Source organism: Galeopterus variegatus, unplaced genomic scaffold (genome assembly GCF_000696425.1).
Source record: "Galeopterus variegatus unplaced genomic scaffold, G_variegatus-3.0.2 Scaffold1111, whole genome shotgun sequence".
Taxonomy (NCBI): Eukaryota; Metazoa; Chordata; class Mammalia; order Dermoptera; family Cynocephalidae; genus Galeopterus; species Galeopterus variegatus.
Window position 1 is genome coordinate 209458 of NW_007727222.1, and position 60904 is coordinate 270361.

At 42.6% G+C, this 60904-nt stretch overlaps 1 protein-coding gene across 2 annotated transcripts; it reads left to right on the top strand.

Moving 5' to 3' along the window:
* Positions 1–26875: 26875 nt before the first annotated feature.
* On the top strand, positions 26876–56502 carry EIF4B (eukaryotic translation initiation factor 4B). 2 transcript variants are annotated; one of them, XM_008574826.1, is made up of 15 exons: positions 26876–27111; positions 35299–35436; positions 37330–37538; positions 37944–38060; positions 40473–40527; positions 40948–41082; positions 45163–45300; positions 45405–45578; positions 49386–49614; positions 50346–50458; positions 52162–52375; positions 52973–53028; positions 53594–53699; positions 53956–54028; positions 54401–56502. In XM_008574826.1, the coding sequence occupies exons 1-15, from the start codon at positions 27099–27101 to the stop codon at positions 54479–54481; spliced, it is 1851 nt and encodes a 616-aa protein (XP_008573048.1). In that variant the 5' UTR covers positions 26876–27098; the 3' UTR covers positions 54482–56502. The 2 variants fall into 2 exon arrangements, with proteins under 2 accessions (XP_008573048.1, XP_008573049.1); XM_008574827.1 differs by having other exon boundaries at positions 50346–50443.
* The last annotated feature ends 4402 nt before the right edge of the window (positions 56503–60904 follow it).

Here is a 60904-nt window from a genome sequence, read left to right on the forward strand (position 1 = left end):
AGCGCACCCCTCAGTGTTGCCCCCGTGCCGGACTGGGGACCGGCAACGGGATTGCAACCCTCGGCGTTGCCCTCGTGCCTCGCTCAGCCAGTGAGCGGGAACCGGTCTGTATGTGGGATCCGAACCCTCGGGAGGGAGCGCCGCCACGCTTCCCAAGCGGCGCACTTATCCAGTGCGCCACCAGGCCGGCCCACCCCTGTTTTTATTTTTTTAATTAATTTTTTTTTCGCTTTTGTCTTTTTGTGTTCATGTTTTCATTTAAACACATGAGTATAGTTATGATAGCCATTTTAGCCTTCTTATTTCCTAATGCTATTATCTCTATCATTTCTGGGTCAGCTTCTATTGACTGATATTTCTCCTGTTTATGGGTCACACTTTCCTGCTTCTTGGTATGTCTACTAATTTTTTCTTTGATGCTGGAAATGGTTACCTTGCATTGTTAAGTGCTAGGTTTTGTTTTTGTCTTTAAGGAATGTTAGGCTTTATTCTAGTAAGCAGTTAAGTTACTTTCAGTTAAGTTTGTTCCTTTTAACAGGCTTTTTAAGTTTCTTTTTATTTATTTATTTATTTTTTTTTAAAGATGACCGGTAAGGGGATCTCAACCCTTGACTTGGTGTTGTCAGCACCACGCTCAGCCAGTGAGCGAACCGGCCATCCCTATATGGGATCCAAACCCGTGGCCTTGGTGTTATCAGCACCACACTCTCCCGAGTGAGCCACGGGCTGGCCCAGTGGTTTTCTTTTTTAAAGACAAAAGAAAATAGCCATGACCTGTGGTATTTGCCAGTTTCCAAAATCGAATTCAAGCTACTAGTGGTTTAATTCTGGCAAGCAAAATTTCCAAATTTACCAATCCACTCTCACTAGCTTTTGAATGAAAAAGTAAATGAGCAAATACCCTGTCAAGACGGGCTTTGCAGGCAGAGCGAGTCCTAAGAGAAGGAGGACTAGGAAAGTAAAGGGATCTTTTAAGATGGCAACAGGTATCTTTCTCCCTTTGTATTCCCCTGCGTCCTAAGAAACAGAACGTAGTGGGAGAATGGTTGCACTTCCTCAACCTGTGGCCCCGCTTCGTCCCCCTAACTCTAGAAACCCAGGGGTCTTTTGGCAGGCCTCAACTAAGTCATTCTAGCCAGAGGAAAATCCTATCCATTGCAAAAGCTACTGAATGAACATTAAAGCATATGGAATGAATACTAAGCTAAAGTAAGGCTGTTTTTTTAAATTTGTTTTTTTAATTTCCAGGTATAGAAATTACACAGCTTTCCTCAGTCAAGTAAACAGCCTTTGTAATGGGAAGGTCCTAAAACTATAAATCTTGCTGTCATTTAAGAATGCTTCTTGCAAATATTTACAGGCCCCAGGCACCACTTTCCACCTCTCCATCAAAGAAGGGCTTTACTGTCCTCCCCTGGGGTCACTCATGCATTCCACACATGTTCAAAGAAGGAGGGGCAGGTACCTAATAGGGGGACAGCTTGGATCAGGCCCAGACCCTTAGTCTCAGCCCTAACTGATTCGAAACTCAAAGCATTCCAACAAAAACTCAAGCAACAAAAAATAAGACAAGGATACAAGAAAGGTCACAAGGTTAATTCAGAGCCAAGGAATGGCACGGCAGTAAAGGCTAGAGACATTTAGGGGAAGGATGGTGATCATCAGTCGTGGCAGAAGTGGAACCTGAGGGATGCTAAGACTTGTGCGGTGGGAGAGGTATACATTCCAGAGGAGAGAATAATGAAAACACAGGCCCCAGGGCTCAACTGCATGCCTAGCGCATGGTAGGCACTCAATAAATACAAGTTCATAGGCTTTACTTGGGTTGAGTAACTAGGGTCCCAGAGACTCTGCATCTTTGCTCTTGGCTGCAGCAGTGGCGAGAGAGCGTGGGTGGGCAAATGCCAAGCCTCCAGCAATCCATCACCAGGGAGATAACCTTGAGCTGGCAGGAGCAGCCAGGCCTGCAGTGGGGCTGAGCTGAGCCAAAAGCATCAACAAAAGGTCTTGTCCCTGCAGCTATTATCAGGGATGCCAACACTCCAGCTGCCCCAAGGCCCCATGCCTAGATAAGGAGAACACCCTGCCTGAAGAACATGGCTCTGCCCAGCCAGGGTCTCAAAGGCCTACTGCCCATCTTGGTGTTTCCTTGAGCCATGTCTAGCAGCAGGCCCAGCCACATGGTGCTCTTCAGGGCTATGGGACCCCTCTGTTGGCTAGAGGGTCACAGCCCTGGTCAAATCAACTCCTTCCTGGGGTCTCCTGGAACTGTCTCTCATCTGCTACCACTTCCAGGCCTCTATCGCCCCAGCCCAGCACCTCCCAGCAAGTTCTCCAGTTTTTTCAAACTCCCACCAAGTAATACAAAATCATCCTTAAAAAGCAGTATAGTGTACAGGTACTTCAAAAAGTCCTTGGAAAAATAGAATTAAATACATGTCATATTATCTCTTAATTCTATTTTTTCACAAATTTTTTGAAGTATCCTCACATTGTTCAATCCCTTGTCCAACAATTCCAAACTTCAGAAAGCTCTGAAAACCAAAAGTTCTTTGTAACTCACTTACATGCAAAACCGGACATGAGGCTATTTGTAGTTTTTATCTATCCCACTTAGTGTGAATATTCATTCGTTTCACTGCAGAAATATTCATATGACTGATTCCATGATGCCAGGTGCCACCTCAGACACCACCATGGTTTTCCTTATTATAGCTTATATGACCCATTTTCCCTTTGTAAAGTCTAAAAGATTCTGAATGCCAAGAATCATCTGGACCCATGGCTTAGAGAAAGGGATTATGGACCTGCAACATAAATACAGGTTTAAGTTTTGAGTGAAAGGATTCTGAGTTTAAATGCCTGCCCCACCCAGAGGTGGACAGGCTCCTGCCAGGGAAAACAGACAGGGCCTTAGAGCTGCTGGGGGAGGGGTCCCAGCAAGACAAGACACGGCGGAGGGACTCGGACAGCTCGGGGCAGTGACTATTTACCAGGTGGCACGCAGGTGCAGTGTTTTGATGCTATAACAACCACTCAACAGCCCAGGGGCAAACCTGTTGCTCACTGACTTCATCTCTTCCAGCAGCCTGACCTTGAGCAACACGCTTATCTCTGCACTGGGGTTTCTTCATCGTTTAAACAAACCCACCCAGGTGCACTGGGTGGGGATGAAAGGAACCGACGTACAGGGCACACTTGGGGAATTCGGTGGGCATGGGCTGCTGTGATTGTTCCTTCATCCGGTAAGTACTCGTAGTTCCTGACTACCCTGTACTGTGCTAGGCCCCCGTGGGCAAGACAATGTATAAATTACAGTTTGAATTTGAGGAAAGACAAAATGTGCACGTACAATTAAAAGCAAAATCAGACTGATCAGATGAAAGTAAGATTTAAGAGGTGAGTTTGGCCTGGAGAAAAAAAAAAGTTTGGGAGGTAAGAAAGGTGCTCTGGGTCTGGGTCAAGCTGACTCTGTGCAACTTTGACAAGGCCCTTTCCTCTCTGGGCCCAGTTTTCCTCATCAACAAAATGTAGGTTTATCCTTAGATCTCTAAGGTCCCTTCCACTTTCTATGATGCCAGATATCTGAAGGACCATCATTTAGGAAGAAAATAAATTATACCTCATCTTTGTGATTCCTAGGGGTACAACCAGACCAAAGTGTGGAAGCCAGAGGAGGCAGGTTTCTGCTCAAAGGGAGGACTTTCTAAGGTGCTCTCCTACAGTCAGGAGGGCTACCTGCCTCAACCTCATCCCAGTGAGGCCAGTTTGCCAAGTGGATCTATCTGGTTTCATCCTTGCAGCAGTTGTAGAAGACAGCAGGGCAGGAACTCAAGTCCCAGTCCTCAAGGAGGCATGGGGGCACAGGATCTGGATGTGATATGAATTACACATTAAGGGAGGGGAACTTACTGTCATCTATGTACATAACACACAAAATACGGATTATATATCAAATGGCAGAATATAATCAGTGTGAGGTTAGTGGCAACAAGGGCTTGCAGGGGGCTCGGGGAGGAGACCGTATGTTCATTCCCCTTCACTTTCCAGCTGGACATTTCTGCTCCTGTTCTGTCTCTCCCTGTTCATCTCTCTCTATCTTTCTCTATCTCTCTCTTTCTTTCTGTTTCTCACATGCACACCCTTCTGATCCCTCACACCAGCCCCGCCCCCACCCCACCCCACCCCATTCCTTAACTGTGGCCAGGAGGAGATGCAGCCCCTACCCCTGAAGAGTGAAAAGTGTGTCTGGGCAAACACCAGGCAGAGCGATCCGCAGAAAACCTCAAGGGACCAAAGTCCAGCAGTGTCTGCTCTGCTTTGTCACCAGAGACAAAGGATCATGCCAAGGATTATGGGGAAGGAGGGCCTGGCAGGAGAAGGAGCAGGGTGAGGGGCTTCCTGGAGGTGGTGGGCATCATGCTGATAGGTAAGGATGAATGGAGGGCCGACCCCGTGGCGCACTCGGGAGAGTGCAGCGCTGGGAGCAGAGCGCTCCTGCCGCGGGTTCGGATCCTATATAGGAATGGCCGGTTGGCTCACTGGCTGAGCGCAGTGCGGACAACACCAAGCCAAGGGTTGCGATCCCCTTACCGGTCACGAAAAAGACAAAAAAAAAAAAGGATGAATGGAACATTTCTGAGCCACAGAGGGGCAAGATTACCATACCCCCAAGACTGAAGGGCCTGCCGGCAGTATCCTTACACTGAGCTCAGAGCTAAGCGTGGCATACCTCACCTTTCTAGCCCTGTCCAGAAGGAGAAATGGGGTGGGTAGGGGATCCAGGACATGAAGAAAGGAAGGTAGCCTGCCCTGGAACAAAGACGGGGATAAATGAAAACTCCAGGGATCCTAGCACTCCTTATAAATTTTATCTCCCTTGCTATAATAGCACTCCACGTGATCCAGTCCCAGCTTCCCAGAGAGATACCTCTGGACAGAAGTCAAACAGCCACAAGAACAGTACTAAAGAGGTCATGGCTCCATTCCCCATCTCTGAGAGCATTTATCCCCCTTGCATTCTCCCAGACCCCAGGAATCAGTGCAGGTCTGCACTCCGTGCTCTTCGCTTCCCAGGACCTGGCTTCTGGGGGTGTGCACATTGGAGATCAGTGAGGCCTGGGTCTGGGGGTCACAAGGAGAGAAAGAAGACACTCTAGGGAGCCTTTGTGAGTGGACTGAGCCTCTGGGATATTCCCACGGGTCCAGTGTACTTGTTCCAAACTATCCCCTTTGCTCTTGAACTTCTGCCCACCCGCTTTCCATTTCCCAATCACATCTCCCCAGGCTGGGCTGAAGTGAGAGCATGGGGAAGCCAGGTGGCAACACAGTGAACAGAATCTTTCCCAGGACAGTTCATCCCGTCCTGTGCTACCCAGGAGGAAGGGAAGGCTTTGAGGTCCAAGCCCCAGTGTGGACAGAATCTCTGGCCAAGCGTGGGTGGGCACATGGTCCATGCTGGGACTGGGAGATGAGGGGAGGGTGTCTTCATGGCTCCTTCTGTCCCACCTGCCCTGGAACTTCACTCCAGGTACTGCTGGGCCCTCTGGGACAGAGGCAGCAGCTGAGCATGAGGAGTTGGGAGAGAAGAGAGGATACAACAGTCCACGTTTTGCTTCCAGAATTATCTTTAAAACCACATTTTCCCCCATCACCACTTCTCTGCCCCCCCAAACACCTTGAATGGCCTCCTATTGTTGAAAGTATAAAGTCTGATCTCCTTATCCCTGCATTCCATCTCCTTCCCACCCCCATATTTGTTTCCCTACTTAACAGCAGATCTCCTCCTTCTCTAAACCCTCTGCTCCACTCGAACTGATCCCAAACAATGTTTCCCAAACTGCCTCTTTCCAGTTCCCCCCAGTCCTCTGTTTTTTACATCTCATGTTTCCCTCAAGGCTCAGCGCAAATCACATACCTCCCCGTGAAGGCTTCCCCATAACTGGTCCACCAGCTACCTGCTGGTGCTCTCTCCTCCTCTGACACCTCTTATTAGCACCCTCATGGAGATTGTTCCTTTAGTACTGGGGTGCCTGGCCCCACATGTTGATTTGAGTAAACATTGCCTTGGTACAATGATGGTGCCTGCTCTACCTTCCTAGAAGAGACAGGGAAGAGAAGCCTATAGCAGGGGTCAAACACTCCCAGCCTGAACCTAAGAGATGTCCATATACTGATTAGAATGAGAGGTCCCCTTCCAGGTTCCAACGCACAGGCCCTGTATAAGACGAGGAAGCCATAAAGGGAGCAAAGAGAGACCCAAAGACAAGGGCTAAGGAAGGGGCATGAAAAGAACTGGGGGTCAAAGGCTGCAGGGACTAAAGGGGGCAAAACTAAGTCCTGGGAAAGAATGTGCTGTCCATCCTAGAAGGAAAAAAAACAGAAGCTCCCTGGGGAGAGGGTAGCCTGGTCTTATCTGATATTGACATTCTAGAGGGCCCCTGTACTGCTTCTCAGCTTAATTAGAGAATACCTGAGAATCCCCAGGGAAAGGAATGCAGGCCCCCCACCCCCGCAGGCCTGCACCCTCACCTCTGACCTCCCAGCTTGCCCTGTGGGTGGATTAACAGGAACAGGGCTTCTGTCTCCATTTTTTGTTTCTTTGTCTACACTGGGCGGGTCCCTTGAAGTGGATTCCTTGAGAGATTCTGTGAGAGGGTCTGGGAACTATCAGGACTCTGTGCCTACAGGAAAGAATCAAAAAACAAAAAAAAATCAGAAATAGCCAATTCTCCCGGCCTGCCCTCCCCACCATCGCCCTCACCTTACCACCAATTATCCATCCAACCGTCCTACAATATACAGTGTCCTACAATATACGCTCAGACACAGGGCTGGGATACAATGCTTCTGTGAGTCTCTGTCCTCAGTAATACTTGATAAAAGCTGCAAACCAGCTACAAACACACCATGAGTGGGTAGAGACAATGTCTTGTCTTCTAGGACTAGGCAAGGTCTCAGAGAATCCGTGACATTCGAGCTGGTTCTTGAAGAACCCATAGAAGGTGGGCAGGCAGTGAAGCGGAAAGGGCATCGCAGGCAGAGGGAAAACATGGGCACAGGTCTGGACCCCGATGCCTCCCCACACCATCAGCTGACCCCTCGTGCTCTCTCCCGCACCAGATTCCTCTCCCACTCTGCTATCCTTCACATTAGTGTCCATACACGTTCTAGAGTTGCCCACCTAAAAGTAAGCTCCTTGGACCACCATTCCCTGCAGCTTCTTCCCTAGTTCTCTGTTCCTTTGCACAGCTAAGCTATCACCTGATTCTCTGAAGCTGTCTGCACACCCTAACACCCTCCCACACACACTTCCTCACCTGCCTCCACACACTCTTCAGCCCACCAGGCCAGCCGACTGCCTGCACTGCACGGAAGCTGCACTGGCCAAGGTTCCCAGAGACCTCCACGGTGTTAAGGTCAACAGACACTTGACACTCCTTATGCTCCTGTCCTCTTGGCTTCCAGCAGCTGAGCACTTTCTCCCTGAAACACTCTCCTTCCCTGGTGTCCTTGACACCTCACTTTAAGTTTTTCTCCAGGTGTGTCTTCTCTGCCTCTTTTCCCAGCTCACTCTCCTTTACCTGATCTATCAATGCAGATGCTCCTCAGGTCAGTGTCCTGCGCCCTCGTGGTACTGTGTACTATTTCCTTGAGTCATCTCATCCACTGCATGGCTTTAATTGCATCTTCTATATACCAGAGGTCTCCAAATTTACACACACCATCCCAACCTTTTCTTCTGAGCTCCAGAACAAGCCTATGGAACTTGCTACTTGATGCCTCCTTTTAGATAACTTACGCATCTCAAATTTAACCTGTTCAGAACTGAATTATTGATCTCAGCTGCTCACCAGCTCTTTATTAATTGCCCTTCTCAGTAAACAACAAACCATCCATCCAATCTTTCACACCAGGACCCTGGGGATTGTGTCTGACACCTCTTTCTCTCTTACCCCACCCCTGAGTAGCTAATGAATTACTACATCTACTTCCAAAATTTGTCCATATCTATCCCCTCCTCCCCATCCACATGCTGTGTCCAGGCTGCAGCCACCTCCCCCCTTCCTACTGCAGCACCGTCCTAATGGAAGGTCTTTTTGTAGCCACCATGAACCCCTCAGCCTTCCTCCACACACTAGCCAGCATGGTCTTCTTTAAAAATAAATTTCATTATGCCCCTCACCTACTCAAATCCTTCCATGATCTAGGAAATGTCCAAACTACATGGTCGGTCCCCTGACTCCCACCAGCCCCACTTTTTGCAGTCTCTCCCTGTTGACCAGCCTTCACACTGGGCTCCACTTGGTTCTTCTAACCAGCCACATTTTTCCAGCCCAGGAACCTTGGACTTAGTCCTCTCTGCCAGTCACACTTCACACATCCACTCCTCAAAACTCCACAACACACACTCCCATCACTTAGTTCCCTCCCACCTCATCAGGGATCTCTCCCTCACTTTCCCAGGCTCTGGCTAAATGCTCTGCTACCCAGAGGTGCGCCATGAGTATGAGGAAGGAAGGGGGCACAGAGCAAGGGAAGGAAGAGGCACGGTGAGAGGGTGAGGCTTAGAGCAAGGAGGTGTATGGGGGGAGCGGGTGAGGGATGAGGGATGAGGTCGGAGAGCTACTTTGAGCTGTGTCCCTTTAAGCATTTCATTCCAAGATCTGCAACTGTTTGAGTTATTGTTTTATTCCTGGCACTCCATCATTATAACCTTCCATTTTGTTGAAGACAGATGATGGCATTGTTGACTGATGACTCCAGTAGAACCTGCGAAAGCAGCCCTTACCTTCCTCTGCCTCCTGGTGGCCTGCTAGATGCAGAGACGGTTGTTCCAGTCTAACCCTGAGATGCTGTGCTGTTCTTTGATTTTCTGGCTTACAGCACCACCATTTGGCCAAATCTGCTAATGGTCGTCTGCTTCACCCACATTCACTTTCCATTTCTTTTCAACCTTCCCATTGTCAGAGTTCATAGAATCGGGGCCTTTTAGAGCGCAAGTGACATCAATGGACATAAGTCCCCTCCAGAGCCTCATCCATGCTTGAAGTTCATTGTGGAGGGCTGTGCTGCAGGTGTGGTCCAGTAGTCAAGGAACTAGCCATATGAATGTCGGGCACGGGGCTCCCAACCCCTGACACCTCTCTTGTGCCCAAGCTGTCCCAGGTTTCTTGGTCATGCCCCCCACCTGCCCTCCCCCTGACACACCTCTCACCTTCCTTCACACTGTATGGAACGTCCTCTGCCTCCTACTTGATGCTTCTCCAGATTAGCACAGTCCTATTAACACAATCTTTGATCTCTGCCCATCTGACTCTCACCACGCTTTAAAAAATAAATGTTTTACTTTTTCCTTACCATAAAAGCAGGACATGTTCACTGTAGAAAATTAGAAAACACAGAAGAGCAGAAATAAGAAATTTTAAATCCTCCAGAATACCACCACCTAGAAATAACCATTGTTAATATTTGTATATATATCCTTCAAGATCTTTTAACATACACTTTTTTTTTTTTGCTTCAAAAAAGTAAGATAGGGCCGGCCCGGTGGCGCACTCGGTAGAGTGTGGCGCTTGGGAGCGTCGTGGCGCTCCCGCCGAGGGTTCGGATCCCATATAGAGACTGGTCCGCTCACTGGCTGAGCGCAGTGCGGGCGCGACACCGAGGGTTGCGATCCCGTTACCGGTCACGAAAAAAGATAGGGCCGGCCCGGTGGCGCACTCGGTAGAGTGTGGCGCTTGGGAGCGTCGTGGCGCTCCCGCCGAGGGTTCGGATCCCATATAGAGACTGGTCCGCTCACTGGCTGAGCGCAGTGCGGGCGCGACACCGAGGGTTGCGATCCCGTTACCGGTCACAAAAAAAAAAAAGACAAAAAGGCAAAAAAGTAAGATAGACTTGTACGTACTGTTTTGTAATCTCCTCTTTACGCATAACATATATAAAGGGAACTTTTTTCCTGTCAATAAATACTCATGTATTATTATTAAAATAATATTATTTTTACAGATTGACCACTATTCCCTCAATGAACAGATATAGCATAATTTATTTAACCAGTCACCTAGATTGAGATATTTACATTGCTTTTTGTTTTCTGCTATCATAAACTGAACTGCAATAAACATCCCTCTAGCCATTTTTAAAGTAATTTGCATTGTAAATGTTCCCATGGATGGCATGTTTACCTTAAACTGTGAGGACCTGGTAGGAACTCCGGTGCCTCTTTCCCCTTCTGTAGAGCCACACTTGCAGAGCCGGGGCAGTACAATTCATCTCCTCCTCTCCCCTTCATAAACACAGTGGGCTTAGCTTCACTTCTTATCTAAATCCTACCTTGGCTCCCAGCTCCAGGGCTCCCAAGTTTCTTACTCTCTTCTTACATGGACATAAGTCAGTATCCATCTACATATTAGTTTAAAGTAAGGTGGTATTTTTACCCTGGTCTTTATGTCCTTTATAATAACATCTAATATTTGTATAATGCTTTTCAGCTGATCAACTATTTTATACAGAGCTACCACTCTTTCAATGCTTACTGTGTGCCAGTTTCTGTGCTAAGAATTTGAAATAAATTATCCCTAAGCTTTCTAAAATAAGTATTTGTGGCCCAATGTTATGAAAGAGGACACCAGAGTTTAGGGCAAGACCAAATGGCATAGTGGAAAGAGCTTCAAAGTCAGACCAGACCAAAGTTTGAACTGTTTATTAGTTGTGGGTGTCACAAACTGTCTGCTAACCCCATGGACGGGACTCAAATAGAGTCCTCGGAGAGAAAGAGCCACACGTGCAACCTACTCAGAGCAGCAGCCAGCACTGGGCCACTGGGCACGATAGCAGGAGGCCTGGGATCTGGCCACAATTAAGCTGCTATGTGATGCTGAGCAAATCTCTTGATTTCCATGCTTGTCTTTCTTACTCCCTGGCTATGCTGGGACTCAAGCAAAGTAGAAGATGTTTGGAAAGTAAACATATCATGCAGATTCAAGGAAGGGAGAGGACAGGTATTGATTACAGGGTTAACTGTGTGCTTTAATTTGGGCACATGTATCCTTGTTAGATGTGAAGTTCCTGGGAGAGTGTTGCGTGTTCTTTTGAAGAGAATTGATTTCCACTTCTCTATGTGCCCCAAGCCCAGTAAAGATAATAAACCTGTCAAATGGGCTGTTTGGGCACCTAGAAGGTTTGGGATCAAACCACATACCCAGATAGTGACTTTTTTTAGGGAGCAGTACAGGTGTCCCAACCCAGCTGCAGTACGGGACTGATGTGCCAGGAAAGTCAATTGTGGGGAGACAGCCTATCTCCTCAAAGAAGAAATACTTGTCCCCTGCCCCCAGCTGACATCCTGTGACTTCACAGACAGCACTGTATCAGTTTAGCTATTGCTGCATACTTATTTTGAGACTTAGAGGCTTAAAGACTTAGACGTAAGACTTAGAGGCTTCAATCAGTAACCATCTCTCAACTCACAGCTCTGCCTACCTGGGCAGTTCTTCTGCATTGCTTATGTGGTGATAGTCACCTGGACCAGGACAGTCCAAGATGGCCTTGCTCACACATCTGGCAGTTAGCTAGGGCTGTCAACCAGGTCGCCTCAGTTCTCCCTGTGGCTGTCCAGCAGAATAGCCTGATTCCTTAACTGGTATCAGCAAGTCCCAGGATGATAAAAGTGAATGCTGTGAGGTTTTCAGAGGTCTAAGCTCCAGAAGCCACACATTGTCATTTCTCATATATTTGCTGGCTAAAGCAAGTCAAAAGGCAATCCAGATTCAAGGAGTAGGAAAATAGACTCTACCTTTTGATGAAGGAGCTGCAAAATATTTTGGTCATGTTTTTTAATCTACCACATTCTTTCTAATCTATCGTTAGATAATTCTCACCAATCAACCACCCTGCACTTATTAAATACCTGATATGCACTAGATATTGTGCTAGATGCTGAAGTATACAAGAACTCTAAGACCCAGTCTATGCCAGAAAAATTGTGGAAGACTTTGAAATCAGCAAAAGATTACTGGGTGCCTTTTCAGTGGAAAGCAGAGCTTTGGGCAGCGCTCCCGCCGCGGGTTCGGATCCTATGTAGGGATGGCCGGTATGCTCACTGGCTGAGCGCGGTGCGGCCGGTCACAAAAAAAAAAAAGCAGAGCTTTGTCTAGTGACCCTTCAGTGTTATTTAATTCTGTAGGTGTCTGAGCCTGTTTTTTTTTTTTTAAGTTTATAAAAATAGTTTATTTTAAATGCCCTCAATTGGATTTCAACATCTTATTTTCAGATATGACAAGAAGATAATCAATATGTTCAGTATAACCTTTTTTTTTTTTTTTTTTAAAGATGACCGGTAAGGGGATCTTAACCCTTGACTTGGTGTTGTCAGCACCACGCTCAGCCAGTGAGCGAACCGGCCATCCCTATGTGGGATCCGAACCCGGGGCCTTGGTGTTATCAGCACCGCACTCTACCGAGTGAGCCATGGGCCGGCCGGTCAGTATAACCTTTGATTGTTTTCGGCTACACTCTTTTATAGCTCTGTAAGTTGGAAAAACTGACGGTAATGATAGCAAATTATTTTTGCCCATAGAAATGCGAATCAATTTTGTCCAGTGAGATAAAACTGGTTTCTTCCTAGTAGAAAAGCTGATTCCAAATATTACATTTTAATACCTATAGGATATTAACTGGCTTTGTACCTATTAGCAAAATTCCCTTCAGCCTTCCCGATTGCGTATCAATGTCTCCTCTTAAGATTCTCCTTTCATTCCCATACCAGCCAGCTGCCAAAAAAAAAAAAAATTCACCTTTCAGTCAGTTTTAACAAATTGCAGGTTTCTTCCTTAATTAGTTAAATAAAATCTTTGATGCGTGTTCACTTCATATTTGTGTCAGAGTCATTATTTTACTTTTTAAAACATTTTCCTATAATACAGTTTCCTCATCTGTAAAATGGCAATAATAACAGTAGCTCCTCACGGGGCTGCTGGGTGGATGAAATTAGATAAAATATGTACATATGATTGCAGTACCTAGGACTTGGTTGGAAAATCACACAAAACAGCAGCAGAGAGTTTAATTATGTTATCAAGCTCTAAACCGTGTGGCAAAGGCTATTAATCCTGGTATTAAAAACAGGCTGATGGAGGCCAAAGTCACTGGGGAAGGCTTCCTGGAGGAGAAGTGGTTTTTGAAGGTCCTTGAAGGATGGGCAGGATTTGGATAAGGAAAGAGGAGGAGAAGACTGTCCCAAGCAAGGTAAGGTGACATGGATTGAATGTGTCCCTCCCCACACCCCCCTCAAATTCATATGTTGAAACCTAATCCATAACGTGATAGTGTTTGGAGTGGAGCCTTTGGGAGATAATCAGGTTATGAGGGTGTAGCCCTCATGACTGGAATTAGTGCCCTTATAAGAAGAGACAGGAGAGAGCTTGTTTCCTCTCTCTGTTCTATGCCATGTGAGGATACATCAGGAAGACAGCCATCTGCAAACCAGGAAGCAGGTCCTCACCAGACACTGGATCTGCCAGCATCTTGATCTTGGTCTTCTTAGTCTGCAGAACTATAAGAAATAAATGTTTGTTGTTTATGCCACCCAGCCCATGGCAATTTGTTGTAGCAGAACTGACTAAGACTCAAGATCAAGGTGGGAAAGAGTATAACTTAATCAAGCTCTGTGATCAGTTCATCCCTAGACCCTTCCACTATTGCATTTACCTTTGATTTGCTTACAGAGAGTATTTCACTATTCATTTATATATTCTTTTCTCATTTATCCACAGATATGCAATAAAGCATTAATCAGATGAATTATTTTCTTGTCAAGAGCACACATTTAACAATAGATTTGTAAACTCCTGAGGGGCAGGGGTTGGGTCTTTGGTTGCTTTTCAAACACACACCAGCATTTAAAAGTCTGAACTGGCAAGTAATAAGGAAAAGAGGGAGTACTTTAGCATGCTACTGTCAAATAAGCCTGTTCTTTTTTTTTTTTTTTTTTTTTTTAAAGATGGCCGGCAAGGGGATCTCAACCCTTGGCTTGGTGTTGTCAGCACCACGCTCAGCCAGTGAGCAAACCGGCCATCCACACATAGGATCCGAACCCACGGCCTTGGTGTTATCAGCACCGCACTCTACTGAGTGAGCCACGGGCCGGCCCCAAATAAGCCTGTTCTAATAAGCAACCCCAAACTGCTCTCCTGTCTGGGTCCAGAGTTGGGTCTGGGTTTGAAACACTGCATGGCAAATTTCTAGCCAGAGTCCTCCCCAGGAGGACAATTCCCAACCCAGGAAGTGGGAATTATGGCATATTTGCTGGGGGAGGCTGGACTTACACAAGAAAAAGCCCCAGCTGCACTCCCCACACAGAAATCCTAATCAAAAAGAACATTTATAGGTTACAAGGCCCTGAAGAAGAGAAAAAGTAAACATGGATAAAATACCTCCTAGCGTTTATAATCTAATCAGGTGGATAAAACAAACCAAGGACACAACTAAACAGGAGACCAGGCCAATAGGATGTCTTGGGAAGGTGTCTTTGGAGTAGGTTAGGCTTCTCCTTTAAAGAATTTGGCAAGACTAAGAGGGGGTAGGCATTCTAAGTGAGGAGAATAGTGAGTAATATGGGAAAGCCCCGTGTCTGCTCTGCACAAGACCGAAGTTGAGAGCAACAGATACAGTTGGAGAAGCAAGCTGAGGACAGATGATGAAGTGCTTTCAATTGTAGGGAGTAGGACCAGAGAAAGAGATGGGGTGGCATGGTAAGAGCCTTCTTTTAGGAAGATTAACCTGGGCACTATGTGCTGGATGAATGGGTGGTGATGAACCCGAGTAGGACAACTTTTGAAGCAGTCCAGGGGACAAGGGGAGTCATAACTAGAGCAGAGTCGGTAGAGATAGAGAGGAGGGTGAGGATGGGAGAGACTGGCAACAACCCCTTCAACCCTCTCCATTACCCACCTCAAACATGCCAGGCACACCTCCACCCAGGGTCTGTGCCTGTGCAACCCTTCCCCCCCCCCACCCCCAGATATCTGTAGGCCTCACACCTTCGTCTCTATTTCCTTCATCTCTACTCAAGTCCTCTTGTCATAATTGACTACCAAATATCAGCACCGCACTCTCCCGAGTGAGCCACAGGCCAGCCCTTGACTACCAAATATAAAATAGCACCTTTCCCCCATCACAGCATTCCCTGTCTCTTTTGCTTTATATTTCTCTGTGGCACTTATCACCATGTGACCTATTATATATTTGTTTGTTGTCTGTCCATGCCCAATAGAATGTAAGTTCCATGAGGATACAGACTTTTCTTAGTGCACCATGTATCCCCAGTGTCTAGAACAAGGCACGTAGTAGGGACTAAATGAATAATCGGGTTGGGTTTGGTTGGGGAGATTAATATGAAATCAAGAGTTTGAGGCTGGCTTGGAAGATAGTAGTACCATTAACAGAAACAGGAAAGTTGGGATAGAAAGACAAATTTGTTCAACTTGGGACATGTTGACTTTGAGATGTGTAAGAAATGTATTAAAATCAGGACTAGTCCAGGCAAACCCATAGGGCAGTGGAAGGTAGAATCCAAATCTCCAAAAAATAAAAAAACGGGGAAAAAATGAGAGAGTTTAATCAGAGGAGCAGGACCAAGGTCAATTCCAAAGGGTAATGGAAGGCAACAAATGGGAAAGTTAAACCACTAGGTCAGAAACTAACAAAGAAATGTCAATGTTGAATAGAAAATGTGTCAGGAAAAGGAGACCGAGGTCAAGCCATGAGAAAGAACCATTAGGCTCCTAATAATCTACATTTCTGTTGGCTGTGGGAGACCAAGTAAGACTGATAGCTTAAAGTGCATTCAGGAGCTGCCATCCAACATTTAGGCTAAAGCTAGAAACCCAGAGTTGGAAGCATCTACTAAGCTCTCCAGGAGCTGCAATACAAAGATATGGTCTTTGCCCCTAGCTAAACAGGAGTGACAACAGAAGCTTTGGAAATTGAAGAATCATTAAGGAAGAAAATGTGGAACAGAAGTTAAAACTGGTGACCCATGGGCTAAATCGGCCCCAGGTGTATTTTATTTGGGTTCTGCAGGGTTTACATTTTTTGAATTAACTGTCCACTTTTAAATGTTGGGGTATTATACCAAAAATCCATGTATCTGTTTTATCTTGTAAAAACTGGAAGATCTGGCAACACTGCATCCATATTTCACTTGATCATAAAAATCTGGTCTGAGTTGACAGTTGCCTTTAAAGAAAGTATGTAGGGTAGGCTAAGCCACAATAAAAAATTTCAGAGGCTTAACACAATGAAGATTTGTTTCTTCAAGCAAAGTCCAGGGTGAATCAGGCAATTCTTAGAGTAGCTTTTCTCCTTGCAGTGACTCAGGGATCCAGGCTGCTTATACCATATGATGCTACTATTACAGCTTGTGTTCTCCATGATCACACCGGCAAGGAGGTGGAAGTGGATGGCTGCTCAGTAGCTTTCACGAGCTTCAGACTGAAGTGACAAGTTACTTCCACTAACAGTCTACTTGCCAGAACTAGTCACATGGCCCTCAGCAGGGGGTTGAGAAATGTGGGTAGCTCATGGATATTGGGTGAGCAGTAAATGTCTCTGCCACTAGAACATGTGCTTGGCAGTTTACCACACACCTACCAGGTGGCTTAAGTCATTCATATTATCTGCCTGGTTCCTGGAGGCATTTGCACTTGCAGCCTTTGGTCCAAAAAGAGAAGAGGGCTGAGAGAGAACCTTGCAGAATGCTACCAGGGAGCAGCTACCACAACAAAACCCTACAGTGACCAAGTGTCTTCCTGCCTTTCCTATCCTCCCCAAGGTAGCTGCTATAAGTGACAGAACCTACCCCTGGGAGGTGACCTGACCATATCTTTCCCACTTTCCTGGTCACGCTGCTGAGGGGGTGGCTGCTTCTTCTCCAGAGGCAAAGATTCGAAATGTTCTCGTGTTACAACCTTTTGCGTTTTTCAAATCCTTCACAGTCGAGAATTCTCTTCTATATTCTGTCCTCTTTAGTCCATGCTGTATTATATTTCTTCTCTTTACCCTTGTTCTAAAGAGCTGCCTAGGAACAAAGCTGCAACAAGAACCTGTGTGACTAGGCTCTGGACAGTACCCATCCCCATTTAAAATGTTATTCAAGAAGACTCAATTTATATATTTTCCCTTAAAAGTGCTTAAAATAACATTTCCCTTAAAAATAACTTAAGTAATCTTATTTGTTGCACTGTTTGTTTACATGTTCCTCCTTTTCTGCTTTCATTTGAATTATTTAAATACTTTTTTAGAATTCCACATTAATTTATTTATTGGATTTTTAGCTATTATCTTTGCATTATCTCTTTTCATGCTTAGGATATACATCCTTAACTTTTGGCAGCCTACTAAGAATTAATATTGTACCTCCTCATATAGAATGTGGAAACCTTACAACTATTATTGGTCCATTTACCACCTAACTCCTGCTATTTTTTATGCTATAGTTGTAATGTATGTATTACATCTAAATCTAAATTACATCTAAATTTACATTATAAATCTAACAAGACAATGTCCTAACATTTACTTTTTGTGTGTGTGTGTGTGTGTGTGTGTGTGTGTGTCCTTTTTGAGACCGGCCGCACCGCGCTCAGCCAGTGAGCGCTGTGAGTGCACCAGTCATCCCTATATAGGATCCGAACCCACGGCGGGAGCACTGCTGCACTCTCAGCGCCGCACTCTCCCGACTGCGCCACGGGCTCGGCCCAGAAAATATATTTATTTTGCTTTCTTTTTTTTTTTTTTTTTTTTTTTTTAAAGATGACCGAGTGAGCCACGGACCGGCCCATTTGCTTTCATTTTTTAAAACAACTTTGAGATTTAATTTTCATACCAAACAATTCACTCATGTAAAGTGTACAATTCAGTGGTTTTTAGTATGTTCACAGTTACGCAACCATCATCACAACCAATTTTAGAACAGTTTCATCACCCCAAGAAGAAACCCCATACCCTTTAGCTGTCATTCCCCACTTCCTCCATCTCCCCAGCCTTAGGCAGCCACTAATCCACTTTCCATCTCTATAGATTTGCCTGTCCTGGTCTCTGCATATGAATGGAATCATGTAATACATGGTCTCTTGTGACTGATCTTTCACTTAGCATAATGTTTTCAAGGTTCACCTGTACTGTCATATGTACCAGTAATTTATTCCTTTTTATTGCCAATGATATTTTCACTGGATATAGGATTCCAGGCTAGCAAGTTGTTTTTTTTGTTTGTTTGTTTGTTTGTTTCTGGCACTTTAAAAATGTTTCTCTGTCTTCTGGCCTCTGTAGTTTATGATGAACCCACAGCCATTTGAATTCTTTTTCCCCTCATGGGATGTGTAACTTTTCTCTGAGTGCTTTCAAGGTTTTCTTGTTACCACTGGTTTTCAGCATGTTAACTATGACAAGGCAATGCATAGTTTTCTTCATATTTATGCTGTTTAGCTTTGCTGAACTTCTTGAACCTTAACCAAATGTGGGAAGTTTGGGGGCATTATTTCTGCAAACATTATTCTATCCCACCTCTCTCTCCTCTCCTTTTGAGACTTCAATAATGTGTGCTAGACCTTTTCATATTGTCCACCGGTACCTGAGGTTTTGTTTACTCTTTTTCAATCTTTTTTCTCACTCTTCTTCAGATTTGATCACTTCTATTGATCTAACTTCAAGCATATACATTATTTCTTCTACTATTTCTAGTCTGCTATTAATCCCATCTCATGAATTTCAGATACTGTAGTTTTCAGTTCTAAAATTTCCAATGAGTTCTTTTTATATATTCTATTTCTCTGCTGAGATTTCCTACCTTTTCATTCATTACATTTTTACTTTATCTCAATGAGTACAGTTATAACAGCTGCATTAAAGTCCTTGTCTGATCATTTCAACATTTGGGTCATCTCTGGGTTGGCCTCTGATGTTTTGTCCCTTGAAAATAGGTCACATTTCCCATGTTCTTCATATGTTGAATAATTTTTATTGTATCCAAGATATTGTAAATGTTTTGCCATAGAGACTCTAGATTCTGTTATTCCCCTCTGGTAGACAAAATAATGGTTCCTCAAAGATGTCCAAATCCAAATCCTTGGAACCTGTGAATGTTATGTTACACAGCAAAGGGGAATTAAGGTTGCAGATGGAATTAAGCATCCTAACCAGATGACTTTAAAAGAGGGAGGTTATAACGGATTATCCAAGTGCGTTCAATGTATCACAGAAGTCCCTAAAAGTGAAAGAGGGAGGCAGAAGAAAAGTCAGAGTCAGAGTGATTCACTATAAGAAAGATTCAAACCTCTGTTGTAGGCTTGGAAAATGGAGGAAGAGTGTGAGGCACTAAGTAACAAGTTGACAGGGTCCTTGTTATTTTATCGGAATTACACCAGCAAAAGATGGCTTCCCATTTGCCTTTTTCCCCCTTCTCCCTCTCCTTGAGATCCGAACTTTGAATGAACGCGGCACCCTGAGAACTTTGTAAAGGAGGAATTTATGCTTTTACTTTGCTGATAAATAGTTAGCCCTGAACTTTCAAAGCACCATGGCAACAGAAAGTGTTCTATAAACAGCTTTGTACCAGACATAACTGGCTTAATCTGTATAATATGTTATTTTTACTGGCTTATAAAAAAAAAAACTAAAATAAACTAAGGGGCTTCTCTGGCTTAAACAGCTTTGTACCAGACATAACTGGCTTAATCTGTATAATATGTTATTTTTACTGGCTTATAAAAAAAAAAACTAAAATAAACTAAGGGGCTTCTCAGGCCAGCACCTTGGAAAAGCCCTCCTGATTTCATAAGGGTGCCGATTCCCCACCATCTCCCCTCGGGTATGGGTCCTCTGCAGAAGAGGATCATGAGTAAAGGAATACTGGCAGCCTACAGAAGCTGGAAAAGGCAAGGAAACATTCTCCCTTAAAGCCTTTGGAAGGAACATAGTCCTGCCAACACCTTGATTTTAGTTCAGTGAAACCCATTTTAGACATCTGACCTCCAGAACTATAAGAGAATAAATCTGTCTTAAGCCCCTAATTTGTGTTAATATGTTATAGCAAGAACAGGAAACTAATACACCTTCCAAAGATGCTGATGTTTTTATTTTAGCAAGTTATTAAATTGGTTAGACTCAAACTGCAAACCCACTCTCACCTGAGGTAGACAGTGGCTCAGATCTCAGTTCATTCTCCATTTTCTTCTCCTCAGCTGAACTGTTTGCAGCCTACTCCATGCATGGTTTAAGGACCAGCCACAGACTTGGGCAGAGTCCATACACAGAACTCTGGCTCTCCTCTCTACAAGATCTCCCCCTCACTTTCTGACAGCTAAGACTGCCCTGGGCAATGCCTTCCTAATGACAGAAATGTGGCGTTTTCTAGCAAAGCTTCAACCACCCTACACCTCACTGTGCCACCCCGCATCAATACCTGCTTCCAAGTTTCAACTCCCCTCCAAATCTGCTTGCATCTGTTTATTCTCCACAGCTGTCAGACAGTTGTGTTTTGTTTTGTTTTATTTTTGTCCAGAGTTTATCATTGTTATCTATGGGGAAGGTTGATCTACTGGGAACTTATTTACCATACCAGAAACAGAACCCCTATATAATCTTGATATATGTTTAAAATTAACCTCACACATTCAAAACTCAGTGATAAAAAGACTTTTATTTTGGACAAATACACAAATTTAAAGCAGTTAAATATTTTGCTTGGATTGTGGGAGAGATAAAGCAGAAAACAATAATAAACTGATTTTAGCTACCCAAACTTAACAAAATAGAAATAACAAGTATGTGATAATATCCCATTATTAATGAATTAGCTTCGTCTTGATTACCTGAGGAAGATCTTTGCCAGCTTTACTAAGAGGAAGATCATAATATCCACGATTAGCACCAAAGATTCATAAAATGGCAAAAAAAAAAAAAATCTTTGAAATAATCTGTTTAATACCCTCATTTTACAAGAGGAAGGAGGGAATGCTTTAACTAAAAATTATTAATTAATATAGTTGAAATTTTAAATGTTTTAAACTGCCAAGTATAATTATTTATAATTTTAAAAATAAACATATATTTTAAAAAACAAGGTAATTATCAAAATTTAGACAATTTCAGCCATATTACTGTAAGAACGTCAAACACTAATTTAAGCAAATTAGCTTAGTAAATTCAAACTCTGAAAAACAAGTGTAAGCTCACATTCATTTGCTTGTTTGCTTTGTTTTTAACTTAGTTTCCAAACATTTCTGAGTTCCAAATAGTTTAAAAGTGGAAATCTTTTTTGCTTTATCCCTATGAAAGAGACCACCATCATTTTGTTTTGTTTTTCCATCTTTACCGAGGTATAACTGACAAATAAAAATTGTATATATTTAAGGTATAAAATGTGATATTTTGATATATGCATACATTGTGAAATGATTACCATACCACATACTAATATATCCATCACCTCAGAGTTACTTGTTTGTGTGTGGGTATGGGTGTGTGTGTGTGGTGAGAATACTTAAGATCTACTCTCAGCAAATTTCACGTATACAATATAGTATTATCAACTAAGTCACCACGCCATGCATTAGGTCTCCAGAACTTATTCATCTTACAACTGAAAGTCGTACCCTTTGACCAACATCTCCCCATTTCCCCTACCCCTCAGCCCCTGGCAACCACCCTTCTACTCTCTGTTTCTATGAATTCGACTTTTTTTAAGATTCCGCGTATAAGTGAGATCATGCAGTATTTGTCTTTCTGAGTCTGGTTTATTTCACTTAACATAATGTCCTCCAGGTTCATCCATGTTGTCACAAATGGCAGGAATTCCTTTACTTTTAAGGCTGAATAATATTCCATTGTATACCACATTTTCTTTATTCATTCATCTGTCAACAGACACCGGTTGTTTCCATATCTTGAAGCCACTGTTTTCTGTTTGTTTGGCAGCTGGCCAGTACAGGGATCAAACTCTGGATCCTGGTGTTATTAGCACCATGCTCTAACCAATGAGCTAACCGGCCAGCCCCTCGAAGCCACTGTACATTTCCTAGTTCAATTAACAACTAAATGAATCCAGACATATGCACTATGACATTTTGAAAACTTCCTCAATGAATGTGTATTTCTTGAAAAGTCTGACTTTAGCCCTGACTTTTAGCAGCAAGAAATATATATTGAGCACCAGCAATGTTCCAGATGCATGGAAAACACAAAGATAATCAATATGGATCCTGCCTTTAAGGAGTTGGTAGACCAGGAGGGAAGACAATTAAGGAGGATGAGGACAAGTGCAAAAAGGAAGGTGAAGGCAATAGCCCGGCAGGGGAGGGGTGGTTCAGAGAAAGGAAAAAGCTTCCTAGAAAAGGTGACATTAAAAGAGCCCTTGAAGGGCCGGCCCGGTGGCGCACTCAGTAGAGTGCGGCACTTGGGAGTGCAGCGGCGCTCCCGCCAAGGGTTCGGATCCCATATAGAGACCGGTTCGCTCACTGGTTGAGCGTGGTGCGGGCACGACACCGAGGGTTGCGATCCCGTTGCCGGTCGCGGTACAGGCGCGACACTGAGGGTTGCGATCCCGTTACCGGTCAGTAAAAAAAGACAAAAAGGAAAAAAAAAAAAAGAGCCCTTGAAGGAAAGATTTTATTATTAACTCATTCGGTAGTGAAGGAGGAAAGAATGTTCCAAATAGATGTGCAAAGGATGAAAAAAGACTTAAAGTTAGGAAAGCACAAAGTGTATGTGACTGGAACATAAGCAGACAAGAGAGGATAGTAGAAAATAAGTTTGGACCAGTAATTTGTGGCTGGAATATACATAGTCTTGAATGTCTGCCTAGGCCATGTAGAGTCATGAAATATTTGTCAGCAAGGGAATGAATGTGTTCAGACCCATGTTTTAGGAAAATAAATCTGGCAGCCATGTACTACATACATGGGAGCAAGGAAAGACTGTAGGCAGGAAGACTAGTTAGGTGGCTAAGGGTGAGAAATAAAATGCAAAATAATAGGAAAAATAGAGAAGAGGATATGGTTGGTTATATGAGACTGCAAAAATCAGGACTTGGCAAATGATTTTCAATAACCAGTTTCTGACACACAGAAACTATGAGCTTATGAATGTTTGTTGTTTATGCCAATAAGTTGAAGGGTAATCTGTTATGCAGCAAAAGATAACTAAGTTTATTTCCTCTGGATTTCTTCAGAACAAATGCTACAAAGTGGTTGTCATTAACTTATTTAGCAATTTTAACAGTTTTCTTTCTTTTTTTTTTTTTGGTGTCTGTGGTACAAGGATCCAAATCCTTGACCTTGGTGTTACAAGGCTGTGCTCTGACTGAGCTAAGCAGCCAGCCCCAAAAGTGTGTTTTTTTTCTGTTTGTTGTTTTTGTGTTTTTTTTTTAAGAAGTCTCTGGGAAATTGGAAAGAACATGGACCTGACAGATAGACAGCTCTGTGTCTGCAGCTCTGCCACTTGCTGACTGTGTGCCCTTGGGTAAGGTGCTTATTGTTTCTGAGTCTCGAGGTTATTATCTAAAAACAAGATTAATAATATCAACCACGTAGGACCACTGTGAGGACTAAATAAGCTAGTTCATTAAGTGTTTGGCATAATACTGAGACACTTTAGGTGCTCTCGAGTCTCTCCCTATCCCATATATCCCTAAGCTTTGTTCTGAACTTTCTGAAATCTGCCTCCGATGGTCAATTTAATTCTTAATTCAATGATCTTCCTAATTCTCAGATTATCATTCCTTTTTAACCATCCAGAAGAAATACAAAATCTCAGGCCTCACCCCAGTCCTACTGAATTGGAATCTGACTTTTAACAAATTTTCCTGGTGACTTGTAGGCAAATTCAAATCTGAGAAATCGGCTGGCTGGTTAGCTCACTCGGTTAGAGTGTGGTGCTGATAACACTGAGGTCAGTGTTTGGATCCCCATACTGGCCAGCCACCAAAAAGAAAAAAAAAAATTTATACACACACACACACACACACACACACACATATACACATACATACGTGTGTGTGTGTGTTTGTGTGTATCTGGGAATCACTGTACATACCACAAACTTAATAGTGCCACAACAGAGCCCAATACCCTCTCCAATCATGCTCCACCCCAGGCTTTTCCATACAAGTAAATAGCATCACCCATGTTCATGCCAGAAACTTGGGAGTTATCTTTGATAACTAGTTATCTAGGCAAAACTACCTGGAGCCCATTAAAAGTTATGTGGCCCTGGCTGCAACCACCTTTCATCTGCTCTTTCTCTTCAATTATTACATCTGTATAATCCACTCTCCATTTAGTAGCCTTAGTAATCTTTTTTTTTTTCTAATTAAAGACTTGCATAAAGTACACAAATCTTAAGTGTACAAGCTGATGAATTTTTACTAGATATAAACCCATGTAACCACAACTCATATCAAGATACTAAGTAATCCTTTTTTAAATTTTATTTCAAGTCACGACATTCCCCTGCTTAAAATCATTCCACGGGGCCGGCCCGGTGGCACACTGCGCTAGTGCGCCGTTTGGGAAGCGCGGCGGCGCTCCCGCTGAGGGTTTGGATCCCACATACAGACCAGTTCCCGCTCACTGGCTGAGAGAGGCGCGGGGGCAACACCGAGGGTTGCGATCCCGTTGCCGGTCCCGGTCCGGTACGGGGGCGACACTGAGGGTTGCGATCCATTGCCGGACACGGAAAAAAGACAAAAAAGACAAAAAATAAAAAAAGGTACAATTTTAGAATCTTGAGAAATTTAGTCTTTCTATGACTGCTTTTCGATCTATAAAATGGGAACAATACTCCATATGTCTGAGGTGAAAATTTAAAAAAGCATGTATAGTACACCTAGTACATAGCTTGCTAAAAGGAAACTGGTCTGTATTCATTCTTCCCTCTCCACCTCCACAAAAAGCATGAAGACCTGTCTCCACAGAGGACCCTGCCTTCTACAACACCTACAGCACCCAAAGTCCTGTGTCACTCCAGAAAGAAGCACAGGCCTCTTCTTCCTCACTTGGTAGGGTATTTACAACAGCCAGGTTTTAAGCACAGATATCTGGGTGGGGCCATGGGTTGCACTTCGTAAGAAGCTCTTTCCAGATGATGGCCCTGCCCAACCTGCCTTCTTAGCCCCTGGACCACAGTCTGGCCTCTTCTCCACCCACAGTGTGCACCCAGCCTGACACTCCAGCTGCCAGCTCCCACCCTCATTCCACGATTTCCCAACCCACTTGGAATAACACCCAAACTCCTAAACCTGGGTTACAAAGCTTCACATGACCCAACCCCTACCTCTCAAACTTCATTTGGTACCACTCTTCCCCCTCCCTCACCATACTCCAGCCTTTAAATTCCTGAATTTGCAAAGATGTTGCTACCCTGGAGCCTTTGATCCAGCTGTGCATCCATCTTCTGTCTTCTAAAGCCCTTCTTGGGGCCGGCCGGGTGGCACACTGCTACAGTGCGCCGCTTGGGAGCGCGGTAGCGCTCCCGCCGAGGGTTCGGATCCCACATACAGACCGGTTCCCGCTCACTGGCTGAGCGAGGTGCGGGTGCAACACCAAGCGTTGCGATCCCGTTGCCGGTCCCGGTCCAGTACAGGCGTGACACTGAGGGTTGCGATCCGTTGCCGGACACGAAAAAAGACAAAAAGGAAAAAAAAAATAAAAAATAAAGCCCTTCTTGAAGAGGTTCCTGGAGCTGGCTGCTTACAATTTGGATCTCAGCCTGAACGTAACTTCCTCACAGGCCTTTCCTGACCAGGCAATCAAAGTTTCATCCAATCACCTTTCATTACGTCATCTTATTTTAATTAGCTGCAAAGTGTTTATCATTTCTAACACTTTATTTATTCGTTGCTTATTGGTGGTCTTTCCCTCACTCGAATATAACCTCCTTTGGGGCAGTTTTGTTCTCTGCTGCACTCACAAATGTCTATAACCGTGCCTGGCATCTGGTTAGTGTTCAACAAAAATTTTCATTGAGGCCGGCCCGGTGGCGCACTGGATAAGTGCGCCGCTTGGGAAGTTCGGCGGCGCTCCCGCCCGAGGGTTCGGATCCCACATACAGACCAGTTCCCGCTCACTGGCTGAGCGAGGCGCGGGAGCAGCACCGAGGGTTGCAATCCCGTTGCCGGACACGGAAAAAGATAAAAGACAAAAAAAAAAAAAAATTTCATTGAATGAGATACTAATATACGATAAAATAGAGCATTAGCTAGCGTTAGCATGGATAGTACTCGACTCTGAAATCATAACGGCCTGAGTTTACCTGAACCTAATCAGTAAATTGGAGGAGTAAATGAGGTAAAAGCCCACGGCAATTACGTATTCAGTATCTGTTGCTTTCTTATTCCTTCTAAGAACACCTAATTAAAACCATCCTTACACAGAGAATGCTGGGCTTGTTTTGCCTTTACAAGAACTAATTTTTTTTTTTTTTTTAAGATGAAGGTAAGGGGATCTTAACCCTTGACTTGGTGCTGTCAGCACCACGCTCTCCCGTGAGCAACCGGCCATCCCCATATGTTATCCGAACCCGTGGCCTTGGTGTTATCAGCACCGCACTCTCCCGAGTGAGCCACAGGCCGGCCCTACAAGAACTGATTTAAAAAGAAACTCAATATCTTCCCTTTCAGAGAGGCAATTATGGCACAACCATCCGAGGCTCCAGCCGGCCTCCAGTCGGTGCTGGACAAGTGGAACCAGCAGCCCCGGCCCGCCCTCCCGGCTCACCCCACAGCAGGACGTTTGCGCACCGCGAGACACCGCCCCACGCTCACACGTACCCGCGTCCGCGCCTAGCCCTACGTAAAGCGTCACGGATTTCGCGACAGCCCAGGCCCCACCCCTTTGGCACATGTCGCGCAGGTCTTCCCGTCGGACGCCGCGCCACCTCCTCGCGCTGCTTTACGAAGCTAGAGCAGCGCCACCCCGCCTCCTGTCTCTGTCCTCATCTCTTCGCCCCCTCCCGGTTGCGCGTCTCCTAGTCCGACGCGCCCGCTGGAATCACGTGACTGCCTCATCCGGGTCCTTTGCGTTCTCTCTCCCTCTCCCAACATGGCGGCCTCAGGTGAGTGAGCGGCCGAGCGCGGCCAAGGACCAGGCTGCGAAACCACTCTCGGAACCTGATCCATTGATTCCCTGGAGTTGGGGAGTGGGCGGCATTGGTTCCCTTCGGACTTGGGAGCTGCAGCAGCCTGGCGGCTTGGCCACGATAGGTTATCGCCTCGGGATGTTTGGAGGGGAGGGGAAGAACACCTTCCCCTCCCCCTCGCACCCTTTTCACCCCGCTGCGCGAGGTTGGAGTAGGCAGTAATGGTGGACTCTGGCGTGAATTGGAGTGAGGGAGAGGCGCAGAAAGATCTGCGGGCGGCGCGAGGCCTTCTCGTAGAGGTGAAGCACTGTGCCCGCGTGAAGGCGTGGAGGAAAGGAGGAGGCGGTTGGCGCGCGGCCTGGTGCACATTAGACTAGGTCTCGGAGGCGCGAGGCCGTTGCGGTCGGGAGTGGGGGCAGAGGAATGGGGGGTGCAGTTAGAACGCGAGTGCGAGTCGCGGGAGGGGCGGGGAAGCAGCGGCGCGCGTGCGCGATAGGAGGGACGAGGGGATGGAGACCGGCGTGCCTTAAAAGCTTGCGCTAGATCCCAGATGGGAAGCTTTTACGCGCTTGTATTGCGCTTTTCTAAGTCCTGCTTTATTCTCTTCTCCCTTTGGTGTGTGGCCTGGCACCTGTACTCTTCCAAGGTACATGTGTTAGGTGTGGAGGCTAGAGCTACTAGAGTTAACTGGGGATAGGGAACCCCATGTGGTCCGTCCACGTGTTGGAGGAGAGGAAGCAGTGGTGGGCACATAAATTTTCCTCTAGACTTTTTTCCTCTTTTTCAGTCAGGACATTTTTTTACTGAGCCCAAAATATACGCCAGCCACGGTTCTAAGTGTTGGAGATGCAGTGGTGAAAAAGATCAGGTCCCTCCTTTTACGGTGCTTACATATTGGTTACATTTTGATAGTTCCAATGGTAGAGTTCAACTTTTATTTTTCTTAAATGATAACTGTACAACTGCTAGGAAGTGCTCTTAAAATAATGCTTACTAGTGCCTGGAATTGGACTCTTTTTTAGACTTTGAGGGGGACTATCGCTGCTATGCAAATCGACTTGAATTTGTAACAGACTTACAGGAGCAGCAGTGAGCTGTGTAACGTCTTGTAGCATCTATTTAAGTTCTGGGGGTATGGTTTCTTTTCTCTGGCATGACCCTGCATTCTGCAAAACATTTTTCGAATTCCTGCTGTCGCTGGACATTCATTTCTCACCCAGGAATTCATCTTCTCTATATTACAAGGGAGCTAAGAGTTATGGTTGTCTTTGGAAAATGAGAATTGAGGTGCATTTGAACATAATACCCTTTATTGGTGTACCACTTGACAGTTGATCAAGCATTTTTGTGTATGTTGTCTCATTTGATCCTCTGTGAGGTAATGTAGGGAGATGGTGGTATCTCCCAGCTATGGAAAATGAAATGATTTATTCAAGGTCACACTGGCAGGTGGCAGAACAAGGTCAAAATATTGGAGACTCCTGTCTCTACCAATTTGGAAGTACCAAGGTGTCATCCTAAGTTTGGGATGCTGCCCAAAAGCATATGCAGTTTACAAAAATGTTCATTTTTATTTTCCTGTGAGCTAGTAAATTCCTAAATATATTTTAAACTTGTCATTGTGTAAAGTATTTATTTGTCCTGGGCTTGCCATCTCGACAGTTTACTGTCATCATTAGTGAAAAGTCTGTTTCCTTTCTCTATAACTTTTGTGGAGTTTTTAGAGGTGGAAGACATAATAGCAATATATATCCTTTGTTTTACTGAGTTGCATGAAATCCAGACTGATTCAAGGGATTTCATCAGTGATGTCCCCTTCTCTTGTTCTTCCATATTTACCTCCTTGGAAACCCTCATCTCCTTTAATTCAGTTCAGTACATCTCTTTAGCTTGTGCTCTTGTCTGAGCACAAGGGTATATTTGACTGTCAGCCCTTGAGGAATTTGGGATTTATCAAATTTTTCCCCCTCTTTGAATCTTTTCCAACTGCATTGACTGTTGAGTCAGTTCCCAGATGTTGGAAATGGATCTTATGTTTTCTCTGTGAAAATACATAACACAACTTCATAGGTTTCTTTTACTATTAAATGAGACCCAGAAATTCTTTGCTGCCATACCAGTTTCCAGTGTGATCCATTATTGACCTTCAGGGCTATTGAATTAGGATGGTTTGAATTGCTGGGAAACTTGATACATTGAGCCAGGGCACTTAATTCTTTGGTTGGTTTCTTAGAAAGAATACTCCTTAAAAATATGAGGTTTTCATTTTTCTTAAATTTTCATTGTGACTATTTTAGTAGACTTGTTACAAGCCAGTTATCTCTTGAGTTCCCACTTTCCTCATCTATAAAGTGGACATAGCTTATCTGCTCTCCTCTTATAGCGAATCAAATGTGTTTGATACAAATTAACATTTAAATGCTTTAAAATTGGTAATGGTGTTGTAAGCCCATGCATGGGCCTTCCACTTGCATGCTTCAAAATGCTGTTATATATGACATCTGTTTACTTTAATGGGGAGAACATGGTGACCACTGGTTGTCAAATGGTGCCGACCCTTATAGTTAAGAAATGGTTTCAAGGGTTGCCGTTATACAAGGGTACTTCAGAAAGTTTGTGGAAAAATAGAATGAAGAGATAGTATGATACGATATAACACCAAGGTCAAGGGTTTAGATCCCTGTACCAGCCAGCTGCCCAAAAAAAAAAAAAAATACAAATCTTTCCTTGAGCTTTTTGAAGACCCCTTGTATGTTGTTCACAAATTCCCTATTTTCAGATCCCATTCTCTACCATGTATTTGTTATTCTGAAAGTAGGATACCCAGAGTCAGAAGGCCAAGACTAAAACTCATTAAGAAAATTCAGGGCTGACTGGTTAGCTGAGCTGGTTAGAGCATGGTGTTATAACACCAGGTTTAAGGGTTTGTATCTCTTAACTGGCCAGCCACCCAAAAAGAAAGAAAATTCAAATACAAATACAGAGAGTAGTGTCAAAGTAAAAGTGTTTCCAAGTTACATCACTGAAAAAAATAAGCATGTGGTTATATGTGAGGGTACTTCAAAAAGTTTGTGGAAAAATAGAATTTAAAATAATACAAATCTTTCCACGAACTTTTTGAAGTACCCCTGTATATGTATGCATATTTTAAATAACAGCTTTGAGATATAATTCACAAGCCATATATGGCTTGAGATAGAATACTCTACTACTTTTTATTAGCCTCAGAATGTCCTAGATTCTGTTTTCATGATGGTAAGGGAAAGAATTGACTTGAGTATTCAAAAGAAACCCAAGTGCTTATTTGTAATTAAGTGTGTATATGCACATTTATGAGTATATACACCTAAGTAGGTTTTGTTAAGTCCTAATGATAGGAAAATGCCCAAAGCCAGAAGTTTAACTTGAATTTATAGCTCTTCTCTTACAGAGAAGCTCCAAGTACTTTGTGTAATGACTAGCATGATGTGTATTGGGCACTTATTTTAATTATGTAAGTGATCAAATTGAGTGTCCCTGGAAGGGTAAAGAATAGGCAATATGGTGTTTTCCTGTTTGTGTCAAGATGGAGTAACTGGGCCCAGAGAAGAGAGGTCATGTAACTGAACATAGGCATTGAGATGGTGGACATTATTAGTCCTGACTTAGTCTTTATTCTCTATTATGCTAAACTATGTGCAGTAAAGGTGAGACCTCTCAGCATTATAATACTGCATTATACAAAACGTCTTTTCGTGGCTGGGTTGTAAACAATGGTTTGATTAGTGTAATTCTCTGTCATTTGGGTGAGTTGATTGCATTTATATGATATTGTTTAGGGAAGCATTTGTTAATTATAAATTAGTTTTTAATTCTGGAGCATTTGGCAGGACTCACTTTGAATAACAGCTTTATTCAGATAATAATTCATATACCATAAAGCTTATCCTTTTTTAATGTACAATTTGGTGGGTTTTAGTATATTCACAGAGATGTTCAACCATCATCACTAATTTCAGAGCATTTCATCACCCCAAAAAGAAACATCTTACCAATTAGCAGTCATTTTCTCCCTCCCACCCCGCCACTAATCTACTGTTTCTGTGAACTTAACCTATTTTGAACATTTTGTACAAATGGCGTCATATAATACATGGTCTTTTGTGACTGGCTTCTTTGACTTGGCCTGATGTTTTAAAGGTCCTTCCATATTATAGTACTTGTTCCTTTATATTGCCAAATAGTATTCCATTGTATGTATATGCTATATTTTTTTGTCTGTTCTTCAGTTGATAGGCATTTGGACTGATTCACCTTTTTGGCTATTATGAATAATGTTGCTATGAACATTCCTGTACAGGCTTTTGTGACACTTTCTGACTTTTCTTAGCTTACTTAGTTACTAAAACATTCAGAAGAGTTGATAACCCCATAAAATAAGTGGGACTTAGGCTAGCAAGATCTAAAATAAACTTAATTTTTGACAAAGCCTCATTTGAATGTTAAGAGCTATGTGAATTTACCTTCCTAGATAAGCGATATTAGTTTAAGAAAGATGCAGAAGTCGGGCTGCATTTTACAACAAATAAGCTTTATTGCTTACGGTACTTTAAGGGTCCTCTGTTTGGAAATAAAGAAATAGCCAGTCTGTAGATTTTTATCATTCCCAATATCTGTCATTTGGTGCTTTTATTACTAATACAATGGAGTAATGACAAGAAAACATTCTGAAGAGAAAAGGAGGAGGAAGCATATTTTATACATGCTACAGCCTGATAATCCTGAAGATGCTTTTGCAGTCACTTTTCTGCTAGTGTACGTTATTCAGAACTAACATTTCCTTTTCATTTGTCCTTTTATTTTTTGAAGTGAAAACATCACTTAGAACAGTGGTTTTCAACTGAGGAGCAATTTTGTGATCCCAAACTCTGCCCAGGGACATTTGGCAGTGTCTGGAGACATTTTTGGTAGTAATGTCTGAGTAGAGACCAGAGATAGTGCTAAAGATCCTGCAATGCACAGGACAGCCCCCCACAACAAAAAATTATTCAGCCTAAAATGTCAATAGAGCTGAAATTAAGAATTAAGCTGATTAGTTGTATTTACTTTGTATCTGTTATAACAAATCCTGTTTGTTTATTAAGAACATAAATGTATTGACTCTTGTTTAAGGACTTGTAGATTTAAAAGTTTTGAACAATGCTTTCTTTTTAAGATTTTTATTTAACCTATATGGTTATACAAAGAGCTGAACAGGGATGTGGTTTTTCGGCTCCTTAGTCCATGTGGGTTTGGCCTTAAATAATTGGGACCAATTTTGTTCTGTGAGGTGATTGATTTGTTAACTTTTTAACCAGTTCACATAATATTTAGAGAAAATTAAGGAATTGTACCAATTGAGTCATCGTGACAAGGGATTGATATACCTAAAGCATTAAACAATGCATTTCTTATAAAGCTGTGGGGAACACTGTTGAAATCCTAGACATGCAATGAGCCTAGGTACTAGAGGAGCAAAGGTCATGGAGGATTTAGATAACATCTTTTCTCAGTTATTGGAATAAAATGGACTGGGGCAAACACTGGCACCCACTTTAGGTTTCTTGATTTTGCTTTTTAAGGGCTAGTTTCTTTAAATCTCCTGCTTATATTGTGACTGAATAGATTGTGCTATTAGATTTAAATAAGTTAGAGATCTTGTGAGGGAATTTAGCCTGTCTTTGGACACCTCACCCAACCTTAATTTCGTAACCAGACAATTGGGGGCGGGGTGACAATCAGAGAAGAGGAGGAGATACTGATTTTTTTTTGTTTGTTTTACAAGGGGTATTTCCTACAGGGATATATGATTTGAAAAGACTTTTTTTTTTTTTTGTCCTTTTTGAGACCGGCCGCACCGTGCTCAGCCAGTGAGCGCTGTGAGCGCACCGGTCACCCCTATATAGGATCCGAACCCACGCTCCCAGCGCCGCACTCTCCCAAGTGCGCCACGGGCTCGGCCCTGAAAAGACATTTTAAAATTAACAATGCTTTAGTGTTTTTTAGTCATAATGTTTGGTTTATTTTGAAATTTCAAATAACATTAAAGAAGAGTGTGTGAGACTTTTGTCAAAAGAGTCAAGAGGTAAGAGTTGAGAAACCCTGAGCTACAGAGTTATACCAAATCATACCATAGGGCAGCCTAATTCCAGATTCTACTTTTCTGGTATGAACTATTTATACAGAACAATAGGGAAAGGTATACCTTACTCAGATTCTTGTTCTTATGTTGAACTTGACCTTGTTGTTTGGTCTGACCACTAGTTCTATTTTTATTCTCTCAATGGCAGGACAGATTCATAATTGGATATTAGCTAATGATACTAGATTAAGCCTTATGAGGGTAAGGATCTCTAGCTAGCATCATTACTAATCTCAAACACTATTTTTGAATTAAAGGACATGAAAAAGACTAAAATAAGCCTATGTGCTACAAGTGTTCTACCTCATCTCGTTCAAATTAGCTTAATTAAAATGTCTCCTAGATCTTTGCATTGAGCTGGGGGGAAATATCAGTGCTATAGGACCCAACCTCTGCATAACTACTTTTTTCAAAGCTGTAGAATAGATTCAGAATGTGATCTGGTTGATCATAAATGTTACTTTTGGAACAGAATTGGTGTTAAATCATTTGAGAGAAATATGGAAATTTTACATTCATGGCCATCTTCTCTTTGTATTATTACAGCCACATTTATCTGATTTGCACATTAAGACCATAGTACTTCAGGTTCTTACTATGTCCAGAATTCTGTGAGTAACATTCACAGCAAACAGGTCACCTTTATTTTCTGAAAGTTGAATTTTAAAAGAAAGGCAGGTACCAAGTGAGAGAACAACCTTCAGTTAAGCAAGCGGTGAATCAAGTTACAAATACTTAGTCTCTTTGGATTGAAAATTAGATGAGAATTGGAACATGGAGGAGGAATTTAGGATTATAAAAGCCATGAAACTGATCTTTGTTATAACAAAGCTACTTGCTTTCTTTTGGTGGCTGGTCGGTACAGGGGTCGAAGCCTGGAACTCAGTGTTATCAGCTCCAAGCTCTAACCAACTGAGCTTACCGGCCAGCCCCTACTTGCTTTTTTCTTGATCATGTAGTGGCTGCTGTGGGGTCAATTCTAGAACTTCTTTTAGTCCCTTCTGCTTTTCTGAATTAGCTGTTGATCAGTGCCATCTCAAGTTCTGAGGACTGGATAGAAACACCCAGGGTCAGTACACTGAATTGAGCCATTTGGAGATTACTGAATATTTTATAACCACAGAAAACAGTTAAATGTGTTGGTTGTTGGGGTGTTCTTATATTTTCCTTTTAGTATAGTATCTCATCTTCATATGTGGTGTTAAGGTTGGGGAGGAAGTAAATTTTTTATTAGAGAGCAGAGAGATCTTGTGTATATGAGTTTTAACTATTTCAACATTTTCTTTGGGTCGGGGGCTGGCCGGTACAAGAATCAAATGTGGCCAGCCCCATTCCAGCATTTTCAAATAACAGTGAGTACAGTATGGTTATGATAACCTGCCATAGAACTAATAATAAGCAGAGGTCCCTGGGGTATAACAGGAAGAGCCATGTACATGGTATGAAAAAACCTGGGTTTTAATTCTAGCTCTGCCATGTAATAGCTCTGTAACTTTAGGATAGTCGTTTAAGCTCTCTGAGACTTAGTTTTCTTCTCTGTAAATTGATAGTTATGATTCCTTCCTTTTGTGGTTATTTTACAAGTATCAAACAATCCTCAAAAGTGCCATGCTAAATATTTTATGTGGGGTAGGAATTTTCTTATTTATTTCATTTATCCAAGGAGCACCTAATGTGGTAATCTTATCTTAAACAGAAGTACTTGCTGAATTTAAAATCTCAAATGGTAAATGAGTAACTATAGTAGGGAATAAAAGGTTGCCCCCCCCCCCCAAACAAAATCATACTCTCCAGGGGGACTGTTCTAGACATTGTTCTAGACATATGTATATAACGTGTGTTTACACGTAATATGTATTCTACAACTTTTAAATGTTTCCCCTTACTGTTGCATTCTTTCTGTACCATTATATTGTGCTTTCTCATTAAACAATGTTACATTGTGCAACTCTGTAAATATCCGAGTATTGGTGAGTAATCTTTCTCTTGCCTTTTTAAAACAGCAAAAAAGAAGAATAAGAAGGGGAAGACTATCTCCCTAACAGACTTTCTGGCTGAGGATGGGGGGACTGGTGGAGGAAGCACTTATGTCCCCAAACCAGTGAGTTGGGCTGATGAAACAGATGACCTGGAAGGAGATGGTAATTTTTCTTTTGCTTGTCATCATACTTGGAATTTTCATTGACAAAATTTTCTAGACAAAATCTATTCTATGATAATTCATATCATTTGTAATTTGAAAGGAATTTACTCATTTTGTAGAACCTGAAATATCATATTTTATAGAATGTTAGCTTTAATCTCAGGTTTAGGCTATCAGACTTTGCAGTAGGGACAGAAGTGGTCATTCAGGAGAGCTTAGTGCCAGTTCTGGCTCTTGTATTAATAGACTTTCTCAAGTTACTGTCTTAGGCCTCATTTTCTTCATTTGGTAAGTAAGGACTAGATTATCTTTTTAAATTCTTTTTAGGTATAAAATTCTATGATGTCATCGTAAAGTGATGTTGCAGTATAATCTGTAAGCTGGAAGAGCCAAGGAATAATTAGTTCTAGGAATTATTAGTTATTAGTATGAAGTCAGGGTATCCCTATGTAAATGAAAATGGTCAGAGGAAAAAGAATGAGAATTATAATTATGGTGGGAAAATACAGAAGAGTATTTAGGGTGTCATTTGGACAAGTTCTGTGTGTGGCCTTCAGAGAATAGGAACAGGAGCTATTTTTTATAATTATCAGGTATGACATAAATATGATTACCATCCTTTTGTTCCTAAAAACTTTTATTGCAGGTTGAAAGAATACTTTTTTTGTTGTTTGGTTGCTTTTTTTCTTTAAAGGGAGGATAAACCGTGAAGAAAATACTCTCCTTGCCTAATAGTAGGAATATGAGAGTTATCATTGGTGGTTAAATACGTTTGGAGTGAGAGGGATCCTGGTTTGAATCCTAGCTCTACTGCTTTACTATCTGTGACCCTAGGAAAATTACAGTTTACTTTTCTGTAGAATGGGCACCAACCTCACAAGATTGTTAAGATAAGGTGGGATATAATTAATATAAAGTACGTAACACATAGTAACATACCATAAATAGTTGATATTTCTTTGCTGTATAAGAAGTAAGGTGTCATTGTGATTCTGTTAACAAAAGCCTGGGTATTTAAAGTTAAAGGACTTATTATGGAAAACAGTATGGAGGTTCCCCAAACAACTACAGGTAGACCTGCCATACAATCCAGCATTCTCACTGTTGGGTATGTACCGAAAGGTATGAAAATCATCATGTCAAAGGGATACCTGCACTTCCATGTTTATCTAAGCTTTGTTTACAATAGACAAGATATGGAACCAACCTAGATGTCCATCATCAGATGACTGCATAAGGAAAATGTGGTATATTTACACAGTGAAATACTACTCTGCCGTAAAAAGGAATGAAATCCTGCCATTCACAGCAACATGGATGAACTTATTATGTTAAGTGAAAAAAGCCAGGCACAGAAAGAAAAATACTGCATGTCCACATTCATAAGTAGGAGCTAAAAAGATAAATAAAAAAAGAAAGATACAACAATCACAATAATACGTTGAACTTTCAGAAGGAGAGAACAACTGAGGTTCCCAGAGCGGGGGGTGGTTGGTAAGGGAGGAATCTTTAAAGGGCCATGAAAAACGATAACTTTGTATAATACCGAATATGCTAATTATCCTGCTTTGAGTGTCACACAGATATTGATATGAAACTCTGTACCCACAGACAGGTAAAATCAATTATGTTTCAATAAAAAATAAATAAAGATAAAGGCCTTGAAATACTTAGAAACAGAGACAATACTGAGTACTTTTTTCCTCATTACTATTCTGATTCTAACATTTCAGAAGCATTTTTTTCTTTGTAAAGCATTTTCTCCTTTTTTAGTCTGTCTCTTTCTTGAGAAAGTGTGTTTAATACTTGGCAGTTAGCATGGATCCTCTTGTTCTATGACAGTAGTAAGGGAACTTTCCTCTAATTTCTTATGTTCACTCTTCTATCCTAGTTTCAACCACTTGGCACAGTAACGATGATGACGTGTATAGGGCACCTCCAATTGACCGTTCCATCCTTCCCACTGCTCCACGGGCTGCTCGGGAACCCAATATTGACCGGAGCCGTCTTCCCAAATCACCACCCTACACTGCTTTTCTAGGGAACCTGCCCTATGATGTGACAGAAGACTCCATTAAGGAATTCTTTAGAGGGTTAAATGTAAGTGTATAAGTTTTAGGCCATTAACTAGATATTGAGGGTAGTGACTAAAGTAAACTAATTGTGGAATGGACAATTGCTCTTAATTGAAAAAACATCTAAAAACTAGAAATGAAATGTAGAATTAAGCAAAGTCAGGGATACAGAGAATACACTGATTTTGTGTTAGTGTTCTTTTTTTTTTAAGGGTTAAATTCATATAGGTTAAAAAGCAAAAGGTATAAATAAGGCATATAGTGAGGTCTCTCTTCTATCCTGTATCAATTTTCTTCCAAGCAACAACTAGGTTCTTAAGTATTCAGAGGAATTGTTTGCACATGCAGTGATGCTTGTGTGGTCAAAAAAAAAGCAAAGGAACAAGAACATTGGGAAACCCTTTTTTTTTTTGTTTCTTTACTCCTTCAGATCAGTGCAGTGCGTTTACCACGTGAACCCAGCAATCCAGAGAGGTTGAAAGGTTTTGGTTATGCTGAGTTTGAGGACCTGGATTCCCTGCTCAGTGCCCTGAGTCTCAATGAAGAGGTAAAGAAAATAAGGATGGGAGCTTGAGGGATGGGAGCTCACACATCTCATGTTTATCAATCAGACTGATGCTTTTTAGGTTGAGTCAGTAGCTATTTCAAAAAAAGCCATAGATTATTTAACGATTATATCACTTACAGTTCAGCAGTTTAGCAAGTCACATTTAACTTGAGCAAGTTTAGTAGGCCCCAGTAATACAAGAAGGTAGTGAAATGGAAAATTGTAGAAGAGACCCACCACACACCAAGTCTTTTAATAAAATCTCACATTGGTTCACTCACAGCTTTGCCTTGGCTCCTATGGCTCCTATGGCTTTCTTCAAAATAAGTAATCTGATCAATGAAGGCAAATAGAAAAATCAAGTTAATCAGTTTATTATTAAAAGTCATCTTATTTTTAGAGAAGTATTGTAATGGTGTTTCTTAATACTTGTAATTTAAGAGGGTTTGGAAACATTTCTTACTAGGGTATCATATGTATTATATACTCTTGAAATGTTTTGCATGAAAATAATAGTAAACATTTAGTTTTTATGCTTATTAACACTGCACATAGCTGGCCGATTAGCTCAGTTGGGTAGAGCACAGCCTTGTAAGACCAAGGTTAAGTGTTTGGTTCCCCATACTGGCTGGCCACCAAAAAACACACTGTACATAAATGTTTTCCTGTCAGAGATATGAGAGGTTTATACCTGGGGGGGAAAGTTTTTTTTGTTGTTGTTGTTCTCCCCTCAACTCTTATCTGTCCTTGATTGTTGAGCAGGCAGTTTCCCATGACATTTATGCCATAATTCTGTAGTCCAGATCTGCCATTTGACATGATTGAAATCAGCACCTCTTAAAATACAAGAGGTCTTCAAAAAGTTCATGGAAAGGGGCTGGCCTGTTAGCTCATTTGGTTAGAGTGTAGCCTTATAACACCAAGATCATGGTTTTTTTTTTTTTTTTTTCTTAATTTAATTTAATTTAATTTTACTTCTCAAAATACACTGTACTTGATTTTCATGCCGCTTTACCTGTTCCTCTCCACCCCCTCCCCTCCCCCTGACATTGTATCTGTGCACTTGACTTAAATAGTTAAAAGATTTTTTGTGGTTATTCTTTCTTCTTCCTCCACCCTTTATTTGTTTGTTTATGTTTATTTATTTGTTAATTTTTAGCTCCCGCAAATAAGTGAGAACATGTGGTATTTCTCTTTCTGTGCCTGACTTGCTTCACTTAATATAATTTTTGCTAAGTCCCTCCATGTTGTTGCAAATGGTAGTATTTTGTTCTTTTTTATAACAGTGTAGTACTCCGTTGTGTAGATGTACCACAGTTCATGGGTTTGGATCCCCATATCAGCAAGCGATCAAAGGAAAAGGGGGGGGGGTCATGGAAAGATTTGTATTATCTTTTAATTCTATTTTTCTGCAAGCTTTTTGAAGTACCCTTGTATTTTTGCTGTTTAACTATTACTTAACATATTGTTGTGGTCCAGATTTAGACTTACTTCATTATTTAAAGATTTTTATCAGGGCCGGCCCGGTGGCGCACTGCTACAGTGCGCCGCTTGGGAGCGCGGCGGCGCTCCTGCCGAGGGTTCGGATCCCACATACAGACCTGCCGCTCACTGGCGGAGCAAGGTGCGGGCGCAACACCGAGGGTTGCGATCCCGTTGCCAGTCCCGGTCCGGTACGGGCGCGACACTGAGGGTTGCGATCCGTTGCCGGTCACAAAAAAAGACAAAAAGGAAAAAAAAAAAAAAAGATTTTTATTAGAGTGATATTTAATATATTTTGGGGTGTTTTTAACTAAAATTGATTTTTACCTTTCTTCAACTATATATTCTACTGTGAAATGAGGAAAAATCAGCAGTAGATTAATTGGGTTCAAAGTGTATAAATAATGATGTGGGAAAGGGAAATCAAAGGGTATCCCTGGAGGAACTGATTTATCCAGAGGTAATGTTGAGTGAAATAACCTGAGAGTATAGGTTGAGAGCATGCTTTATGTAATTTTGCTGGTGCATAGTAGGGGCTGTGTGAATGTTTGGATAAATAATTGCCATGGCCCCAGACATGCCTTTTATTTAGCTAATTGTCTGGGAATTATTTGTAATTTATTACACTTGATAAATTGCCCTGGATAGTTAAAAAGTTAATTCTGTTTTGTGAAATTTGGCTTTGTAAAAATAGTAAGATACTTGGCCCAATACTCATTTAAGGCCAACTTAATTCTAAGTGGTTATTTTAGTTTTCACGTCTTTATAAAGGATTCTTGAGCCAACAAATTGGAGTGTTGGCTAGATTACAGTGGTTTTCCTTTATCTTCCTTCCCCCAGTGCTTCTGCTATGCCTAGACGTTCAAGGTCATTCATGGGATTTGTGCATAATAGGGCAACAGGTTGGTTAATATGGTCCTATGCTCTCAGTCTCTAGGTAACAGGAGAATTCGAGTGGACGTTGCTGATCAAGCACAGGATAAAGGTAAGGAAACTGGTAGAAATTTCATGTTTGGTAATGGTCCTAGGATGACAAAGCAGAGGTGTTCTTTCCCAGAAAGTTTTGTCAGAGGTAGTGGTGGGCCTGCCTGAATCAAGAGTGACAGTTCTCAACCAATTTTGCCCCTTGGGACTTCTGGCAATGTTTGAAGACATTTGGATTGTCACAACTAGAGGGTGTGCTGCTGCTATCAGCACTCCCTCCAGGGAGAATCTAAGTGTGAGGAAAGGAATCACCCAGTTGAGGTGGAGATTGCACTTATGGGGCCTGGGGCAACTTCATGAGGACAATATGATATAAAAGAGACAAATATGGTACAATGAGGAGGTTTTTCTATGTGTGTGAGAAAATTTGGACACAGTATTAGGAGCTAACTTGTGGTTTTTCGTTTTAATATGTCTGTAGACAGGGATGATCGCTCTTTTGGCCGAGATAGAAATCGAGATTCTGACAAAACAGATACAGACTGGAGAGCCCGTCCTGCCACAGACAGCTTTGACGACTACCCACCTAGAAGAGGTGATGATAGCTTTGGAGACAGTAAGTTCATTTTTATGAAGTTAGTTTCTTCTGTGCTCTGTAGGGTTATTTAGTAATAGTATATATGTATTATTGTAGATCACACTGGCAGATAGAAGGGAGAATATAGTAGAGTAGAAATATTTTGGGTAATATCCAAAAGAATTGATGATGCAGAAAAAGAATTTGATAAGTTCATAATTTTTTGAAAACCTTACAAAACAGAGTAAAAGGGATGGGCATATCTCCCGTTTTTGGAGATGATTGTTTATAAAGAAACCCAACGAATTCTACAAAGGAAGCTACTTGAACCAAGTAAGCGTTCAGCAAGGTTGCTGGAAGAACAGTATACGAAGATCATCAATTACATTACTATAAATTAAAAGCGAACAATCAAAAAGTAACTTTTAAATAACTTTTAAAATTAATGAAATTCATTCACTTAAATACTAGGTGTGTCTATCATGTGCTGATACTATTCTAGACTCAGGATACAGCAATGAACAAAAACAGACAAAAAACTCCTGTCATTGTGCTTACATTATAGTGGAGGAGACTATATATGAATAAGTAAAATACAGTTCAGGTGGGGAAAGGTGGAAAAAGACTAAACACTGTTTATAATTATTAGAAAAATGGAAAGAATATGTTCAGTAAAGAAATGAGTAAGTAGTGGTTTGTCTTTATAATGGAATACTTTATAACACATGTAACAGTAGGGGTAAGATTCAGAACCTGTCATATTGAGGAGGAGAAACAAATAAGGGTAAAAATTTTAAAACAAGGACTGTTAGCTCACTTGGGAGAGCATAGTGCTGGTAACACCAAGGTCACAGGTTCGGATCCTCATACCAGCAGCCACTGCCACCACCACCACCAATAACAAAAACAAACAAAACCCTAATATCTAAGTTGTAAAAATATAAAGATATGCATGGTAATGTAACCACTCCCATGATTGTAGATGGGGGTTGGGGAGAATCCTGTTTCTGTAACATACTACTTTTAAATTTAAAAACTGAAATAAACATGACAAGATATTGACATTCAGTAAATCTTAAGTTTGTTATAATTGCTTCTTTAATTTTCTGTATGTTTGAAATATTTTAAGTAAAAAGAAATGGAAAAAACAACTTAAATTCACAAACATTTTGATTTTGCGAGACACCTAGTGAGCTCTATACCAAATATAATCAGGGAAGCAGTAAGAGATATATAGATGGTCCTCGACTTAATAGTGGTTTGACTTAAAGATTTTTTGACTTTATGATAGTGTGAAATCCATATGCATTCAATAGAGACTACTTTGAGTATCCATACCACTATTCAGTTTTTCACCTTCAGTGCAGTATTCAATAAATCACATGAGTTATTCACTTTATTTTTTTTTTTTTTTCCTTTTTGTCTTTTTTCGTGTCCGGCAACGGATCGCAACCCTCAGTGTCGCGCCCGTACCGGACCGGGACCGGCAAGGGATCGCAAACCTCGGTGCTGCGCCCGCACCTCGCTCAGCCAGTGAGCGGGAACTGGTCTGTATGTGGGATCCAAACCCTCGGCGGGAGCGCCACTGCACTCCGAAGCAGCGCACTGCAGCAGTGCGCCACCGGGCCGGCCCATTATAAAATATTCTTGTGTTAGATGATTTTGCCCAGCTGTAGACTATGTATATGTTCTGAGCATATTTAAGGTAGTCTAGGCTAAGCTATGAGTTTGGTAGGTTTATTAAATGCATTTTTTACTTAAAATATTTTCAATTTATGATGGGTTTATTGGGATGTAACCCCATCATAAATCAAGGAGCATCTGGGTAATTTCTATTAGAGGAAAGTCCTCCTCAACCTAATAAGATATAGAGGAAAGAAAAAGGAATGGGGCAGAGGTCGGAAGGAAGAATCTAACTTTACAATCAAATCTTTCCAACCCAACAAACCCTTGGAGAGAACTATCTTGGGTTCTTCACTTCAGCCTTTATGCAAGAAATTCTCTTGTTAACAGGAAGAAATGGCTCTTGAAAGACGAAGCAGACAGCCAGACCAAAGGTTCTGTTTTGATTCAAGGGACATGACTATTTTCTCACCTGAAACCTTGAATTTACAGCAAGGATGTATATAACAAGGAAGAGTGAGTGTGCTGTTGTCAACTTGGTTAACATGAGTTAGAGATCCCAGATTCTACCAAGAGGTCAGAGACTCCTAGCCCAAGCATTAGGCTGAAAAACCTGAGGGTGGGGGGAGATTATATTAAATATTACTGTAAGGTCTCAGTAATAGCATACTAATGTGCTTTTTTTCTTCACTATGGATCTGTGTTTTCTCAGAGTGCAAGTTTATTATAACGTTAATATTATCTAAATAAAATCAAGGATAGAGTTAATCTGCCTTTCCAGAAATTAACACATTTCAAAATAAACACATGGCTGATTTTTGTTTGGGTTTTGTTGGTTTTTTTTTTTTTTTTTTTTTTTTTTTTTGCGTTGTTTTAGATTCTCTCCTATGTATAATTATTTTACTAATGTTAGCATGTCTTTGTTTTTGGCTTTTTTGTTTTTGTTTTTTGGCAGCTGGCCTGGCCACTATAGGGATTGAGGATCCAAACCCTTGAAAGACCTTGGTGTTATAGTACCATGCTCTGACCAGCTGAGCTAACCAGTCAAACCCACATGTCTTTTAATTTATAAAATTTAAAATACCGGGGAATGTTATATCTGGTCACTGAAAAAAATGATGTAATTTCCAAAGTGAAATAATTGTTTAAAAGGCAGCAGTCACAAAAACAAGATTTCTGTTTGGCCCATGCACACAAATTATTACCCATCAAATGTTTGCAGGTTATTAGTTGGTTGATATTCAGAAATTGAGGTTTTTCACATAAAAATCTGAGTTTCTAAAAGATACAGCAACAGTCACCTGGAACTAAATAGCAGCTACCGTTTTTACAAATAACTATACTGTCCAGTTTGCCGGTCATTTTATAATAGCTTCTTGGTATGGATGCCCCATAATTTATTTGCTTTGTAGCTTGTGTGCGTCACAATTCTGCTATTATAAACTATATTGCAATGAATGTCCTTGTACATGTATCTTTATCATAAATCCCATTATTTCCTCAGGATAAATTTCTATAAATTGAATTGTTGGCCCGGGGATTATACATGATTTTAAATCTTTTAATTCACAACTTAAATTCACGAACATTTTGATTTTGTTCTAAAACAACTTGGAATGTTTGTACTATTTTAAACTTTGATCAGTAATGCAGGAATTGACTTATGCTCCTAAACTTTTCCAGCACTAGATGATTCATGTATTTTTAATCTTTGCCATTTTGATTTTTGGAAAATGAGATCCTATTAGTTTTAGTTTCTGTTGCTTAGGTAATAGACAATTAATTCTTAGTCACATGTCATATATTTTTCCCATTAGTGGTGTACATACGGTTTTTGCATGCTCAACTTTTAAAGTAGTTTTGGGTTCTTTGGCATCAAGCACAGAAGATTCCAACTATATTCTTCTTGTGTTTTGTGCTTCCATTTTTTTTTTATATTTAAACTTTCATCCTTCTGGAAATTTATTATGGAATATGGAGAGGTTTTCTTTCTTTTTTTTTTTTTTTCAAATCCTATATAAGATGACCAGTAAGGGGATCTGAACCCTTGGCTTGGTGTTGTCAGCACCACGCTCAGCCAGTGAGCCAACCGGCTATCCCTATATAGGATCTGAACCTGTGGCCTTGGTGTTATCTGTACCACACTCTACCGAGTGAGCCATGGGCTGGCGCCAAGAGAGGTTTTCTTTCCATCTGTCCATCCTGCCCCTTCACTGCCGCTCTCCCCCCTCCCGCCCCCCCCAAAAAAAAACGTTGTTACCCCAGCAGCATTATTTCTCCAGGGAAATTTTTTGAAGAAATCAAATAAATACTGAGAAAAATTTAATTCAGCACAGATTTTTCCATTTTGGAAATAATATTTATTTTTATAAAAACTGAGACATAGTGGTGAATAGGAACTCATGAAACCAAATTGATCAAATGGGTTACCATGTTTCTTTCTATTAATGGTGTCAAAGAAAAAGGGATGGTCTTACCTGTCTCTTTTCTCTCTAGAGTATCGAGATCGTTATGATTCAGACCGGTACCGGGATGGCTACCGGGATGGGTACCGGGATGGCCCACGCCGGGATATGGATCGATATGGGGGTCGGGATCGCTATGATGACCGAGGCAGCAGAGACTATGATAGAGGTAATTATAAAACAATTAAGTTAAATTGTTTTCTTTCAAGAACTCATTTTTTTGCCTTTTTTACCCCTCTAGTGTGACGACTGCAATTTGGGATATATTTACAGGCTATGATTCCAGGATAGGCAGTGGCAGAAGAGCATTTGGTAGTGGGTACCGTAGGGATGACGACTACAGAGGAGGTGGGGACCGCTATGAAGACCGATACGACAGACGGGATGATCGGTCATGGAGTTCCAGAGATGATTACTCTCGGGATGATTATAGACGTGATGATAGAGGTAATCATTTTCTTTTGCTTACTCAATGAAGCAAACACTGGGAGAGTAAAAAATTTGCAGTTTTTTGGGCCGGCCCGGTGGCGCACTGCTACAGTGCACCGCTTGGGAAGCGCGGCGGCACTCCCGCCGAGGGTTCAGATCCCACATGCGGACCGGCCGCTCACTGGCTGAGCGAGGTGCGGGAGCAACACCGAGGGTTGCGATCCCATGGCCGGTCCCGGTCCGGTACGGGCGCGACACTGAGGGCTGCGATCCGTTGCCGATCACGAAAAAAGACAAAAAGGAAAAAAAAATTTGCAGTTTTGTTTCAGGTTCCTGAAATGGACACATATAATTTACACGATATAAGGGAGGCAGTTAAAATTTATTGAATAAGGGCCGGCCAAGTGGCGCACTGCTACAGTGCGCCGCTTGGGAGCGTGGCGGCGCTCCCGCCGAGGGTTCAGATCCCACATACAGACCGGTTCCCGCTCACTGGCTGAGCGAGGTGCAGGCGCAGCACCGAGGGTTGCGATCCCGTTGCCGGTCCTGGCCCGGTGCAGGCGCGACACTGAGGGTTGTGATCCGTTGCCGGACACGAAAAAAGACAAAAAGGAAAAAAAAAATTTATTGAATGAACAGTATAAAAGGAAAAAAAAAATTTGCCAGACATTCTTATAGTGTGATCTCAATTAATAAATTACACTTAACTGGGCCAGCCCGGTGGCACACTGGAGAGTGCACTGCTTGGGACCGCGGCGGCGCTCCCGCCAAGGGTTCGAATCCCATGTTCGGACCGGTTCCCGCTCACTGGCTGAGCGCGGTGCGGGCGCAACACTGAGGGTTGCGATCCCGTTACCGGTCAGTAAAAAGACAAAAAGGGGGAAAAAAAATAAAAATAAAAATAAATTACACTTAAAAAAATAGATGGTGTCAGGCCCCATTTTTCAAGTAAAGGAAATGAAACTCAGATTAAACAGTCTCATAGCCATTAATTGGCACTATGGGGTTTAAATGCCAAGTGTTACTGATTTCAGTGCCATTATACCACAGTAATAGATATTTGTTCATTAATGGTGAGATTTCAGTGCACCTATTCTAAAATTACACCCCTAATGCTATTATAACATATAAAACATATACTGTGTTACAAAACTGAGCCATCAGAAATTATTGGTTGGGCCGGCCCGGTGGCGCACTAGATAGTGCGCCGCTTGGGAAGCGCGGCGGCGCTCCCGCCCGAGGGTTCGGATCCCACATACAGACCGGTTCCCGCTCGCTGGCTGAGCGAGGCGCGGGAGCAACACCGAGGCTTGCGATCCCGTTGCCGGTCCCCGGTCCGGTACGGGGGCAACACTGAGGGTTGAGATCCGTTGCCGGACACGGAAAAAAAAAAAAAAAAAAAAAAAAAAAAAAAAAAGAAATTATTGGTAAATGTCCACCATTTGTGTTCTAACTTTAGTGATATCATCAAAAAGGTTAAGGTATCTGGCTTAGAATTTTTTATGTCTTTAATTATTTAACACCCCTGTATTGGTCCTGAACTTTGTGCCAAGGGCTTTATTTCCATTATCTCCTTTAATTTCCCAAGAAAGGAAGCTAGACGTGGATGACAGTGAGGTGATAAATTTATGAGAGCCATATGGAAATTCTACAGTGGTAAAGTCTTTCCTTTTCTCTCAAAGACACAAAACAAAAAAGTTTTAATTTTTTTAACATTAATTCATTCTTAAAAGCATGGCTGGTATCTATTTCCACAAGCAAGAAGCCTAAAAATAATAGCTAACATTTATTGAGCATTTGCTGTGTACCAACAATGAACTGAATGCTCATAAAAATATTGTTTAATCCTAATTCTATACGGTATAGATAGTGTTATCATCTCTACTTTACAAGTGAGAAAAGTGGAGGCTCAAGACCTCTTTGACTCCTGACCCTTCCCTCTCTCACGCTGTTCCTTACCTCCCCTAATAGTTGCATACCTGATTTTTTTTTTTTTCTCCTATGATTTCACACACACCCCACACACACACTCCCTCTGAGATCAGCCCCCTAGTCTTGAGTCATTGCCACTACCTTTGGTGGGGCCTCATTGCTATACTCACATTACTGGGCATTTGTCTCCTAGCAGATTTCCCTGCCTTGCTCCATTCTTCACATTGGCCCTGGTTGTCTTTCTGGAACAAGATCAAGATTATTCTCCTCCTTTTAGACTTTCCTAGTCTTCCCATGGCCTGAAAGATATCCCTTTGTTTCTCTACCTTTAATGTACAGGTGCTTTTGCTGTTTGCCTACAGTTTACTACCTCGGCATTATCTTCCACTCCTTCCACATCTATCCTGTTAGGTACATGGTCAGCTTTCAAGACTGCTCAAGTGTTACCACTTTGAACCCTTCTCAGGCTTCCCCAAACACAGTCCCAATTTGGTATCTTTCATGTAGATTAATCTGTTTTGTAGAACTTAGCATAATGTACACTGTTTTGCTCTGACTCACCCACTAAATTGGGCTCCTTGGAGGCAGGGAGAAACCTAACCATCATATTTCTGGCCTTATACAGTATCTAACATACAGGTGTTGGATAAATTATTAAGTGGATAAATGACATTCTTTTTTTTTTTTTTTCCTTTTTTTGTCTTTTTTCGTGACCGGCAACGGATCGCAACCCTCAGTGTCGCGCCCGTACCGGACCAGGACCGGCCACGGGATCGCAACTCTCGGTGTTGCTCCCGCCCCTCGCTCAGCCAGTGAGCGGCCGGTCTGTATGTGGGATCCGAACCCTCGGCGGGAGCGCCGCCGCGCTTCCCAAGCGGGGCACTATAGCAGTGCGCCACCAGGCCGGCCCGATAAATGACATTCTTAAAGGAAGAAGGGAACATAGTGGAAGGAGCTGTAGAGTTGCTTCAGTAATGGATTTATTCTCTGGTCTACCAAATATTATATACCTTAAATGAGCAACTCCTTCTGAGCCTCCATTTTATTTATAAAATTGAAGACAAACACCCCTTCACAAAGACAGATTAAAAATGTGTCTCAGAGGGCCGAGCCCGTGGCACACTTGGGAGAGTGCAGCGCTGGGAGCGCAGTGACGCTCCCGCCGCGGGTTCAGATCCTATATAGGAATGGCTGGTGCGCTCACTGGCTGAGTGTGGTGTGGGCATTACCGGTCATGAAAAAGACAAAAAAAAAAAAAAAATGTGTCTCAGAAGCTCTATAAACTCAATTTGAAGCCATTATAGAAAATTTAAATCTTGCTAAACAATGATTTTCAGAAATATAATTTCCTTAGATTTATCTTTAAAGTATTCTGACAATTGGATTAAGAAAGAAATCATACTCCTTTAGCGTTTATATGTTCAATGTTGCATGCTTTGTCCTGTGACTTGCTGGTCAGATTTATATTACACACAGATGAGTATAACAACTAGTCTCCCCTATTGTATTTTTACAAGCTCTTCTGAACCTACTGAAGAGACCCATCTCCCAGACCAGATTTTTGAACAATATACTTTGGTCCGTAGTTTATCATAGTCGAAATGTTCTTCCCCAGTAAAAGTAATCATGATAAATGATTAATTTACCACTTAAATTTTTACCATTTTTAGTCTTTCCCATGGTGTGGTGCTTCCACATGGATGTGGTAGAAGAAAGATTAATTAAGCTACCCATCTTGTAATGATCTCTCATCTGCCTTCTCTGCTGGATTGGCTATGCCACTAACCTTTATCCCATATAGCATTTCATAAGAGCTATGTCTGGGAATCTGGCTTTCAGCCATCAGCTTCTGATGATTTGGAAAACCATTACTTAGAGTTTCATTTAACTTAGGTCCCCCCCAAAGACCCAAACTGAATCTAAAGCCTCGGAGTACTCCTAAGGAAGATGATTCCTCTGCTAGCACCTCCCAGTCCAGTCGAGCGGCTTCCATCTTTGGAGGGGCAAAGCCTGTTGACACAGCTGCTAGAGAAAGAGAAGTAGAAGAACGGCTACAGAAGGAACAAGAGAAATTGCAGCGTCAGCTGGATGAGCCAAAACTAGAACGACGGCCTCGGGAGAGGTAAGGGTATCTTCAATTATGGATTTCCCATCTGTGAATCATCCCCAGGGGGCATTTAGGAAATTTATATGGTTATTAGTGGTTGTCGCTGATTAGCATTTAATGGGCTAGGGTGTTAGGCAGTCTGTAGTGTGTGGTACAGTTTCACGTAATGAAGAGTTGTTCCCTGTCCCTCACAAATTGCAAAAGGCCTACTGGGCTAAACGTGCCACAAATACAAATTGGTGACACTTTAATACAGGAGCGAGCAAATTATGGCCTGTGCCTGTTTTTGTAAATAAAGTTTACCTGGCCTTTTAAGAAAAAAATTTGCCAGCCCCTGCTTTAATAAGTGTTATTTCAGGATTAAAGTATTTATTATTAAAAGGTGATGTTATATCCAGTAGGATAGAAACTTCCTATAATAAAATGTCTGGAAAAACTAGGCCTTGATTTTAATGACTTGTAGAATTATGCTAAAAGTAAGGGAGGGCAATATTGTAGATTATGTAGGAGAATGTTCTTAACCTTATTAGCTGATTCTGGCTGAAGTATTTGGACCAAAGTGTATCTTAATGTCTGCAGCTTTCAAATCATTTCAGGAAAAGATAAATGTATATACACATGCACCCATAGATAAAAGCAAGTGTGATAAAATATTAATAATAAGTGATGGTTCTTGAGGGATCACCATGGGTCCAGGTGACCTTCAAGCCGGACATAATATATTTTATTAAATTTCATTTGTATAGACACCCAAGCTGGCGAAGTGAAGAAACTCAGGAACGGGAACGGTCAAGGACAGGAAGTGAGTCATCGCAGACTGGGACCTCATCCACATCTGGCAGAAGTAAGTCAGACCAGGGTGGGTATCATATTATTGCCATTTTCCATAAACTATTCATATCCAAATTATGCAGAGACTTTGCAGTATTGAGGACAGTTATGAACTCTTTGAGTTAGCATTGGGTGATCAGAGTTTCACATCTCCTACTCTGACAAATCTGAGAAGTGGAATAGACTTAGATGATCTTTTTAATCATCTGCACTAAAGAATATACTTGACTGTTAGATTTTTTCCTACATTTTATGTCTTGACATCTTAGAATTTTGTTTGTTCAGAGCAGTCATAGACCTCGAGTTCTGTGTGAGCTGTTCCCAGGGCCAGCCTTTTATTTTTCCCCACCAACAGAATTAGGGCCAGCCTTTTTTGATGTTGTATATGACCAGAGCAGTGTTCTCTATCAATAGTATTTTGGTTTTCATTCCTCTTCAGTAATTACTGATTGATCACAAGCACTTTTAGTGTTTGGGGTACCTGAATGGTTCAGTGGTAATATTTCCTCTCTCTTGCTGTGATCCATTGTTTTTTAAGGTCTCTCCTCCCACCTCTAAATTGATTTGTACTTGAGCATTTCAAAATACAGTTCAAAGCTGAAGTGATTGGGAAATTCATCCAAGTGTTGTAGGAGTTTTGTGGAAGTTATGCATACTGAAGTAGTCTCTTAGTAACAGAATGTAATGACCCTTTTTGTGGCTATGTAGAAGTATGATATTGTTGGATTGATTTGTATACCTACTTCTATGGAGCTTGCACTTAAAATATCAAAAGAATTTGGCAAAACAGGCTCATAGTTTTAGGGAGATACTTAATGCCTTTTTTTTTTTTTTTTTCTGGCAGCTAGCCAGTAAGGGAAAGTGCTCTCTTTAAAAAACACACGTATGTTCTGTTTTCCATGCGTGTATAAATGTCATTGTATCACAATCCATGTGTGTGTATTGAGCTTCTAAGTTACTTATGTTTGGGGTTTCATCGTAGGTCCCTTCATAGGCATATACATACCACTCTTTAGGTAAGGATGTTTTTTGGTTTTTGGTTGTTTTTTTTTAAAAAAAGATGACCGGTAAGGGGATCTTAACCCTTGACTTGGTGTTGTTAGCACTGTGCTCACCCAGTGAGCTAACCGGCCATCCCTATATAGGGATCCGAACCCGTGGCCTTGGTGTTATCAGCACCGCACTCTCCCGAGTGAGCCACAGGCCAGCCCTCAAAAATGTGTATTTTCTTAAAGGTCTCTTCCTACCAAGGCCAGTCCAGCTTTGATCACTTAAAATATAATATAAAAATTGCTTTTTTATAACCTCCCTCTTTAAAAACAGTAGAGGTGAGTATAATGTTATCTCCTCATTTTTTCCCATTTTGGAGCTTTTTGAAGGATGTTTTAAAACACTGAGAATGTGGAAAGGCTATAAATCCTAAAATAAAGGATGCTGTCTCATTCCTAGGAAAGGTCAGATGCTATCCTTTAGAATGTGTACACATTATTTTTCCTTCTTCTCTGTGTATCAGTAAGACATTTTTCTCACTGACATTTGGAAACCGCTGGTGTAGGGGTTACTTCATTTATGGGGAGTCAAATTAGGGTTGCCCTTTAAGAATAATGATGGAAAGCAGTAAACCTGGATGTGGACCATTTTTCACTCTTTTGAGAGCCTCCTAGATTCCTGTACAATAAGTGTTTTTGGTTTTTTTCCTGATCATTTGACCTTCCCACTCTGACTTCACAGATGCACGAAGGAGAGAGAGTGAGAAGTCTCTAGAAAATGAAACACTCACTAAGGAGGAAGACTGTCACTCTCCAACTTCTAAACCTCCCAAACCTGATCAACCTCTAAAGGTAATGCCAGCCCCTCCACCAAAGGAGAATGCTTGGGTGAAGCGAAGTTCTAACCCTCCTGCTCGATCTCAGAGCTCAGACACAGAGCAGCAGTCCCCTATAAGGTGAGTCAGCTTGGAAACATCAGTTGGGTAGCCACAGAATCTTAAATATTGTGGTATCACGGTGGAAAATGACTTATGCAGTGTTGGCCTTATATAACGTCTTATAGTTATGTTGTCTTTTTGTTCTCATAGTTCAGATTCAGTGGTGTGCTAGAACTGGCTCATGAGAGCCAATTGTTCAGTTTTCTTGAGTTTTGATAGACAGTTGACATGACTTTGGTGGCTTGAAATCAGCTGTGATGGCAGTATTAATGCCACAGAAATCTGCAAACATTATAAATCAGGCATCCCCCCGCCACATGTTGGCAGTATGACCTTGGGGGTTACTTCACTTCTTTAAGTCTTAGATCTCTAGTCTTCTCTCATTTGTAGAGAGTGATGTATACTAAGCTTGCATGATTGTGATGATTCTCAAATATATGGGATTTACTGAGTGTTCAATTATTATTTTCATTGTCTTTCTTATCTTTTAACATTCTGTAATGTTATACAGGTGTGTTTGTTTTCTATAAAGCTTAACTGCGTTCAGCGAGTGATAAATTTCTTATTTGTTCTCTCCCTGAAACAACTGAGTTTGATTACATGTTTTCCTTCTAGTGGTGGTGGAAAAGTAGCTCCAGCTCAATCATCTGAGGAAGGACCAGCAAGGAAAGGTGAGACCATACCAAGGAAAATAGGTTTTTTGCCTAGATAAAGGCCTATATAAAAAGTCTTCCAGAATCAAGAAATTTTGAACTGCAGTATATCTTGCTCCAGATTTTGTTAAAGGTTCTTGGATTATCTACCATTTCCTGCCAGTAGAGGGCAGGAGTGGCCTCTTTGGAGAAAGCATGATGCCCTGCCCTTTCCTGGTAGAACATTTCTTTGAAAGGGGAAAAAGTCGGAAGGAAATAAACATGTTCAGCCCAGATTAGAAATGTCACCATCAGCAAGGCCAGGGTCACTATACAGCGTCATAGCCCTCATTTCCAGCTTGTTTTTCATAATGGTGTAACTCTACAGCGGAACTTTCTCGTGGCTCTTGTGTGGTTTTTATGTGTATGTGTGATATAGAGGTCATGCAAAGAAGGGCTTTAGGAAATCAATATGGGTTAGGGTGAAGTTTAATACCCCTCAGTACATATGGGCACAATTTTCTTCAGCTTAAGGGACATCTAGGAGAGGAAGAGTGATTATTTTACTTGCCTTTGATTTGTGTTTACATTTCTGCTCAAGCAGATGAAAATAAAGTAGATGGGATGAGTGTCCCAAAAGGCCAAACTGGGAACATCAGCCGTGGTCCAGGAGATGGAGGGAACAGAGACCACTGGAAGGAGTCAGATAGGTATGCATGTTCTCTTTTTCCGATCATTTGTAGATCTTCATCTGATGTTAGATGCACATGTCTAGGAAGTTCTTGGTTCTCCAAGCACTGCCACATCTCTCACTGTGAACAACATATAGACAGCTACAATTCTGAGAATCTAGAAATAATGCAATGTCCAGATAGCAAAAAGGTGCCTGTATAGTGCGCACGCGTGCGTGTGCGTGTTGGGGGATTCCTCTCCTAATGATGTGGTTTTATGCTTACATCTCTACAGGAAAGATGGCAAAAAGGATCAAGACTCCAGATCTGCACCTGAGCCAAAGAAATCTGAAGAAAATCCAGCCTCCGTAAGTGTTAAAGGCTTGCTCTCAGCTTCCCATAACTCACATTTGTCATTGGCCTCCTTTACATTTGGGACTGCAGAGTGCTTGGAAATAAGGCATTGGTATTTGTTCGAAATAGTGAAAAGTTTAGATTTGCTTTTTTCCCTGTTTCCACCTTTCTCCAAGTTTAAAAAGTGGTGTGGGACAGTGATGTGAACACATGTGCCTCTGGCCCTCTTTCCCTAACTTCTCTCCAGTGGAGCACGCTGATGAGCATGGAAGTGGATTTAGTCTAGACTGTCATCCCCCATCTGCCAAAGTATCAGTTTCTTGTTTCTTGGTTTTTGATGTGAGACTTCAAGGCCTTCATATTCTTGTCACTCTCATCCATTATAGAAGTTCAGTTCTGCAAGCAAGTACGCTGCTCTCTCCGTTGATGGCGAAGACGAAAATGAGGGGGAAGATTACACCGAATAGACCTCTACGTCCTGTGCTTTCTCCAAGTCTCTCTCCATCCTGGAACATTCAAGAGCAAATCAAACCTCTATCCAGACAAGACAAAATAAAACTCACCATCTCCTGGAGACCTTTCTTTTTTTTTTTTAATGAAATTCTTTTGCATGCTGCTGCAGCCTTTTAAAGTATTGAAGTAACTGGAGAATCGCCAATGTAGCCAGAGAAGAAAGAGGGTACAGCTTCTTAATGGAAACGTTGTGGTGCGTTTTCATGACACCATGCACTTGCCTGTGTGATTAGTGCCTAGGGGCCTCCATTTAGCAGAAATGGTAATGACAGTGATACGTCTGGAATCTGGGCAGTAGGAGAGGTATAAGGAAGAGTGTGAGGTTTCTACCTTTTGATTCTTCTTATCCTATTGTGGCATATATGAATTCTCAAACATTATCTGAATAAATTTTCCATCTTTGGAAAGGTAGATTTAGTCTCTCAAGTTGTTTTAGTCTCCAGGAGGCTACCAGCCCCTCCTCCTACTTAAGTCTGAGTTATTGGGGCCAGCCTAGGGGGAATTACTTCATTTTTTTACCCCCCAGGGGGGTAGTTGGGAGCGAGTCTACAGGCCACTAAAGAATAGGACTGCTTGGGGACCAAAATAAATGGGAAAATCGTGGTTTGAAAAGCTTTTGGGAGTCATGAATTCTTTTGTACCAGGTAATAGGGGAGAATGGTGTGACCTCCAATAAACACATGAATGGTAATTTCCTGGAGCAGGAAGCACTTAGGGTCGTGGGAATTCCCAATCTTTAGAGTGTCCTGGTTTTACCCTTCCCAAACACTATCCTTGCCGAAAGTTCAAATATATCCACAATCTGTTGAAACCTTGAACCTTTAAAAATTTAGACTCCTGTCATTGTCTTATGTTCTTCATGTTACTCTTACCTCCCAAAAAGCAATCTATTTAAGTTGTCACATACCTGATCTCTTAGGCATTTTATATCAGCCACTGGGAGCTGTGGAATGAGAAATCAGTGCTTTTCTCAGGCAAATCAGCTAGATCCTTGATGGCTCTTGACACTCACTCCTTCCCTCCATCCGTGCCTGCTCCTGCTGCTTTGACTCCCTTTATAGATAAGAATACTCTCAAATTGATCGTCTTGTGTGTTGAATAAGGTTGGATAAGTAGGGACAATTAAATTGGGAGCTTTCTTACACCCTTGATTGGATTTCTTTTGTTTATTTTTTTATAGTTTCTTTCTCCACTTAAATCCCACACCAGTGCTTGGATCTGTCATGTGTCCTAGACCAATGTGTGGTGGTGGTTTTTTTGTTTTTAAGCTTCCCTTGAGAGAATAAGCAATAATGGAGAGAACTATTTAACAAGGTCCTTGGTTTTTTCTGTAACACAGTAGCTTAACTTGCCTGCTTTTATATGCATCTTTGTAAGGGTCAACTTGGTAGATGGTATCCTTCCCCATCATAGGCAGTATTGGTACCTGCAGAGAAGTGACACCGTGTTCTCTTGTTTGCAAGCCCATTTCCCCACAGTCCCAGGTTAGACTCTATCCAGCCATTCAGGAGTGTTGGTTTATGTGTGCTGCAGCAGTGGGCATAATGAATCATTTACCCAGTGGTCAAAAGGTATACCAAGTGAATTAACTTTAAATAATTGGCATGGGTGGCTAGTAGCTAGGAAGTGGGCTTTTAGAGAGAAATACCCAAGGTTGAAAGGGGTTTCTTAAAAACCATTGGTTGTAGATAATGAAAAGGTAGGGTTTGCCCTCTTCATGTCTACTCCTTCCAAATAGTTTATTCAAAACAGTTGTTTTGTCCCACTCCCTTACTTTGCCCCCGTTAAAATAGTAACAGGGATTGATTTATGTCCCACTCCTGAATACGTGTAAAATTTGTACAAAAATATCTTCTATGAAAATGATTTGTAATCTGTAGACTTAATATCTGGGAGATGTCTTGAGATGTAAAATCCCACCCTTTGGGTTGTGGGTTTTTTGTTTTCTCCAAATAAATCTGATCTTTAAAGTTCATTTTAATGCTGAAAATTTTTACATGCACTCCACACTCCCTGTGTTATTTTTTGGCCTCTCCATTGACAGCCTGCTCCTCCTTCCTCCACCATCTCAGAAGTTCTCATTCAGCACTGGATATCATTTTGTGCAAGATCAGAGGGTGAGTTAAAAGGGAAATCTATTTCATTGCTTATTGAGGCCCAGGAACAGGATTTGCATCCTATCTCCCACTTCAGCACATTTTGCTCAGAGTTAATTTTTATCACCTGGAGTGTACCTGTAGTCCATTTCCTGCACTGTTTATTTTGTTTTAGAGATTTTTTTGTTGTTGGCAGCTGGCCAGCACAGGGATCTGAACCCAGGACCTTGGTGTTACAAGGCGGCATTCTAACCAACTGAGCTAATGGGCCAGCCCTGCACTGTTTATTTTAATCACAAGATACAGGAACTCAGAATAAAACCTGACATCCTTGGGGCAGTGCCCCTACAAGCCCCACCATTACTTCAGCAGTCCAGAGAGGTGCTGCTCTCCTGAGTCAAACTGCGCTGGTGGATTGGAGTTCCAATTGGCAGACCAGTCTGGATTAGCACAACAGAGGCCACTTTTCTCTTTCTTAATCATTCCTCAGGTTTAGTGGGAATTTTCCAAACAGCTAGGGACAGACAGGTCGTTGTTGCAAGGCAGGAAAGGGGTTAGAACAGTGGCAGAGAATCCCTAAGGTCAAAAGGGGGTGGAGCATAGAAAGGAGCCCAGGAAACCTCAGTCAACAGTTTTGGGAACTTGGAGCCAAGGGGAAGGAGGGGGTGTGAAGGGAGGTGGGACCAGTTACACAATGGCCTTCCCAAGCCAACTGGAGCAGCTGCTCTTCTAGTTTCTAGCTGGTGCATTGATCTCTGTTCTCCAAAACTGGCAAAGTTAAGGGATAAGAGGCTCAGTGACTGCGATGATGTGAAAGCCTTTTGGTGTGGCTTCAGGTGGGAAGAAAAAGGTGTGATGCTTGCCTACTGTGGCTCCACCACAGGCACTGGTCTCAGGCATTCTCCAAGCCTTCGTTTCTAGCTGCTCCCCTGGCTGGGCAACACTGAGGTCTGGGTAAATGATAGAAAGGGGGCGGACACACGTAGGAAAAGTTTGTTGAAAGAAGTTTATGTTGGTTGTACACTGGAATGGTAGAAAGGAAGGAACTCCCTATATACTATGTCCCAAAAGGGTTCTCTAAAAGTCAAGGAAAAGCTAGGCTCTGGTATGGCCACATCCTCGGCCATAAAGCTGTGTGGACCCTCCCAGAAGCCTGGCTGCAGGAATGGATCCCAGGACCAGTCGGTCCTTACTACCAACCCCCTGTAAATCTTGGTTCAGAAAATCAGAAAGGTGGAAGAGTGCAAGAGCGGCATCCTACTTCACAAGGGTAGACTTTAGTCTGCCTATCCCATGTTGCATTCCAGTCTATATAATCTAGTTTCTCCTAAACAGAATCAAGCACTGTGCTCTGGATCCTAAGGCAATGAGGGTCCCGGTTCGAGGTGAGAGTGTTACCTCAAGTGCTACGAGAGCTCACAGCATCTGGTTTCTCAGGAAGCAAGAGAACTACACATCTGCTCCTGGGAAGCATTAATTGTCAAATAAAGCTTCGTTTCTCAGCAACCATTGTAGCCCCCAGGGTCACAAGTGAAGAGGGGGACTTGTCTTCCCTCACTCTCCCGCCTCCCCAAAAAGAAGTTTGGAAGAGACGAGCTGTGCTGCTCCCCACCCAGCTGCAGCAACCTCCGGGTTGGACAATACACCCTCTGTTCGTGGCCAGGAGACCCGCCTCTCGAATCGGCTCTGCTCCTTGCCCTGCTCTTCCTGGTTCCCAGCGCCCAAATCCTCCACTGAAGTTCTCCTGACCCAGTGGTCATCCAGCCAGGACAGCCCCACACCCTCAAAGCCCCTCCTATAGTCACCACACCCAAGGGATCTTAGTGCATTCAGTTTCAGGCATGGGATCACCCCAGACAATGGAAGAGGGGGTTCTGCCTTTGGTACCAAGATGGGCTGCCTTCTGCATAGTCAAGGTAAGAAAACCTGCATGGAGGGAGGTCAGAGGGTGTTCCTGAAATTGTTTCACCCTTATTAACATCAGCCTGGCCTTTTCCTCTTCCCCTATCCCCCCTGGCAGCTGGCCAGCGGGGGGATCCGATCCCTTCCTTGACTTTGGAGTTGTAACACCGTGCTCTATCCTCCTCCCTTCTGAAGTTCCTGCTGCTCTGAGCTGGTAATCAGGATGCCTGGCTAGCTCCATAAACCACCCATTCTTTTTTCACTCCCCATCAATCTACCTCCTGTATAATTTTTCACTCTCAGCCTTTCTCATCAGCTTCCTTCCTGCAGACTCCTTCCCCTCCTTCCCACATTGCCCCAAGCAGGGCATCAATAGCAGCATGAGTGTGAGGTTCCAGCCCTACCCACCTCTCTGGGATCCAATCAGGTTCCTCTTCTCTGAGTCCCAGTCTCTCCACTGGCACCTTTAGAGATTAGAACCTACCCCCATGGCATGCATTCCAGGGCCCAGCCAAAGACTTTAATGAATGCTGGGAAGGGCAAGATGTTAAGAGCTAGATGCAGGCTACAAAGAAATGAGAAAATTTCTCTATCTCGTGTATCTCCATTACATAATCAAATCTTGCCAAAATACATAGAATGACCTTCAGCCCTGTGCTTTCCCCAGTAGCCTCTGATCCCTGCTGCTCTTCTCAGGTCTTCCCCTAACTCCTGCCTCTCCTCTTCTCCCAGTGCCTCCCTACCCATTCCCTCCTGGGAACCCCCCACCACACCACACCCCACCACACCCCAAACCTCCAGAAATGCTCTCATTTCTGAAACTGCCTATTGGATACCAACTCAACCAACAGCAGTTAAGATCAAGGCTCCCCAGTCCCAACCACTTTCACCCCTTCCCAAATGCCAGTCTCCGGGGGGACCCATATTGTCACCACACACTGCTTCACAGCCTCTTCCCTCCTACCAGGTTGGAATCAGGTGCTCCACACCCTCAAAATCATAACCAGACTTCCCAGCCTTGGCCAAAGATGAGATGAGCACAGAAGGGACTCAGTTCAGAGACGAGACAGGGAGGGAGGGAGGCAAGGCCTTAGAGCCCTCTGGGCAGGCACTGGGCATTGAGCCCTGGGCACTGGCTTCTCAAGATCCTCCTCCCCCCGCACCCCAGTTTTCATCATGGAAAATCCAGAGGGGAGGGTGAAGGACGGAGAAAGTTTCAGGAAGTGCTCACTGCTAAAGAACGTTAGGGAGGCTGGCCAGTTACTCTGTTGGTTAGGACACAGCCTTATAACACCACCAAGATCACAGGTTCAGATCCCAGTACTGGCCAGCCACCAAAAAAAAAAAAAGTTTAGAACGTTGGGAGATTGCAATAGGTTCAGAGTTTCTAGGAAGACATCCCCTCCCTTATTGCTACCCTCCCCTTCCCCTTCAGCATAGTACAACTCAAATGAGCCCATGGCCCATTAGTTCAATTCCAGGAAGTTCCTATCCAGTACCAGATCCAGACACTGCAAAAGGGAATGAAGTCAGACCATGGAAAAAACTTCCATGTCCATTGAGAAGTCTGGGACTTGACTTAAATGTAAGGAAGACCTCTTAGAAGTCTTGTAGGACTGGGATGGTGGCCCAGCTGCAAAGCAGGGCAACGGATGGGATGACTTGCTTGGGGGTGGAGCTCCTCAGCAGTGAGTCCTTTGGGGAGAACAGATGGCACAGGAGTCTCCTGTAGGACAGAGGACTAGGGAAGGGTGTCCAGCGACTTGGGACACAAGTAACACCAGTGTCTTCACCTGATTCTGGCGCCAGCGTGTGTAGATGGCGCTAGACCCACCAAGCCAGGCCGCGGGTGGTCCTGACTCTGGGGTCAGGCCCAATTCAAAATACACCCTGTGGAGGGAGTGAGCTGAGAGAGGCTGAGGCAGTTCTCTGACCCCTTGTTTCTCGTCCCTTCTGGACCTATGTCCGTCCACCTTTTCTTCTGCGTCTGTCTGGCTTGCGTGTTTCTTTTCGCCTGTGTCCCGCCGAGTTAGCCTCACCTGTCTCTCGCCACTCTGGGTCTCTGCCCGTCTCTGAGATTTCCCTGCCTCTGTGTTTTCCGTGTCCATCTTCCTCCAAATCTCTCTCCCCCTCTGTCTCTTCCTGTCCCCGAGGCTCCCCCTGACTCGGCCTCTGCCAGTCTGCGTCCTCTCTCCTCTCAGAGCTTTGCGTATGGGTTCGCGGTCGAAGGTGGGGAGGAGAGAGGGAGAAAGGGGGAGGACGAGGGGCGGGGAGCGGGCGGAACGTGGGGATTGGAGCCAGGGAAAGAGGGAGGGGAGCCGCGAGGGAGGGGGAGAGGGCGGCCGTGGCACGGGGCGCGGCGGGGGCGGGAGGGAGCCC

Bases quoted from the DNA above. Each gene is read 5' to 3' on its own strand.
- EIF4B (XM_008574826.1), top strand. The intron at 45,301-45,404 runs GTAATTATAAAA...ATATATTTACAG, and splicing joins CAGCAGAGACTATGATAGAG to GCTATGATTCCAGGATAGGC. The intron at 50,459-52,161 runs GTGGGTATCATA...CTGACTTCACAG, and splicing joins CAGAAGTAAGTCAGACCAGG to ATGCACGAAGGAGAGAGAGT.